General features: G+C 45.8%; 1 long non-coding RNA gene across 3 annotated transcripts; it reads right to left on the bottom strand.

The window, feature by feature from the left end:
* Positions 1–5392: 5392 nt before the first annotated feature.
* On the bottom strand, positions 5393–32474 carry LOC106782006 (uncharacterized). Of its 3 annotated transcripts, none has more exons than XR_011428808.1 (5): positions 32080–32474; positions 8531–8843; positions 8199–8358; positions 7966–8057; positions 5417–7849 (listed from the first exon to the last, which is right to left on the bottom strand). It is a non-coding gene; the product is annotated as an uncharacterized lncRNA (long non-coding RNA). The 3 variants fall into 3 exon arrangements; XR_011428809.1 differs by lacking the exon at positions 32080–32474 and adding an exon at positions 31696–31879; XR_011428810.1 differs by lacking the exon at positions 7966–8057 and having other exon boundaries at positions 5393–7849.
* Between the last annotated feature and the right edge of the window lie 34327 nt (positions 32475–66801).

A 66801-nucleotide genomic window follows, 5' to 3' on the forward strand; every position in this document is an offset into this window, starting at 1 on the left:
GCCACAGCATGGCTTGATGAGTGGTGCATAGGTCCGTGCCCAGGATCCCAACTGGTGAACCCCAGGCCTCTGAAGCAGAGTGCACAAACTTAACCCCTATGCCACCGGGCCAGCCCTGGGGCTTTTTTTTTTTAGTTCTAGAAAAAGAAACACTTCTGCTGCCAGTCTTGGGAAACAGATTTTCTCTGTGATAAGAATGACTTCATTTTATCCTAGAAGAAGATGAGTTTTCATCATCACAATCAAGCAGGAGAGAAATGATTCCCAGTGAGCTGCATGACAAGTTGTGTAATTGTAGTTAATTTTAATTAACAAGCTCCATTTTTGAATTGTTAATCTCCATTCCTTTCATTTTAGTCAAGACAAAACTAAATGGATTTCCACAATGAGTTTTCCCTTCCCCCTTCAATGAACTATTCCATCTCAAGTGTCTCATAGAGAAGAAAATGAATATATCCCATTTGTCATAAAGCTGAAGTCTTCAACTGCAGGAAGAAAGACCTTGTTATTCACGGCAACGTCCTTGTGTGACAGAAAGAAAACCTAAAAGAGACCTTCTAAAGAGCATCTACTGCACAGGAAGAGGGTAGGAGGGCTGTGTGTTGGAGGGAAGAGGGGAAGAGGGTTGACATTCAACAGGAAATTTCCCCATACGCTCAATAAATAGGGAAATCCATAATATTAGGTACGAAACTCCAGCCCTCAAGTCATGTAACATACGAACAGGAAGAAAAGTTGGGAACCAAATTTAATGTTTCGTGACCTTGTGCTGAATATATGTATATAGTCTTCATTTTTTAGAGCAGTTTTAGGTCTACAATATTTTTGTAAAAGAAGAAAAACTGTGGGTCTCAATATATAGCCAAGAAAGACCTCCAAGAGCAAAGAGTAGTGGTAAGATTATGGAGAATTAAGCCAAATCCTAGAACAGGCTTCATTTATCCAAGTTACTTCCGCCCACCGCTGGGTGGTAGTATGATTGAAACCTTCATTCCCAGGTAAACTGTCCTCAAATCCCCCCCATCCTCCCCACTGATGTCACTGATGTCACCATCTGGGAAGAGTGGGTGTCTTTTGAATTAACAGGATGCTGTCCTGATCGAATGTGATCTGCATGACAGAGGAGATTGTTCTACTCTTTTCAGTCAACAGTTTTCCATCTAGATAACACAGAGGTGGCTTAGAAAGAGGTCACCACGGGGCATGTGGCCTGTGCTATCGTCCTGGGCCTGTTTAATGACACCAGAAGATGGGCATAGACAACCCAAAGGAACGAAATAAAAGTTTCTCCATTAAATTTTAATCACACCCAGGTGTCTCCTGCTCTGCCCCACTGAAAATAAAAAATCTTACAGTTGCCTGGTGTCACCTTTCGTCAACTAGAACTCCTCTGAGCTACAAGTTTTGAAAGAGTTTTGCCTACCAATGTGCTACTTTTCTTAAATAGTAATTCAGTTTCTCATCTTTCATGAATCAAAGCTACTAACAATTACAGCTGCCTTCAGTCAAGGGCTTACTGTGGATCGACCCCAAACCAGTCTCTGAGGTGGGCATTATTATTGTCCTTATTTTACAGACGAGGACAATGAGGTTCAGAAAGATCAAGCAGCTCCATCAGTCATTTGGTTAGGAAGCGGATGAGCACAAGCTTGACCCCAGATCTGGCTGCTGTCAAACCCCAGGTGATTCATCACCGTCCTCCTCGGCCCAGCAGAGCTTCTAGTTTGCAAGAGGTAGTCCTTGGTGTGACCAGACACACCCAAAGCAAGAAAGGGGGCATCTTGATGAGTCTGCAAACCCATAGCCAAGCAAACGCGGAGTTCTCATCCAGCTCTTGGAAATACAGAAAATTGTTCACAGACCTCCTCTCATTTTCCACACCTTTAACCATGCCTAGAAGTCTGTGCACTCAGAGAGAGAGAATCACCTGCAAAGTCCCGTCCCCGCACCTAAGAGACAGACACTCTGATCATCAGTGGGGCTGTGGAGTGGACACGTGTGCAAGCACACGGGAAGCAGGCCCTGGCCCGCCTCCACTGTTGGGGACCCCTGGGAAAGGAGAAACAATATATGGGCTTAGGCCAGACATTACTTCTCATTTTCCTTATTATTTTCCTCTGCAAAATTGCTTTCCCTGGGATTCTATTCCTCACTGCCCAAGAAGCAAAGGCTTCAACCTTGACTGAGAATTCTATTGTTTTTTAATAATTTCTTCAGCTGTGTGATACTACTAGCGTGTGACCCGGTGTCTCTAAGATTTCAGAGATACCACATGCTGACTGCTTCTGGCCATTTTGAAACAATCTGAGATCTAAACCTACAGGCCAAGGAATACAAAGAGAGAGCTGGGCCATCAATCATTGGCAGACATCCCGAAGTGTGCTTTCTCACACTTCAGAGGTCGGGGTGGGAGTGGGGGCAGAAGAATGTGAGCATTCAAAGAGATCTTACTGGGACTTCAAAAATGAATTCGTATCAAAAGATCATTGAGACAAGCCGAGTTGCTGTTGAAAATAATATTTGAGGAGCACCGTGAACCCAGTTAGTTTCTCTTTCAGGTGAAACGGGCTAGGAGCTTACGTTTCTGTTGACTGTTAGCCACTGGGGGCCTGGCCTGAGCCTATTCATCTCTGTGTCCCCACAGTGCCTCATATACAACTTGGCACACTGGAGTATTAAGGAAATATTGGCTTTATTACTAAAAATAAAGGCCAGAACCTCCAGGGTTGGACTGGAAGGAGACTATCTAAGAGGCAGGGTGGGGGTCCAGGGAAGGCAGGTCCAGTGACCCTCATTGCATGTCTAGGACGAGCCTTCTCTTTGGAGTGGTCTTCAGTCCTCTCCTCCCACCTCCAGGTGGTCTCAAGGAAGGGCTGTACTTCTCCCAACATGCTGGCCCTAAAGATCTTTCCAGCTCATCTGAAGCCTGCTGAGGAGAGGCGGGAACATCAAAAAAACAGATTCCATCAAGGGAATGGAAAACCACAAGAGGGAGGGCACTGAAAGATCCCCAAGTCTTGAGAATCTGGTTTGGGAACATGGCTTTACATATCAGCAACTTCCGCGTCACCGTGGGCCCTTTTCCCTGCCCCTGTGTGGCAGAGAACGTACTTCACCGAGCCCCCAGCAGGGCTGCCCTAAGCCTCCAGAATTCTCCATGTCTGCCGCCCAAAGACATTCCACACCAGTGATTCGGAAACTCTACAAGCATTACAGTTAATTCTGCATTTTTATAATATCGTTAGAAATATTTTTTCAAACGAAAACAAGAAATAATATGCACGTTCCACTAAATTATACTGCATTAACACATCCGAAACCACTAACAGAGAAATCTGTAACTCATTTTAGGGCTGACCTCAGAATAAAAAGTTTCTTATCTCTGTATACTTGAGTGTCCTGGGATGGCAATGCCACCCTCAAAACAAGTTCCCATTTGCAACCTGGAAACGGTGCAACAAAACAAATTACAAAAGTTTATCAGATGTGGAGGCTGATAAGACAGCAACTGTCACCCATATTCTCCAGTTTCAAAACTTTGTTTTTTTTTTTTAGTTTTTTTTTTTAAAGATTTTTTTTTTATTTTTTCCTTTTTCTCCCCAAAGCCCCCCGGTACATAGTTGTGTATTCTTCGTTGTGGGTTCTTCTAGTTGTGGCATGTGGGACGCTGCCTCAGCGTGGTTTGATGAGCAGTGCCATGTCCGTGCCCAGGATTCGAACTAACGAAATACTGGTCCGCCTGCAGCGGAGCGCGCGAACTTAACCACTCAGCCACGGGGCCAGCCCCTCCAGTTTCAAAACTTTGTGTTAGAACAACCTCTTGTTGAGTTTATGATAAATGTCATAAATCTGAACATACAGTACAAAACAAGTTTATGCTGGCTAAACACCACTTTTATTTGTTTTATTTATTGGGTTCACATTAGATTTCTTTTTTTCTTCTTCTTCTCCCCAAAGCCCCCCAGTACATGGTTGTATATTCTAGTTGTAGGTCCTTCTGGCTCTGCTATGTGGGACGCCACCCCAGCATGGCTTGATGAGTGGTGCTACGTCCATACCCAGGATCCAACCGGCAAAGCCCTGGGCCGCTGAAGCAGAGTGCGCAAACTTGACCAGTCAGCCATGGGACCGGCCCCTAGATTTCATTTTTTAAAAAGAATTCCGTGTCTCAAAAAGTTTGAAAGCCCCTCTCTAGAGCAGCAAAGGGAAGTTGAGCCTTTTCACCTGCTCCCCAGGACCCCGAGACCCACTATCCACAGACTTCACCTTATTCTTGCAGGACTGAACAGGAAAACTGGGTCTCGTCGCAATTCAACTGAGGAGGCGCCTGAGCTGGGGCTGCTGCGGGGGTGGGAGGGAGGAAGCTCGTAAGCGAAAGGCTCAGTTGGAGCTTAATAAATAAAGCCTTTTGCTGACCCCCCACCTTAAGGTGCTTTTCTTGGGTCTGAAGAACTACTTCCGCCTTCTAAAGCTAAAGGACGTCATGGGTCAGTCCATTATACACCGGACTGCGGCAGGGGCAGTCATCAGAAATGCTTTATGGCATCATGCTCTTATATACACAGCCCCAGGGGCTGCTGGGACTATTGTACAACGTCTTTGCACATCAGCACCGAAGGGCGCTTTGGAATGACCTAGACCAACCTGGCATTCACGTAGGTGCGAGGAAGCTGAGCCCCGAGAGAGAAGTGACTTACCCAAGGTCACCTCATGCATGCCCCCTCAACTCTGTGTCCCCCTCTTTCCACAATGCCCTGCTCCTCACTTGTAGTGATGATCAGCTCTGAGCAGGGAGAGTTAACCTTCATCCTGGAAGATGTTAGGAGTGATTTATATGTTTGAATGTGGCTAATGGTAGAAATAAAATGATAATGAGAAAGCAACACAAGCTTTCAAAGTGACAGTTCACTGGAGCCAACATTAAGCCTGATTTGATCACACCCATTAGAGATTTCAGCTGAACGTTACAGGGATGTTTCTTGGGAATCTGTCTGATGGATGTGGCAGGGTCAGCTGCTAGGGATAAAGAACCATCACTGAAATGTCCAATTAGCCACAATTTTATCAATTATAGGTATGAGAGAATTTGAAAAGCTACACGTAAATCAAATTATTTCTAAAATGAAGCAGCTCTTTTTAAAAATTCTTTTTTGTAATGCAAGCAGTTTTACTGTATTCGCCTGTTTCATCAGTAAAAAGGTGTTTTGGGAGGGTGGATTCTATTTATTAATTGTTTCAGATTTTTTATTAAAGTGAGAGACACCAATATTGAGAGAGTTAAGTCTGGAAGGTACCTTTGAGACTATCTGGTCTAACCCCTTCCTTTTCCAAATAAGGCAGCTGTGGTCCAGAGAGGGGAAGTGATTGTCCCAAGGTCACACAGCAGTCAACATCAGGGTCAGGTCTACAAAACGTCTCCAGACCCAGGTGAAGGCTTTATTTGATTACCAGCCAGCGGAGAACTTGCATCGTGAGTTGCAGCAACAAAATTACAGAACTGAAAATACAAAAGAGCACAGCCCACTTCCTTTATAAATCATCTTTTTTTTTTGCTTTTAAAAAAATAATATTCTTACTTACTCAATTTCAAAAAAATTTTAAATAGCATACAATAAGACACTTACAATCAAATCAGGAAGAAAGAAAGAAAGGAGGGAGGGAGGGAGAGAGTAGAAATAGGTGTGTATGTATGATGCATGCCCACCTGTACGTGTGCGTGGTCTGTGAGTGAGATGGGGACAGTCAAAGAACACGTATTTGAAATTAAAACATCGAATAAGAGCGCTCATTAAAATCGGTTCAGATCTGAGTTTCCTGGTAATAAAGTTTGCATTTGCTTATTTATTTCCAAAAAAGCTTTCAGTAGAAGTATGAGCGGAGACTCTCCTTTTCTCCCCTCTAACTCCGTCACGTCTTCCTACACACCAGCCTGAGAAGCACGGAGCAAAAGGGCGGCCCATTGGAGCTGAAAGGCTCCTTAGACCCCAGCAAGTCCAACCCTCCCGTTGACAGGGGGACAACTGGAATCCCAGTGAGGGACGTGTTTGCCACGGTAATGGCAGAGTCCAAGGAAAGGTAAGCGAGTGCTGGAGAGACACTGGACACCTCAGGTCTGAGTTTCAGGGATGTTAATGATTTAAACAAAAATTTTTAACTTGTTTTTACAAACATCCCCAGTTGCATAGCAACAGAGAGCATCCCTGACCCCCATTAGCCACCTTCCCAGGAATCTTGAGCCTGATGGTCACAGAACTTCTCACTTCCATGGTGTTTTACTAAGTATAAGGTCCTTTCATGCCTGGCATCTCCCATGGAACGGCAGCTTATCCCCAAAGCAGAAGAGGAAACTGGGCCTCAGAGAGTCAAGCTCGGCCAAAGTCATACAGCCGGGCAGTGCTGCTGGTGGATCAGCTCCTGATGCGACTCAGGCTCCTGAAGGCAATTCCGCTCTCCTCCCCATGAAAGAATGGAAGACACTGATGGACGAACCAATGCCTCCCACTGCCCACTGACAAATCCCTGCAAGGACATTGTGACAGCCAGTTGGGGTGCCAGCTCCATGGTCAAAATAAGCATTAAGCATCTGACATAAGGGCATTTAAGTGAAATGGTTGTTTTAAAGGGATATGTTTTTTCAAGGTAAAAGATTCAAGGGCTTCATGTCTGAATACTAACAGGTACCTTAAGAGATGACCTGCAAATTTCATGCTCCCCTAGGGGCTTCTGGTTAACACTGTTCACGATTCAAGGGAATTAAGAGAAACTTCAAAATGAGATTCACAGAGTCTGGATGAGGCAAGAACTGAGGGAGGCATAGGGAACAGTAAAACAATTGCCAAGCATGGAAAAAAAAGATTCTCTCTGTAGTCAGGATCCTACCTCTAGGCCTGAGGCTTAAAGTTTAAAATCATCATCATAATAACCTGGCATCTTGATTCGATTTAAGTATGAAAAGTCAGTGTCTACAGTGGGCTGCTGAGCTAGGCGCTCATCCTGCTGGGGCACCACGGAGTCACTGCCAGAGATGCAACGTAACTGGAAGCAGAGAGAGCCCAGCTGGGGCGTCCCCACTGCCCCCTCCTCCCCCCACTTTGAATCTGCAATGCTGGCGGTTAGAAAAAGTGTCTCCATCTTGTAAACACAGCAAATTTGATCTGGAAGTCATTGGGAAAACATAAACACGGAGCCTCCTGCGGTTGTGTTTACACTGCTCCAGCCCCAGTGAAAGATGAGCCCGTTATGGAAGGATGGGTTTTTTTCAAAGGCGCTTTTCTTTTTAGAATGAAAATCTCGAGAGGTACACATTACCATGAAGACCAAAATCCCGACAGAGAGACCACAAGTGCATGAACAAGTGTGGCTTAAGCAGGTAACAGACATAATGTCACATTTTTTCGGGCTGTCTTCTGTCGTTGCAGAAACTCTGCTTTTCCGAAAAGTCAATTCTTTTTGAAGAGGAGATTAGCAGTCCTGGAACAGTTTCTAAACTATATCTTCGGTTAAGAATACGGTTTCGTGACTATTCCATGTTTCCCAAATCCATTCTAAATTTGCAGTAACACGGACCAGGAATTGAGGCCAGTTCTCTTTATTCAGCCAATAAATAAATGGAAGCACAGATCGGGGAAGTGACTGACTTAAGGTCACGGAGCTAGTTAGCGCCAGAGGCAAAAACAGGACTGAGATTTCCTGACTCCTACTGGTTCTTTCAGGATATGTCTCGTCCAGGTGTGGCTATTTACCTAGCGTTTTTGTCAGAGGGCATTTATCAGATAGTGTTCTGTATGGAGCAGGCGATGGGTTTTATTCCACAAACATGGGCACGAAAGAAACACCACGTGATTTTTTTCTGAAAACAAATTAATTCTGATTAGGAGCGTCCAGTTCACCAGGCTGGTGGAGAAAGTCACCCATTTGGTCAGAAGTGAGCGAGGCTCATCCTGGAAGCACGGTGGCACCACTCACCTGGAGGCCATGGAAGGGCCTCTGGGTATTGATGTTCTCACAGCCCAAGGTCCTGACAGGCCAGCCGCTCACCTGCTCCTGGGCCGTGGCCTCTGCAGAAGATGGGGGTCCATGGGCCCAGGGAAGCTCTCCCTCCTCCCTGGGGCCCTGGGAGGGAAGGGAGTAAGGACCTGGACCGTTCAGGTCTGAGAGAACCTCTCCAGCCGGCTTTCCACCCCCTCCCCTTCTCTCACCTTCTGCTCCCCAGCCTCCCCCGGCTGCCTCCTTCCTCCATTAGCACAATCTTCTCTAATGCCAGGCCAGAAAGGGAGAGAGAACGATCTTGAAGAACTCCTGCTTTCAATCCTGTGGCCCAAAGAGTCCTGAAACAAGGAAACCCAAAGGCCAATCTACCTAGAACGAGAGAGACAAAAATGCAGTAAGAACGAATTCCAAATGGACGTCTCAATAAATTATCCTAACACTGGGATATGCCACCTTTACCAGGCAGAATTCGGGTCCTTTCCTAAGGAACACGATGCATCTGCACAGCCTCTGACAGTCTACAGGGCACTTTCGTACTCACCAGCTTGCTGCATCCTCAAACATGGTGAGCTAGTTCTTTGTCACTCTCTTTTACAGACGAGGAGACCAAGGCATAGGGACATGATGAGATATTTGTGGTTCCTTTTTCCCGGTCCTGAGAAGCGGGTGGCAAGCCATGTGTGTCAAATATCCTCTGAACTTGGCCGAACTCTCCGTAAACTAACATTTGTCAACACCACTGGCTGACATATTTCCTCTGCCACTTCTCAACAGCCGGATGAACTTGGGTGAAACAACCAAGGGCAACTTTCAACATTCTTCTTGGGTAAGCTCCATTGTTTGTGTTCACTCAGCTTCAAGGTTAAAAAAAGAAAAAAGGACCAAAGATCATAAATAATCCTCCTACTTTTGTTCCTCCACAGGATTTGAAGGTTTTGGAAAGAAATCCAGTGAATGATGAAAAGAACTGTTTCAATTCCCTCGGGCTATTTGGTTGAGGTCATTGTACCCTGGCACCAAGAGCTGGGAGACTGTCCTCGGTCTCTATTTGTCTCCACACCCCCTCCCCCACCGCCTGATTCACACCTCAACACGGCCACGACATTGACTGGCCTCAACTTTTTCATCTCCCTAGAGAGACAGGCTATACACCTACAAGAGCTTCCTCAGTCACCACTAGGGTCTGTTTTGTGTCTCCCCCACATTCTAGTGTTGAAACTCTGACCCCCAATGAGATGGTAACAGGAGGTGGGGCCTTTGGGCAGCAATCAGGACGTGAGAGAGGAGCCCTCATGAATGGGATTAGTGCCTTTATAAAAGAGACCTGAGAGAGCTCCCTCGCCGCTTCCACCACGTGGGGACACAGTAGGAAGATGGCAGTCTATGAACCAGGAAGAGGGTCCTTACCAAATACCAAATCTGCTGGCACCTTGATCTCTGACTTCCCAGCCTCCAGAGCTGTACAAAGTAAACTTCTGTTGTTTGCAAGCCGCCCAGTCTGTGGCGTTCTGTTCTAGCGGCAGAACTAAGGCAGACACTCAGTGCATCCTGTCACTCCACAAACATTCACTGAGCAGCTAGTACGTGCCAGGCATTGTCTTAGGCGCGTGGGACATGGTCACAGACAAAAGTCCCTGCTCTCCCAGAGCTCCTGTTCTGGGGGAGGGAGGGCACGATGGATGGCAAATAGAAATAAATAAATCACATTCTGAGTGGTGATAGCGGCATGAGGACAACACAGCAGGGTACGGGGGTTGTCTGCTAAAGAACGTGTCTCCAGACTAGGTTTGTGGTGTCTCTGATGCGTCTTGCTTTGCTTTCTCTAAAACTGCTTGTGCATGAAAGCAGAAATCAAACCATGATGATTTGGCATCCTGACTTTTCTGAGGCTGTTCTTCCACTCCATTCGTGATTTTCTGAGCTCCTCTGGGGTTCCTTTCCAGCTGGAGCAGAGGGGAGAAAGCCTGGAAACTTCTGCACCGCTGCCTGGGAAGTAAGGAAAAGTCACCCCTCATCTTTGCAACCGGTCGACTCGTTAGCCTAGGCCACAGTCTGGAAGCATTTAAGGACCATTTGTTTCCACAGGTAAAAGAGAAAAAGTGAAAACTAAAAGTATTTGTTTGTTTAAATGCTTGCGTTATTAATGTGGGTTTTGTGATGATTCTAGCTAAAGTTTTAAAACTGCAGGTTGAGAGTTACATGTAGAAAACACGGGCAGCATTTACTTTTGACCTCATAGTTGACAGTCAGTTTATTCCATGTATGAATGTTGAAATGGTAAAACCCAAATAACCGAATTAAACAGAAAGCAGGTGTAAGGGCTGGGTGCCATCTCCCTGTCACTAACCATTGCAACGGCTTAAGAATTGTTGCTAGTAAAACTTTGTGTGGTTTAGGTACATCCTTTAGATTTTATGAAAGTTATGACTATCCATGTAAAGAGCCATTTATAATTAAGTGAGAAATAAGTAATTAAAAGTGGATTTTGGGAAAAAGAAAAAAAAAGGAACGTCTCCAGAAGGGCCTGGGGACACTGATTTCGAGGACTCCCGTGCACTCCAGCACTGTCTCATCTCCCTTCCTAGGTCTGTGAGCAGGCAGGGAACACGAAATAATCAGCACAAACGTGTCCTGAAAGCTGTACAGGGCTGTGCCCATCACAGAAGTACTGCCACACAGAAGCCACCTGGCCTGGGGCAGGTGGGCATAGGGGGTGCAGCCCAGCAGCCCAGAACCGCACTGCTGCGTCTGCCACCCACTCTCGGTGTGGCCTTCCCACGTCACTTCACCTCTTGATCCAAGTGTTCTCATTTGTAAAATGGGACACAGCAGCCCGAGAGGTTTCTCTTTCCATCCATCATTTTTCCCAGCACTGAACTCTCTGAGACTTTTAGACTACCTTGTCACTTTATTTTTGGTTCTAACTAGTTAATTCAGAAAAATGACCCAAAGAATGGCTGGTAGACGTGGTCAAAGATTTGCCTCAGAAAGGAATGGTACATGCCTTCTCCAGCAGAGGATGAAATTAGCAACCTAGAAATCAGAGCCTTTTGCATAAACTTTTTTTTTTTAAAAGATTGGCACCTGAGCTAACATCTGTTGCCAAGCTTCCTTTTTACTTCTGCCTAAAGTCTCCCCGGTATAGAGTTGTATAGTCTAGTTGCAGGTGCTTCTAGTTGAGGCATGTGGGACGCCACCTCAGCATGGCCTGACCAGCGGTGCCATGTCCGCACCCAGGATCTGCACCAAGGAAACCCTGGGCCACCGAAGCAGAGTGCGTGAACCTAACCACACAGCCACGGGGCCGGCCCCTTGCACAAACTTTATCTGGGAGAGACAGTGTCAAAAAACAGTCAAGAAAAAGAGCAATGAACAGAAGCTTATCTTACCAGACCTCCCTTCACGGATCTGCACTGTTCAATATGTTTAATATCTTACCGCTGAGCACCCTCCAACTCTATTGGTGGTGGTTTGTCCTTTTGAGAGTATAATCAAAATAAAAGTATGCATACCCTTCAGCTCAGCAATTCCACTTCTAGTTATTTTTTCTAGAAATACAGAGCAAGTATATATTCATAAGTGTACAAATATATACATGTAAATTCTGGAAGGATACACCCAAACCGTTGATAGAGGTGTCATCTGGGAGTAGAGCGAGGAGGAGAAGATTGGGTTTGGGGTGGGATAAAGGAAGGGTGGGGGTTTTGCTTTTCATTCTAAATGTATATTTTGTTCAAATGTTTTAAAATTTTTAAATAATCATCTATTACATAGATTTAAAGAAGTTAAACCAATAGCAGTGTGATTTCAGTAGGCCATGGCTGTGTTCTGACTAAAGTCTCAAGTCTAGTATCACTCTAGGATATGGCCTTGCCCAACTCTAACATGTGCTCCAAGGCCACCATGTTCAGGCATGCAGGCTGTGCACTGCACAACTCAAAGGTTAGCCATTCACACAGTGCCCTCTGGATTGTGAAATGTGGGACTCGTCCTCTTGGGGAACTCTTCGCCACCTCCAACCCCATGCCGTCACATGCACTGTTCACCATTTCCCACCTATTTGACGTCTTTTTGTGCTCTTTACGTACACTGGTCCTGCTCTTAGAAAAGTATCTCTTTGCTTTTCCATCCACAAACTCTCACTCTTTCAAGATCCAGTTCAAAAATCTTTCTTCTACAAAGGTCCTTCTGACTCCCCAGCAGGACTTGTTCGTTTGTTTTGTTCCTATGGCTGTGACATCTCTTACCGAATTCGTTTGTCGATTTTCCCAGTGCACTCTTGGAGGCCAAAACTTAACGTCACGTCCATTTTGGTTTGCTCAGAATTCATTGCTTGTAATACGGATGATGGACTGAATGACCGTCAGTGGCAACCCTAGAACCTTGGTTTTTTGATTGATTGTCCAAAAGGTTTTTGCCATTAGACCAACGTTTCTCAAACTGCTCTGCAAAATATTTCTCTTAAAAAGTTGACTCTAAATTTTCAAAAGAGGTTCAAAGGGCAAGTATTAGGGAAATGTTGTATTACAGGTAAAGAGTTTTCTTACCCTACTCTTCTCAGAGGCTTTAACATGCTATAACAATTCTGAATCACCAAGAAGGGGAAACAGGAAACCAGGTCGAAGCTTATTTGACTTCTGATTTACTTTTTCACAAGTACCTTCCCTCTCAAGAGGCCTGGTGTGCTTCCTGTATGCTCAGGTTCCACCCTCCCTAACCAGGAAAAGGGGGAGCACTGGTTTCATGCCTTGGGAACCAGGGGAAGCGAAGATGGAGGGAAGGCTGAGGCGAAACCTCACAGGAGCCTCCATGTCAAGCTGGATGGTGGGAGCGATTTGGTTGGCAATAGGAACACACTGGAAGAAGTCAAGTAGAGGCTTTGTGTTTTAGAAAGTCACCCTGAAATCACTGGAGAAAAAGGGCTGAGAGAGAGCAAGGGTGGATGAAGCAGGAAGACAAGTTAGGAGGCTGTTGCTATATCCTGGATAGAAACGATCGTGGCCTCATACGAAGTGGTGGCACTGGAAATGAGAGAGACAGACAGGCAGAGAGAAAGAGAGAGATGAACAGAGAAAGTTACAAGGTCGAAGTAGCAGGACTTTGGACTTGGTCAACTGAGCACTGGAGAGTTGGGGGTGGTTAGGCAAAGCTGAGACCACTGTGCAAAATTGGGGCTGACCCAGTGTACTCCACTTCGGCGGCCAGGGCTTGGTTCCTGGGCATGGACCTACACCACTCATCCATGGCTGTGCTGTGGTGGCGACCCACATATGAAATGGAGGAAGATTGGCACAGACGTTAGCACCGGGCAAATCTTCCTCAAGCAAAAAGAGGAAGATTTGCAATAGATGTTAGCTCAGGGTAAATCTTCCTCAGCAAAAAAAAAAAGAAAAGAATTGAAGGGGGTGTCAAAAAACTCAATAGCCAAGATAAACAATATTTTTAAAATAAAAATTATTTTTAAAAATAAAAATGAATGCAAAACATTCCTGATGTATAAAATATTAAAATTTTAAATAAAGACAGGATCTATTACTGATTTTTCCCTTTTGCCTCAGTTTGCAATATGGCTCAGCACGGCACTGAATGTAGACGATTCCCAGGTTACAAAATTGTGGTGCTTAAAACAAAGTCAGTGGGGGATGAAATTGGTTTAGAGTAGAAGTTGGCGGGTGTCATTTAGCTGTTTCACGTGTGTTCAGACCCCTCAAGCTGCAGCTGAGGTCCATCTAGTGTAGACATAAAAGGCAGTGTCCGAGATTGCGTGGTGGCAGAGAGAGAAGAGAATTTTGGCTTAGGATGGAGACCCTCAAATTCACTATCTTCTCAAAATGAACTATAACCTTTTCTTAGCTCCCCCATATCAAATGCAATGAGGCAGGAGGGAATTCCAGGAAAATCTCCTGTTTAAGCAGTTCAAAATGTGGATTATACCATCTCAGACCTCTGCACAGGTGCCCAAACCAGAGCGGTGGTAATCATAATTACATTCTTGTATTCGTTCATCCACTAATTTCTTCTTCTCCTCCCCTCCCCTGCTCCCTCCTCCTCTCTCTTCTGTATGCCAGCTCTAGGGTAGGAAACAATGATGACAGTGATGATGATGATGATGATGATGATGACGACGACAGATGAGGAGGAGAAGGGAGAGACAAACAACAAGGAAGGGTGAAGGGAAGAAACAAAAAGACTGAGGAAGAAAAGAGAGAAAAGAAAAAAAAAAGAGAAGGTGAGAAAGAGAAAAAATGGTCCTAAGTAAAGTCATTGGTTTTCTAAATTATGAATAAACTATTTCACGTGAATGTTAGAGTTGAAAACTGCCCCCTCCCACCACTGCCCCCACAGACGGCAGTGAACTGAAGAGTGATGACAGACAGATTAAAACTTGTTTTTCCTTTTTTAGAAAGGAAAGAAGGCACGAATCCAGGACATACAGCGCCCTCAACTGATGCTCCCAACAAACACCCCGGTGGTTCCTGTGCACAGAGGTGATGTCTGCACTCAGCTTCGTGCCACAGATGCTCATAAAGTTCCAGCAAATAATTATTCTAAGGATTAGTGGCTAGGGGAAATAACTGTTCTCTCTTCTTAGAAAGAAGGAAGGAAGGAAAGAAGGAAGGAAAGAAAGGGGAAAGGAGAAAAGGGAAACAAAGAGTCCACCAGTAGTGATATCATTGCTGCTATAAATCTCAAATTTAGCTACAATGACCCATCTTGGACAAACACAGTAGACAAGAGAAATGACCCGCAGGGCGCTGAGCCAGATGGAGTGAGTCGGGCAAGGAACTGAGTTTCTTCCAAGTGAGGTTTCTGTGACGTGAATGTGGTCGCCAGAAGAGGCAACTGTCCTATGAATTCAAACTCTGCTGCCACTCCCTTCACTACAGGGCCATTCCCGAGCCCTGGAGTCAGAATCGCCACATGCATAGCTGCTGGGGAAACGTCCCTGTCCCTGATGGGCCAACAAGGAGACCTTTTCAGGAGATGGACAGGCCATGGAAACAGTGATGGACTGAGTCAGGAGACCCCTGCCACTTACCACACGACCTTGGACAGATCTTGACCTCTTTCTGGAACCTAGTTTTCACATCTATAAACTGGGATGACAGGGTGGGGAGAAGATTGAGACCTCCTGCGGTTCCCAGATGTATATCTCACAAAAGCCATATCAGATTCACCAAGGGCTGGATGAGGGGCACTGGCATTTAAACACACTGTCTGGACCAACCCCCAGATCCTGATTCCGGAGGTCTGGGAACCTCCAGGCTGGTGCTGATGACTAGCCATGTTAGGTAACCCCTGGCCCTCTGAAGTCCTCTCCGGCCCAGAGACTGCCATTGAAAAGGGTTACTATCAATGACATCAAAGTCATTGGGGATGGAACTTTCTTTTCAATGACACGGAAAAGAAGGGCCGAACAGCTCACAGATTTAAGATTTTGAAAAATAACGTTCATGATGGGAAATACGATCCACACAAACAAACAGAGTTGAAAAGGAAATTTAAAAAAATTTCCCCTCAACTTCAGCTTCTTAAAACCAACCTGCAGGCAGCGTGGGACGGGCAGGGACTGAGAGAAGTCCCTATCTCGCGGACGATTTACTGAAGTGATTTATTGTGGAGGTCACCAGGGCCCCTGTTGGGGCCTGTTACAGTCCTCTAAGCTCCCCTAAGCTCAGGTATTAGGGGAGCCTGGCTGGAACAGTTGTGTTGAAGGAAGGGAGGAAGGAGGTTTTTTTTAGCTCTGGAGCTGCCTGAGGCCTACTCTAAATCTTGGGAGACAAGTCTGTTTGTCTTCCTTTTCTATTCGCACTGCTGATGTTCCAGGCGTTCTCTGCCCCACTGCTCAATGTTTGTTGATGGCAGCGAAGCAGAAAATTGTAATGTCTGTAATTGTTATTGGTTTGCCGATGGTGTGACCACCTGGTTGGCTGGATCCGGGACAAAGGCAGTACGTCCCCCTTTAAAGCTAAAGCTGCGTGCTCTAGGAGTAGGAGATGTTTGGACATCTTTTGTTTCTGTCTGTGTGTTGTTTTGTAAAGAATCATTCAAAGTTGAAATTATTTTAATTAAAACAATAAAATCCTCTTTATACACTTTTCGCGGCACAAGCTTGTCCTAGAAGTTCCTTCTTTTTTGCAATGAAATGCCATGAAGAAATTCCTCAATAAACAACTTTATACTTGATTTACCATTTGGAGCTGGATGTGCAGTTTCCAGATGTTTCCCAAAGGGCCCTGAGCCCCGAGGTGCACCGACTGCTTTGAGACATCCCTCCGGACTGTAGAGATCCCACAGCTGTTTTAGCAGAAAATTATTTTCTTTTAATTTCATAAAATGCCACATTCAACACGCACCTTTCATCCAGAGAGGCCGCTAAGATGTTCAAAGGATTCAGAATTACCGACCCACCCCCTACCCTCTGGAGTCATACACAGAAAATATTTAACATCTGTACTGCTGTACCACCCAAAAGTTTTAAATTGAAGGAAGATGTGTTTCTTGCACTAAATTACCAAAGGAATTTTCAGACTAGAGCTCAGTTACCTAGATTGGCCAGGACATTACTGCAGGAAAACCCTTCTATTATTCCAAGGGCTGGGGACCGTAAATGGTCAGCCAGACAGCCCTTCCCTCTGCTTCTTGCCTAAGATGCACCCCAGACAATACCTGTTTGCTAGGACTCAGCTGACTCGGGTATGGTAATGCTAATAATAGCTGGTTTCACTGAATACTTACTACACACCAGGCCTTGAATTCAACGCTTAATATACATGATTGCATGTGATCCTCATAGCAACATTAATAGGTGGGTATTGTTACTATCTATGTTTTATAGAAGAGTTTCGGTGTCTAGCCAAAGCTTAGAAAGGTGACAAGTTAGAATGCAAATCCAAGTTTGTCTGACTTGGTGTCCACGGGGTCTCCGCCACAATGCCCCTCTTGTCCCAACACTGCATGGCACTGATGCACGTGCAAAAGCAGCAGCTGCCTGTCACCCAGATCCAGTGCATCTTACAAAGAATCAGTTATGTGCAGAGCTGTGGGTTATGGTCAGAAGTGAGGAAGAGAGATGAATAAGCAATGCTGATCCTTGCTGAACTCGCTGACAAAGTGACCAACCATCCCAGTTTGCCTGGGACTGTCCCCGTTTTAGCACCAAGAACCTTTCACCCCAGATGTGGCGGGAAGAATTCTAGGACGACTCCCCAAATTCCTGGCCCCTGCTGGACACACAGCTCCACTCAGTTATTCAACCAAACAGTAAACTTAGGTGTTGCTATTAAGGGACTTTGCAGGGGTAAATAAGTAGACATTAAGGTAGGGAGATCTGCTGGGTGGGCCTGACCTTATCAGAGGAGCCCTTTAAATCTGGGTCTGGAGGTCAGAGACAGAGAAGCCAGAGAGATCCAAAGCACAAGGAGGTGCACTGAGGCTTTGAAGATGGAGGTGGTCACATGGCAAGGAAGATGGGTGGCCTCTTGGAGCTGAGTGGCCTCTAGCTGACAGCTGAGTAGGGATCTCAGCCCTACACTACAAGAAACTGAATTCTCCCAACAATTGGAACGAGCTTGAAAACGGAGCCTCCCGAGGCAAATTCAGCCTGGCAGACACCTCAATTTCAGCCTTTGAGACTCTAAGCAGAGGACCCAGCCATGCCATGCCTGGACTTCCCCCTACAGAACCGTGAGCAAACATGGGTACTGTTCTAAGCTGCTCAATTTGTGGTATTCGTTATGCAGCAGTAAAAACGCAGTACCCCAGGAAGCTCTTCAGTCCCAGGCAAACTGGGACAGTTGGTCACCCTGGATGACGGCAGGCCCATGTGACATGTGTTGAGGGGGATCTGGACAACTTTCATGGGGGAGGTGGCCTGTTCCTTGGGTAGGATTTAGACAAAGGGGAAAGGGCTGAAAGGTACTTTAGAAAGAGGAGGACACAGCGTCAGGAAAGACAGAGCAGCAGGACTATGCAAACGGGGTCGATAAAGATGCCACAAGGCATCTACTCAATCCTTGAGAGAATAAGTGTTGGGGGCAGAGACTTTATAACCTCAGCATTTGAAAGGGGCTGTTCCATGGTCACGATAATGGCAATGGGATTAGCTGTGAGTGGTTGCATGTTTTTGCTTCTGTCCTCCTGGCATTGGTGCTATTCATCCTCCTCCAGGCAACTCTGAACTCCCTGACAGCAGGGATAAAGCTCCTTCAGCTGTGTCCCCCAGCGCCCAGTGCAGGGTCTGGTGCATCACTGCATGTTCAGTAAATGCTAAATAAAGACATGGATGAATTGTTTAATGTGGACAAAACACCATCACTTTAGGCCAAGCATGCAGCCACAGTGTCTCTGGAAATACTAAGAGGTTGGCAAGGCTGGCCTTTCACACTGTCTCCTGCCTCCTCCGGGAGCTGACCCTCCTGCTAGGTACAGGAGCCTCCCTTGTCCTCTTCGGGACCTGGGGCTCCGATGTCTGACAGCGAATCTCAGTGCTGCTCCTCACTGGCTGTTTGGCCCGGGGCAGGGAACTTAACTTTTCTGTGCCTCAGTTTCCTCGTGTGTTAGAAGGGCACAATAGGACCTGCTCACCAGGTGATTGTAAAGATCAGATGAGTCAACAGAACACACAAAGCCTTTAGCATGGACGGAGCCCGCCAAAGGGTGAATTTCCATAAGTTTAGTTGTTATGATTCGTTTTTATTTTCAACAGCAATGACATATTTCTGAACAAATTCAGGTGGAGACCCTTTCTGTACCACCACCCCTCCCCCAACCCAAGGGCATTTTCATCTTACTAGAAGATTCTTGCAATTAAAAAAAAACTTTGAGCCCCAACAGGAGCACTGCCCAATGGAGGTGGTCAGATTGGGGGCCTCCCCAGAGTGAGTAAGCAAGGCCCTCCAGTGGGCCTCAAAGTGTAGTCAGTGGACCAGCACCAGCCGCACCTGGGAGGTGGTGAGAACTACAGAGTGTCAGCCCTCCTCCAGATGGCCTGAGTCAGAATCTGCATTTTCACAAGCTCCCCTGGGAGAGGCACTGGTCTAGATGAGCTCTGATCAGCCCTGCATCTGAGCGACACAGCGTCCCTCTGACCTTTCCTTACCATTTGCTTTAAAAGTTAAATGTTCAAGCACACAGACAAGCCAGACCACAAAACTCTCAGCTGGCAAGAGAGTGCCTCATTTCTAGGGGCAGCTGGTTTTCTACATGTTTCAACAAACTAGCATTGTCCAAGAACTCTAATGGCCTGAAGTCAGGCTTAAAACTCAGCAAAAATAAACTTTCCAGGAAATTTCTGGCACACCCACTTTTCAAACCCATCATCTCAGGAATGTTATCCGAGCAGTGGCCTCTTTTCCCACATCTAACTCCATTTCCCAGTTTGGGACAGTTCTCTTTCTGGCCTTGAACCGACAAAACACACACACACACACACACACACACACACACACACGAAACAAAACACAGAGGCCACAGCTAGCATGGGGCTTTAGATAAGTTTTTGGGAAAGTCCATGATCTCATTTTGGCACAATTAGTGTTCTACTTCTTAAGGCAAATATTATTTTAAAAGAATATCTTAAATCCGAGGGACATTGCTCTTGGTCAACGGGGTTCAAAGAGGCCTACTTGTAAGGAGAAGAAGTAGACCCACAAGTCTGCCTTCATGTGGTCAACAACGCAATGTTCTCTATTTTCTTATTTCCCAAGTGAGCAGAACACTCAAGTCTCCCTTAAGGACCCACACTCAAATCATCCATATCCTTTGGACCCATTCACAAATATTCATGAATGGACTGTGGTGTGATAGGGGCTCTAAGGAATAGAGTAAGGCATGATCCTTTCACCACAGAAAACTCACAGCTCAGAAGGGAGAAACGTTTAAATAACAAATCTGTCAGGGTCTGTCCTGGTAATCTATTGCTGCCTAACAGTTCACTCCAATTTTAGCAGCTTAAAACAACAATCGTTTTAGTATCTTTCATAGCATCTGTGGGACACGGATTTGAGAAGAGCTCAGCTGAGAGATTCCAGCTCCAGTCCCTCCTGTAGCTGCAGTCAGATAGGGAGTGCTGAAGCAGCTGGGGCTGGCCAGGAACCTGTCCCCTCCTGTAGTCTCAGAGCCTCTCCATATTGTCTCTCTGGGTGGGCCAGCTTGGGCTTCCTCACTACATGGCAGCCTGAGGACATACTGTTTACGTAACAGCTCAGGGCGCCAAAGGTGAACGTCCCAAGAGAATCGAGTAGAAGCTATATCATCTTTTATGACTAGTTTAGAAGTCACAGTGTCACTTCCTCTCGAGGGAGAATTGTCAAAGTCACCTTGTAAGAGGAGTATGTGGCATGGGAGATAGTGTTTTAACCTTCTTTGGAAAATATAATCTGCAACTGGGTTCCAGCAGAAAACAGATGTCACATCCAAATCAGGATAATTCAAGGAGCTGAATAAAGGCACTAGTCATGACAATATAGGCAGGGTGTAGGGAAGTATGAGATAAGTGTGGTAACCTGACGCAGCCATAACAGAGAAATGGTTACGTCCCATTTGGAAGGAACAAGAGGAAGGAGAGGTTACAGGAACTCAGGAGAGAAGAGTTCAGAAAGAGCTTCCCTGAGAAGACAACCCAACAGGGAGACAACTAGGGAAATAAATGCCCTGACCTCACTCTCCCCCTGCCTCCAACCTGCTGCCAGGGCTCCCCATTGGCTGAACCCAACAGAAACCCAAAGGCCTGAGGCCCACACTGACCAGCCTCTGGGGAAGAGAGCAGAGTGGAGAGTGTATCTGCAGAAGCAAACAGAATATAGCCAGCAGTAATAAATATCTACAACACAAAAAAGATTATAATCTGATGTCAATAGAGAAGTATGTAACAGGAGGATATTTCTGCAAGGAAGAAATTTTGAGCTATTTCCATGTTATGTCACAGAAGTATAGACATGTAGGGAAGAAGTTCACATCACCCTCAGTCCTCTGGATATCTGGGATCCCACCCTTTATCTTGGGAGCTTAAGAGAGTCCCAGGCTGTTGGAAAGGGAGTTGTCTACATGGGCAAGCCAGATAGGGACTATCCAAAGTCTCTGGGCACTGACAGGACTGGTTCCTGATGGATGGTCCATGGCCGTGGTCCAACAGGAAGGACAGCTGCTGAGGCTCCTTGACACCAACAATGTGGTGGTGGGATGGAAACTGGGTGGGATGGAGATGGAGACTGGTGGGACAGAGACCGGGCTGGATGGAGACTGGGCGGGATAGAGATTGGGTTGGATGGAGACTGGGTGGATGGAGACTGGGTGGATGGAGACCAGGTGCATGGAGACTGGGTGGGATGGAGACCAGAGGGTCAGTGCCCACCAGAACAGAGCCTATGTGACCTCTAGAAGCTGATTCCTCTTCTGCCTGAGTGGTACCCCCAGGCTTGGTTCTCTCATCCTGAACCCCATAAAACTCTCTCCCTCATCAAGTCCCCTCCAACTCCCTTCTCCCCAAGTCTGGAGAGTCTTCATCCAATCTGGGGTAAGGAAGCCAGGTTGTTAATGTAGTCTTCCAAATCTATTATTTACTGTATAAAATTCAAAGGTCCAGGTTCTTGTAATTCCACATCCTCGACTTGAAATTTTTTTGAATTTCAAGATAGGCCAAGATCTGCCCTATCTGTTCTCTGCATCTGCACAGGTGTCTCTTCCTTGAGTGTACCATGTGGAAGTCCTGGGGGCTGCGGAGGGTCCAAGGTATGTCGTGGTGGTGGTGGGTGGAGGGGTGTCACAGAGCAGAAGCGTTATCACAATTCAAACTATGAGGTATAAGAATCCAAAAGACCACTTATGGGGGTGACCAGGAAAGATTTCATTTGATCCATTGAAGAATGGATAAGATTTCAACTGGAAGAAATGGAAGAAGCGTTCCAAGCAGACAGATGAGAACGGGCAGGAGAACTAAAGCACATTCAAGAAGAGACAGTTCAATTTGTAAGGAGCGGAGGGGTATTTACATGTAGAAGAAATAATTCCAGAAGAGCAGGGTGAGGCCAGGTCATGAAGGCCCTTGAAAGAAATCTTTCATTTTTCATTAAAAAAGCCACTGAAGTTTGTGCATAGCAGTAGGGTACTCAGTCTCAGTTGTGCGTTAGAAAGATTGGTACTGCGACAGTATAGAACACTGACACTATGGTTAGAGTGTTGAACACTTGTTTAGACATAAACTCATCTGAGACTCAGGCCCATGGCTACTGTCACCACCTGGCTTGCAACGTCTACCTGTTCAGCTGTAGTCCTGATTCCAGACCTGCATTTCCAGCTCCCTATAGGAAATACCCACCTACCTACACATCCTGGAAGCTCCTTAACTCAATGGGCCAGAAGCTGAACTTGTCATTGCCTCTCCCCCGTTGCCCCGCATCCCGCCACTCCTCTCCACTCCACCTACTCCCCTAGATATGCTGTAGCTCCCAAGCCAGAATTCTCATTTTCCTGGACTACCCCTCCCTCACTTCAAACCCCCAACCTCATGGGCCTCCTCCACCCTCTGCTCGTCACAGCCAGATCCTTCCAAACCTTCCTTCTAGCTTTTTCCCACTGAATCCATCTCCTTTTCATCCTTATTGGAACTGCCCAAGGTCAAGCCATCAGCACCTCTCCCTCGACAATTGCAAGAGCCCAGTCATTTGGCTCCCCACTGCGAACTCCCTCTGCCATCCCCACCCTCCACAGCTCAACCAGGGTCTTTTCTGAACACTAAATCTGATCACAGTATTTCTGCTTTAAAGACTTCCTCTGGCCATCCCACGGCCTATAGGATCAAGAAAAAACGCTTTCATTGAGCATTTAAAGCCCTCATAAGCTGACCCTGGTTACTCTTCCAGCCTTGTCCCCAGCTACTCCCTGGGACATGCAGGAATTGACGCCTGTTTCTCTGCAACACCCTTCCTGGAAGCAGCCAGTGCTGGGATTAGGCCCCAGCTGTTTGGACCAGAGAGGAAGGGCCTCGGGGCAGAAGGAAATCCCAGATGTGAGTGTCTGCTGGGGGTGGAGGTGGGAGCGGAATGAGAACACAGCCGTTAATTCTTCAAAAATATTATCTGCCACGCAGTCAAATAAACACGCCTATGCTACCTAAGAAATGTTCGAACTGTCCCATGTTTAAAGACTGAAAAAAGGGCTTCTAAAGAAACAACAGGTTTGGATAAAATCTTATTCTCCGAGGGGCTGCTCTGGCAAGTCCTCAGGTGGCTGTCTTTACAGGTTCCTCTCCTGAGACAAAGCAGATGAGAGTTTCTTCCTCTTGCAAGATGCAAGGCCTCAGGGAGAGTTTGGGAGGACAACTGAACCGTAGCAAACACTCTTCACAGAAAGAAAGGGCAGAAGGAATTGAGGGCCAATACAACTGGTGATCATAACTAATTAAATTACTTTTTCTTCTCTGACTCTCTGGCTTTATTAAATAAACATAAATGACCTTAGTAAAATAAGTTTTGGCTGACTTTATGGTCTCCTATTACTGGCACCGGAGTCAGAAGGCCTGGCTTCCAATGCCAGGTGTGTCTCTAACTAGCTGTGTGACCCTGGGCAGTCCTGGCCCTTCTCTGAGCCTCAGCTTCCCTATTTATACAGAGGACTGAACTCATTTCACAATTCCTTGTATACTCAGTTCTACATTTCTTCAATTTTAGACCAGTAAAATATTTCCCCTTTCTATTTATCTGCCCTTGAATTTTACTTTTTTAATTATTTCAGTCCTCATCTTCTCTATTTATTTTTCCCTCTCATTCTATCTGCTCGGCCAAGCAAGACATAGCACTTGTCCGGCCATGTTCCAGACTCTTGACTTGAGTTTACAGAGTACGTTCTGCCCACTGAATCTGTTCAGGAATTGAACCTTCTTGGCTTGGACTCCAGCAGACAACAGACCTTGGAAGCTGTGCTGTCTAGGACCCTTTCCAGGCCTGAAGGAGATGACACCAAGGGATTCTGATGCATGAGATGTCATGCTGTTACCAAAACTGCAGCATCCTCTAAACAACATTTCCTGTCTGAATGATCCTATTTATGAAATTAATTTTTCACAAGGGAAAGTAAACCCACAGTAATGTAAGCTGCTCTAAAAAAACGCAGTGACTAAACTAAGACCATGGCTGTCGTTCTGATAAGAAGGAAATCATTCAGTCAGTCCCCGAACTCAGCAGTCTTGGCACAGTCTCAACATTTTGTATCCACTTTTAGGGTATTCTTGGACCCCTTCAAATTAATGGACCCTGATACAGGCCTTCATATACACATGTTACCAAAGGTCAGGGTATCTGCTTCTTGAAAACAAAGCATCTGGACGAATGACTGAGTTTTCCACTTAGAAATGATGTCTTGACATCACCTTAGCTCAGATGGAATGATGAGCCAGCCACAACAACCCAGACACTCCTGAACAAGCAGCTAGGTGTGTACAGAAGGCTCTTCTCCATCAACCTGTGAAGCTGCTTATTATGTTAAAATGCTGTCAGGGATCAGAGATGGTCAGACAGACACCAGCTAAATCCAAAAGAAGTCAGAAAATGAATACAAACTGAACACACCAGGTACAATAGAGACATGTTATCCTTTTAGTCTTACCTAGTTCACCACCCTCAGATGATGTGGGAAACAACCCCTCAAGAACATTTTCAGACCGGTTGTTTGAAATCTTTTTCTCTCGGTAAAAATCCTTTCCAAGTACATGAGTGCTCACTTTCATTCATTAGCCCATTCTCCTAATCATCTGAAGACAGAGATGTCTTCAGCATCTCTGACCTCTCCATTTGACAATATTTATTGAGCATCTGTTACATGCCAGGTACGATGTTAGAACAGCACAAAGCTGAACAAGACACATTCCTGACCTGGGAGGGCACATGGTCTAGCCAGGGGAAACTATACTTCAACAAAGAATGGCAAATAGCAAGATGTAAATCAAGATGAGACATACAGAAGGTGAACTCGGTCCTATAAGAAATCGAAAAAGAAAATATGGTTTAGTTTTCTCAATAAACCATAGACTGTCACTGCCAGGAGAGACTTTACAGATTATCTTTTCTAACCTCCTCATTTTACAAAAGGAGAGACAAGAGAGCGGAAGTGGTCACACAGTTTTAAAGCTGGGGCCAATAGATAAATTCTTTCTCTTTCCCTGATTGATAACTCACTGCATGTTTCTCAAATAGATTTTGGAAGTCGATGGAATGAAATCATAAATATACTAGTGAAAGAAATCCATTTTGTTTTCCAACTAAAAATATACAAGGCATATCTAATCAATATTTGTTAAGCAAGAAGATAATTATTCTCCTAAGACTAGTATGTGCAACTCACAGTCATTTGCCTTGTCTGTGTATGTTAAAGTCATTTCTTATCCCACCATCCCACTCCCACCACTATTCTTCCCCGTTATAGTCCTTCATAGGAACCACAGCACTATACTTGTATTCTCTACACTGGCCCAGCACTTTGGAGTTCAAAGACTATTTCAAAGCCCATTGTCTCCATTTTGAGCGCCAAGTTGCAGGTTTAGAGGGACATGATAAGTAGGAGGAGGTTCAGAATGGAGCTAAGCACATGATTATACAGCGTCAGGGAACAAGACTTACAAAGCCGGGTGAAGGGAGCCAGAATGGCTGGGACCACTCTTGTGGGCGACACAACCAGAGGAGAGGTGGGGAATGGATTCCAAGTCCATGAGGTCTAGTGAACTGGAAAGAAGCAAGTCAATAAACACTTATTGAATAACCTTGGTGAGCAGAGCCCAGGCTAAGTGGATTCAAAGATGAACAAACAAGGCACCCCCTTCAAAGAATGTTTTCAATTGCTGTACAATCTCCCTAAGCCACAGGGAGCGGAAGGCATGAGTGAGCAGAAGCCACAGGGCCGAGAGGAGAAGTGGAAGTACCGAATTCCTAAAGTGTGGCCTCAGCTTCTCCAGTGGGTTTGGAATCACCCCAGCTAGTGACACAGGGGAGGGAGGAAGGTGCCAAGGCTCCTCGCCAGACGGTGAACACAACAACTGGACACATTCAGGCAGAGGTGGAGGATACCATCACAGGAACGACAGACTTGAGCCCTTCCCCTGAACACCTTGTCGGTTGAACTCCTCAACAGCACTTCATTTCAAAGCCATTAAGTGGATTCACATGAGTGAGTTTCAACTCACTTTATTAGACAATGGGATTTTAAGAATGTTTATGTAGGCTGAGAGAGGGCAAAGGGACCATTTAGGTGATATTTAAAACTTGGGGCTCCATGGCTGAGTGCTACTGGGGCTGTGCAGGAGCAGCTAAGGAAAGCTGAGGATGATCACAGAACTGGAACAGAAAGGCTCTCGGTAGGGGAGACCGAGAAACAAGTTAGTCACCCCCTCCAACTACCTGAAGGGTAATAAGAAATTCCCAAGGAACTCTCAAATCAAAATTAGAAGGTAATGAGGGGTGGGTAGGGGATGTGGGAGCTGGCATAGAGAGCTGTCAGAAACCAACAGGGAAGGTAGACACTTCAGAAAGGAGGGGCAAGTTTGGAACCTGTTTAACAGAGACGTTAAACTACTAGTTGGAGCTTCAGCCCCACCAGGCTGTGCTTCACCCATCTCTCCTGCAGGTTCTCCTCGCTCATTTAAAATAGCCGCTGGCTCTGCTTATCAGATTGGCCGCATCCTCCAGGCAGATGGGGGGAGGAGGGGCCTCTGTGTGCTGGCGCAGCCTCACCTCCCAGCCTCCTTTCCCACGGCTCCCACCTGGGCCCACTAGGGCTCTCCTCCATAGCCTCTCTCTGGATCCCTCCCCACAAATCTGTTAATATCCTTCCCATCCTTCAAGACTTACTGCACATGCCACCTCCTACAAGAAGCCTGTCCTGATCCATACCCCAGATGGTGCGTGCTCCCTCCCCATAGCACACGCCTCTTTATGACACTTTCAGTCCATCCTGCATTATAATAATTTGTGTGCTTATCTGAGTTCCCACCTCCACCCCTCCTTAGAGAACTTCAAGGGCAGTGACCCAATCTCTTTCATCTAAGTATCTGAGGCACCGGAAGCAAGAACTAGCGTGTCATAGATGCTCAGTTACAGCCAATGAATACCTGGGACAGAGCTTCTGGGAGCCTTTAGAGGTGGTGAGCTGGGCTCTGCAGTCAGACAGCTCAGGCTCTAACACTTGCTCTGTCACTAGCTGGCAGACCTAGGGCAACCTACTTCATCTTTGTGTCTCAGTCTTCTCATCTGTAAAATGAGCACAATAGGGCCCACCTCAAAGGGACTTTGTGATGGTCCATGTAAAGTGTGTAGTATAGTGTCAGGATACACTGAGCGCCCAGGAAATGTAGGGAATGATTGGGAATATGGGATGGTAGAGAAGTAATCCCCTTCTGATTTCCAGGAGCGCTCTGACTCATTTGTGCCACATTGCCACCTGGAAGTCTGTCTGTTCCCTCTAAAGCACACATTTGCACAGAGCAGCTCTCTATCATTTCCATGCTGTTCGAGATCTGGCTGCAGAGACCCAGGAATGCTCGTAAGAATTTGTTAACAAAGATTCAGAATAATCAAGTCAAAGAGATTTTCCTCAAAGCAATTTACCAATTCATCCACCCATCAAACATGTGCCACCGTGAGCTGGAGAAGTCCTGCAAGGCCTGCAAAATGAAAGTGAAAATGAATGAGATCAAATCCCCACTGTCATGTTTATCAGTCTCTCGGCGGCAAAAGGAGTCAATGTCCAGACAGAGCTATGAAGAAGGGCCGTGGGAGTCCAAAGAGGGAAGGGACTGCCTCTGGGCGTAGTGAGGAGAGCGGTGGTGGGATTCACAGAGGAGGTGACGGTCGACCCGAACAGGTGAGTAGGAAGAAGTTTGTCAGAAAAAGGAGGCACAAGCTACTCCAGGTATGGAGGGCAGCTCGTGCAAAAAGACAGAGTCCTGACAGTCCACATTCAGGAAATGGTGAGGTCAGCATGTCTAAGCACCCTGAAAATCAATCCATGTTATTCTAATGCTCATGTGGACTTTATTTAAAATAGAAACATTTCCACCAAATTAGTCATGCATCCCAGAAGAGATCATCTTATTGCTAAAGTAAATGTTCTTTCTTTATTTCTTCCCAAATGATTCAATGGTTATTTTTCTGAAGTATATTTCTGATTGTCGATGTTGGAAAACAAGCACCTTCAGAAAGTCCATTTGGGCCCAGGAGATAAAACCAAGGCAGCCCAGGATCAGAAGTACTTATTTAGCTCATCCTAGGAGCACCCTCTTCGTCTCCGAACCACTCCAACAAATGGAGCAATTTCAGCTTTTCAAAGCCAGCAAAGAGGTAACTTATGGCGTCTTAACTCAAGATGAACAGGCACAAAACTCAGTGCATCCTGTTTCATTTGTTCCTTCATTATTCTCTGAGAACAATGGAAGGTGAATGCAGCCAGAGGCCCCTTTCATGAGAACACAAGTGGAGGAGGAAATTTTGTTCATAACTTTGCTGGGACACTGTTTGGCCAAATGCCGTGACTGGAGGTCAGAATATGCTACTTTTCTTTCTAGTGTAGCAAAGAGGTAAGACAGAGATTTGGACCCCCTGCTCCCCCAAAAAAACACACACACACACTCTTCTTGTCAAACTAGACTTAACTTCCATTTCTTGAGGTGAGAATTGTAATCTTACTGAAATCACAGAGGCAAAGCTAGGGTCCCATTAAGCTGTGCTTTATCTGTCAGTGATGTGTGGTCCCTTGGGAATTAATGATTTAAGTAGACTTTGCCTGTTCAGAATTTATGATCAGAGTAGTTTTTCTCCCTGAAAAGGCAACATGGGTTGTGGGATTAGGACCCTCATTTATTTGATTGTTTTCTTTTTGGTCTCAGGGCCTGGGTGGGACCTGGAGTTGCAGGCTGCCATGGAGAGCCAGCCCTTCCTGTGGTCGGTTGCTCAAGCCAGCACATTCTCTGTGATTGTTTTAAATGTGTTAAAAAGAAAGAGAACCAGGCTATGTCAGCGTGAGCTGGAATAAATCACTTCTTTTTCCTAGACCTGTTTTCTTATCTGTTAAAAGGAGTTAGGCAGGGTAGGGGTGGGGGACAAAGAAAATCCAGAGATTCTTAAAATTTTCTGATTTAATTGATCTGGAAAGGGGCTTCTTTCTACCATTTTGGTTTGGGGATATTTTGTGGGGGCCAGGGGAATTGAATTCTTTTGTAGGGGACTACAGTGATTACGGGGGAGGCAGATTTAACCTGGTAGCAACCTAGGGTGTAGAGCCCATGGTCTGCTTTCCAGAACCAGAGACTTCACAAATTTTCAACTTGTATTATGGAGGTATGCTATAAAGGAAAGAACACAGACCGAAGAGAAGTGCTGGATGAAAGTCTAGCCACTAAACTAACTCACGGAGATTGAGACCAAGGCACACGCCCATCTTAGGGCCTCAGTCTACCTGGAAGAGAAATGAATGTGGTGGACAGACTCTAAGGAGGCCCCTATGGTCCATGCCTCCTCCTCCCTCCAAGTGGGGGCAGGACCTGTGACTTGTTTCTAACCAATAAATTTGGCAATGGTGGTGGGTTGTCACTCCCATGATTATATTACATAAGACTGGAACACTCATCTTACTAGCACAGTCTATTGACTGTCTCTCTTGCTGGTTTTGATGCGGTAAATTGCCGTATAGAGAGGTCCACACAGCAAGGAACTGAGGGAGACCTCTGGCTGACAGCCCACAAGGAGCCGAGGCCCTCAGTCTAGGAACCCCCAAGGAACTGAATCCTGTCAACAACCCACATGAGCTGGGGAGTGGATCCTTCCCCAGTCAAGTTTCAGATGAGACCCCAGCCCTGGCGGACACCTGGATTAGAGCGTTGTGAGAGACTCTGAAACAGGGGACCCAGCTAAGCTGTACCTAGACTCCAGACCCACAGAAACTGTGAGATAATAAATGTCAGTCATTTGAAGCCACTATGTTTGTGGTAATTTGTTATGCAGTGATAGATAAGTAACATAATGAAGCAGTTGGAACCTTCCTATACCTGGCATTCTGTGAGCATGATCATTATATTCTTATGCTAGCAGCATTACAGCACACAAATAAAACTACTCCATTATGACATAGACAAACACGTTGTCAGCCGCTGTCACTGTGCTGGGTTGAGAATAATTTATCTTTCTAGAAACCCTGGGGTACTTGTTCTATATTTAGATTCTCATTTAATCAGGGCTCTTTTCCAGGCTTCTTACTGCTGATTGCAAACACCATTCTCACACGCACGGGTCCACATTCACGCACACAGGGCCTAGATTCTACTGAATTTAATTAGGGATCAACCTGAAATAAAATGGCTCCTGCAGAAAAAAAAGACCCCTCTCAGAAAGATTCTAAGGACACGGAGCAAGAAGTTTTGGTATTATATTTGGTGGTGTTGATTCTGAGAGAAAGGGTCAAGTGGAAGATTCCGCCAAAATGAATCAAGCCTGAGGAAGAATTAGTCCAGCAGGAAAACCCCATTTCTGCAATAAAAATATATGGCCACTTGTATTTTAATAGCAGCTAGAGATACTGGGCTCCATTTATGTACAGATTGGCACGGACGGAGTGTGAAAGAGGCTTAGTAAGCTGTATGTTATTTAACACATTTTGCTCCTTTATAAGCCTGCTTTGCTGGAATGCCTTCATCCCCTACATATAAAATCGACACCACGGACTGCCTCATGGTGCACATTTTGGCTAGTGTCTGAAGTGGTGGCTGAGGAAACATGGCCACACACAACTCTAAGCATGAGGAGGAGCGAGCCTGTGCTTCTGCCTCAAGGGCCTTCAGGGCTGGTGGGGGAGCAGGCCACTTTCTGTTCCCCGAGCGTGTGACAGATACTGTTACTGCAGCTGACGCAGCAGCAAGACGGGGAGAGGAGGTGAAAACATTCTGACATCAGTACCGGGCTGGGAGGCCAGTGAGCTGTGCCCTGTAAATGTTTCTGAATGAATGAACGACGCATTAATTCCTGCCCTTAGAAGCCTTGCAGCTACTATTCCCTAGGTTTCCCCAGCACTTCTCCTTGGTCATCAAAGGAAAAATAAGATCCACCAGTGCCCTTAAGGGACTTAAAACAGGACAGACAGGCGAGGCTCATGAAGCCACTGAAGATAACGCCGTAAATAAAGACAAAAGGGGTCCCCCAGTTCAGGGAGCCTGGGATGATCTGGGAAACCTTCATGAGTGCAGAATTTCTGGTGACCTCTCGAAAACCCCAGCAAAAGGCTGAATTAGGCAAGGGGTTTGTGGCCATTTCTGGATGAACTGATTGAAGCTTTAAGTCTCTTGCTGTTTGTGGCCCCAGCAAAAGGCCCTTGGAGTTCCAGGTTTAAGACACTGGGTGGGGGTCCCTTCTCCTTCAGGAGGTGTCCCTGGGACTCAGTCCCTGCGCAGCTAGGCCAGCAGTGGGGACAGTGGCCTCGGTCAACCAGGCCGGCGCCCCACTGGAGCCCCCCCCCCCACACCCCACCCCGGCCGATCCGGGGCCAGCCGCTAAGGGCCCCCACCCCGGGAGCCCGGGGCTCGGAGCTCGGGGGGGGGGCCAGACTTCGCCATGCACCCGGCAGCCAGAGCCCCGGCTGGATCCCCCCACGGGCGCGGCCGCCTTTGTGCATCCTGGGCCCACGCCCCGCTGAGCGGCCCCTTCTGCAAGGATCCCCCCCGCCGCGGCGCCATACCTGGCCCTTTGTCACCAGCTGCCAAAGGATTCAGAAAATCAAATTTATTTCCCGATTACAGCCATAGCGCCCCTTTGTGCAGCGAGCTCCCTTTAACCGTTGAGATTCCAGCAGACATTGTGAAGGCCTTTATGGCAGAAAAGAAAAGCCGGCCGCTCCCGGCCGCCCCCGCCCCGCCTGGTCCTCGGACTCCCCGGCCCCTGTGGGAACTCGCCAGGGATGTTCTTCTCTCAATAAAAACGCTAAGGAGCCCCAAGACGGTGGGTTCTCAAGTGTCTTGCCTGTTAAAGGGGATAAATCAATAGACATCTTGAGTTCGGAGGGTGTGTTTCCTTTTTTTTTTTTTCCAGGAATGAATAGATGAATGATAACTCCATTTCTTACCAGCCCAGCACTGTCCTCTACGCGCCCCGGCAAGTCCGATGTCATCCTCTGAGCTTTCAGCTCTGCCAGCCTCTCGCCTGTGCCGGGTCTTCTTGAAGCTGCAGGCTAACCGGAAAATGCCTCTCTTAGGACGATTCTCAGGGACTAAATACGTCTTGGGCACCTGAAGACGAGAAGATGTTCCATCATTTTTCTCGATCAGGTTGAGAGTTCCTGAAATGAATACAAAATATTGCTTTGCCAAGCTTTTTCTTTCTTTCTTTCCTTTTTGTGATTGTGTGGGAAATAAATGTCCTTTTTTTTTTTAACAAAACCAATAAAAGAAAAAAGACAATCTAAAGTAGGCACATGCTTAAAACACATAGATCTCCACTCTTTTTGACCACTCAGAAAGTAATGTACAGGAGAGACGGATATGCGCAAATCTACCAACACATCAACATTAGTCTTATAATACTCTCCCGTGAAAACTTCCAAAGATGGTCATAATTTGTATGCTCATTATAAAATAACATACAGCACTGTGATTTGAATTATATCGTCACGAAGCAAAGAAATCCACAACAGGAGAATTTGGTCCATTGGTTATAAATTATGCATGTCCTAAAGCTTTTGCAAACACTAAAAAAAATAATGATATATAGCACTTGGCAAGAGTCTATTTTTTCCTCTATCTCTTTTTTTTTTATCGTGAGAAGGTAGAGATGCTACTCAGTTGTTCTGTGACTAAAGGAAGCGAGTATAAATCAATGCCACATTTGCTAACAAACAGCATTCCTCTCTTTATACACATCTGTGTGTCTGCACACATACACACACACACACACACACACACACCCCCCACACACACACAAGCGCTTGGCCCACTCAGCTTCCCCATAATTTCACAAAAGAGTGACTCTAATGTTTTCTGCTTTGTAGGGAGCCCGTGGTATGGTGGTGGATTGGATACCTACACCAGTGAAGGCCTGAGAGGCATAATCAAATAAGGGAGCCACTTGAACTGAACTCCCAGCAGGAGCGAGAGGGAGGCCTGAAGAGGTTACAGGTACTTTTTATCCAGGCTCGCAGGAGAGCAGCAACTTCCTGCTGCTAGAAATTTGTCTGCAAATTTTTTCCTCATTCAGACAGAGAGCTGGGGTCCAGGAGACACTGGGTTGATATGATAACTTGATTAAGACTGGGACAGATGACATGGGAGCACCAAGTCGGCTCAAAGGACTCTGTGCTGGCCTCTTTAACCTCTCCTTGGGAGCCTACAAATTATATCTATTAATGCATCAGCCCCCTGGCATCGCACAAATACGTTGTCTGCTTAAATGCATGTCAATCAGTTACAGGGGGCTTTGTGGAATTCCCACCACGTTTTCATTTCTCTTCTCCCCTAAAAACAAAGTTTAACCTGTTGGTTCGTTCAAAGGCTCAGAGCCTGCCTCCGCCTGCTGAAATCACTTTGGAGGGAGAAGTCAAGTGCCAAAGTGTTCAGAGCATCATTTAAATGGGCCCTGGGCAGCTGGAACGCGTCCAGGGGAGGGACATTACAAGGAGGAAGGGTTTGGAAACCACCTTCAGTGAAGCGTGGACGGAAAACCTGGGGATTAGCCTGGAGAAGAGAACACACAGAGAGAACTTGAGATCTGAAGAAATGCTAAGGGGGAGAAGGATGAACGTCTTCGGTGGGCCCGGAGAGAGCGCAGGGAGAGACAGGCATTCAGAAAGTGCCAGCAAAGTGCCTGGATGAGAAATGGGCCACGTGCTGGGGCTGCCCCAGGCGGATGTCAGGAAATCTGCAGTGTGGTCACAGCTGCAGGAATCACCACTTCCCCTCCCACTTATCTGAGCCCAAAGACAGGCAGCCATTGAAAGGCTGAGAAACTGCAGCTCAAAATATTGTGGGGGTTTTAATTGAGGGTTAATTTGACAAACAATACAATGGACAGCTTTTTAAGTGCACAGTTCAGTGAGTTTTGACAAATGTAACCCATGTGACCACCACCCCAGTCAAGATCTAGAACATTTCCGTCCCCCCCAAAAGTTCCCTTGTGTCCTCTTTCCAGTTAAACCATCCCCCCTCCTGCCCCCAGGCAATCACTGTTCTGATTTCTTTCACTCTAGATAGGTTGTGTCTGTTTTAGAACTGCATTTAAATGGAATCATCCAGTGTGTCCTCTTTTGTGTCTGGCTTCTTTCACTTAGCATGCTTTTAAGATTCATCCATATAGTTCACTCCTTTTTATTGCTGCGTAGTATTTCCAAGTAAGGATATAACACATTCCATTTGCCCATTCTCCCTCTGACGGATATTGGGTTGTTTCCAGTTTGAGGCTATTATGAATGCAGCTGCTATGAACCGCCTTCTACAATTTTTCATCGCTGGCTTATAGGATATATTCGAAATGCCATTTTAGACAAGACTGCAAAGCAAGGAAAGCCTAAGCTCATGAAAAGTGTGGTCTTTAGTTAAGACAAGGAAGAGTTTCTGGAACTTGACCGTTTCTGGTTGTCCACATCTTCCCCAGGGAGCACAAAGTGAGTCCCCACTCCTCCCGCTAGTGGGCAGGAGACATACACCAGGACACATCTAGGGCAGCCTGGGGTCCTTCATGAACAAGAATATCTATCTCAGCAAAATGGGTGTTGGCCATCATTCAAGTCTACTCAAGATGTTTGAAATCACATCTGCTGAGCTCCTACTACGTGCATGGTTCTGGGAGTGCACTAGGGACTACGGGAAGAGAGAGAAGAATTTGATGAGACCTCCGTTTTCAAAGGGCTTACAGTCTGAAAGGAGAAATAAAATGAGGAATAAATTATGAAACCATAATGCAGTGCTCAACAAACACTTACAGGTCAGCTGCTGTGCTGGCGTGCTGGGGAGATGCAGACGACCTGCAGAGAGAAGGCCGCGCCCACTCCTCCGAGCATCGGGAAGATTGAGTCCCATCCAGACAAGTGCACATCAGGCTGAGGGTCAGGGTGGATTTGGACTTGGAACAGGTATTCGAGAGCCCGGACCTGCTGCATCACCTGGAGACCCAGAACCTCTCTACACTGGACGTCCCCACGTGTACTCATCGCCTCACGTCAGGTGGTCCTGAAGGTGACATTGGCTCTAAGACTTTGAAGGTCACATCAAAGCCATTAAAACACAGAATGTCGGTGCTGGATGGCCCTTTAGAGTTCATGGTCCACTCCATCTCAAGGTCAGATAGGGAAACTGAGGCCCGTGCTAAGAGAAGGTGGTTTCCCAATGTCACAGGGCAAAAATGTTTTCCCTCCCAGCAGAGTCATTATTCTCCTGTATTGGTCTGCCACTTATTATAAAGTTCTTACCGTATGAAGAGACCTACTTATAAGGCCGGCATTGGAGGGACAAGGTCAGCCATTCTCTAGTCTCAGCAGGTTAATGAACCAGACTTTGCCTGTGAGCGGCTGTTAGCTTTGGAGAAACATGTTTTAATCCAGAAGTCATCTAAATGGTGTGATAAAAACAGGCAACCATGTAATAATAGGGGACCTATGTGCTTATGACTCGTTTGTCTTCTGTACCAAGTTGTTTATTTTTCCAGTTGTTAGGCTTTTGGTTATTTCCCTGTCATTTTTCTCTGCACAGGTTTGACAACTGTGTAATCATAGAAGACTATATAAATTACTTTATATTTTGCTGTTTTCTATAGAGTAAAGCTTCCTTCCTTTGGCCAAACCACTCTGGCCTTTAAGAACATTGATGTATATTGTATTACTACAAGGGGGAAAAAAAAGTGAATATATTGAAGTTTCATACTATCTTCCGAACAGTTATGAACAGATTCGTTTAAAAGAAGAGAAGAGATGAATTTGGATTTATACAAATTCAGTGGGAATTCATTCAAAATTAATTTGCAAGTCAGAGGGAACAAAGGCAGCCATGTTCATGATTGCTGCTTTGTGGTTTTTTAATAATCTAAAAATTATAAAGTACTTTATACATGTACAACATTTAAAATTTTTCAAAACATATCCATTCTTTTACTGGAACTCCTAATGAAATGGGTAAAACATGAGTTATCTCCATTTTGCAGATTAAGGAAACAGAGGCCTGGGGACAAGCGACTTATCCACATTCACATAGGTTGTACGTCCAGCGTCGTGTGCCCCACCATCCTTTGCCCACAGAGCAACACAGCACCACGCAGCAGCCCCCAGCAGCACCCAGATAGAACACAAGGACCAGCACCATTCACAGAGCAGCTCTTTTTGACTTAATTGTGAGATATGTGATCACAGATTTTTTTTTTTAACACGTAATATTCATGTCTATATGTCTTCTGCCAGAAACAGGGCTGGCTACATAATACTTGGGATCCAGTGCAGAATGAAAGTATGGCGTCCCTTGTCCAAAACGCAGAAAAAAAGTGCCGTTATAGGCACGCAAATAGAAAGTTTTCTCCTTTCCTCTGTGTTCTCTCTCTCAGCGTGTCATGGTAGTTTTTATTTGCTCTTTAATGTCATTCTAAAGAAAGAGAAATTAAAAATTTTAATTATTAGCCTGAGTTTTACTGTTCATCTTTAGATTGTACAATGCCAGTTGTAAATGCAAATATAAGAGCATTTAATTCCTACGCAGAATCACCAAAATTACAGAATTTTGACTTTGTAGCTCACAGAAGCATATGTTTTTTCTTCGCACCCGAACAGTGGAAGTGCTGCTGAAAACCAACTCAATTGTTTTTCGTTCCCTTTGTAACACACACACATTCTCCCACCAGCCTCTGCCTTTGGCTTGCTGTTGAGGCTGCTGGAAGGATGAACAACTGCATCCTCCTCTCTCTCTCTTTCCTTCTGGGGTCATTTTCAGTGGAAATATTGGCTAATAGGGGGAGTCACATGAGAAAGAAAGATATGATGGGTTCTTTGGTCAATTGTGTTTCACAAAACGCCATCGTCTTCTTTCTGCATTCTTCCATCTTCCATTCTGGTCTAAATAGAAAGCCTGGCCTCTGGGGGCCATTAGCAGCCTGCTTACTCACTAGCAGTGCAGCATTCTTACCTCACTTTGAGCTTCACAGAACTCCCGTGCTTTGTGGGCCCACTGGACTTCTGTGCTCCTGGGCCGTGGAGAATGCTCTATGAGAATGGAGTAGCAAGGAATTGCGTAGACCCGCAAACTGCATATATCTCCCTCACTCCACCCTCTCATTGGACTTCATTTACAAAACAGAAGTTCAGAAGTGAAATGATTAAGAATCTCTAGATTGACAGCAGAGTGTTAAACCAAGCACAGGGCCCTTTCGAGCATGGAGTCCTGTGCAACCGCACAGGTCACGTGCCCATGAAGCCAGCCCTGGTCAGAAATCAGAGGCAACTTTGATTATTATTAGTCAGGAGTCTTTGAGCATATAGACATGTCTCCCAGGCCTGAACTGGAGCCAAACTTCTAGATGAGTTCCCGGGTGGATCCCCTTCCTCATAACACCCCTGGAACTGATAAGGCTCACAAAGCTGCCATCCCATAGGCAAGAGGAAGTATCTAGCACCGCTCCACTCACCAGCCACGTGTCTATAGCTGGGTGACTTGGGGGGTGAGGCAGGAAGGGGATGGGTACAAATCAGCTGGGCACAGCTGGAGTACAGTGAAAGGAGAAGTCTTGTCAAGGGAATACTATCATGACCAGAAATTAAGGGGAAATCCAAAATGTCGCTGTAATCTAGTGGTGCCCTTCTTTCTCCAAAAAATAATGTTTTTAGGAAATTTATTGCTGGCAATCTCTCTCTGGCACACACATATACATGAAGTACAGTCCCTGGAACAACCGTGATGGGGTGGAAAACTTCGGGGAGACCTGAGTTCTGGTCACAGCTCTGATTCTTTCTTTTTTTTCTTCTTCCCCAAAATCCCCCTGTACATAGTTGTATATTCTAGTTGTAGGTCCTTCTGGTTGTGCTGTGGGGGACGCCACCTCAGCATGGCTCGATGAACAGTGCTAGGTCCACACCCAGGATCTGAACCCATGAGATGCTGGGCCGCCAAAGCAGAGCACGTGAACCCAACCACTCGGCCACAGGGCCGGTCCCTGATTCTTTCTTGATGTACAACTCTGGTCAGATCACCTACCTTCTCTGCACCTCAGTTCTCTTATCTGTATCATGAGAATAATGATTCCTAATCCAGAGGTTGGGTGCTTGTGAGAATTAAACTAAACTGGGTCCATGAAGCGGGTTGTAAGCTGAAAGTCAGTGCGCACGTGTGAAGGTGTGTGTGTTGCATTGGCATGTTGGTATCCTGGGTGTGAGTCGTATACATCACATACAGACCCATCGGGAAATTTCACTCTGGGGTAGAGTGATTTACAAAGCTTGCTCAGAAGTGGAGTCAATTAAGGTCAGCTTTCTATGTTGCTAAACAACAGGGGATTCTGGGTTCAGTAACGTTGAAAGGCAGGCCCAACACACCCCTTGAAACCGGGCTTTTGAGAGGGTTCAAAGGAAAGCGAAACAAAAGCCTCTCTTTGTGATGTTTTCACTCTTCCTTCATTGTCCTCTTTCGCCCTCCGAGGGCCTTCATGTAAAGAAAGGAGCTGCTAATGTGGCGAGTGGGAGTTTAAAATTGTCCTGGGCCAACAATGTTGGCACATTCTGCCGGGCCTCATTACAGAATCATCTGAAATGCTTGAGAAGTGTTTCCCACTCATTAGCATAAATAGCAGAAAAACTCTTTCACAAACAAAGCAGGTTCCATCTGCCCCCAGTATGTCCTCACCTTGACTTCAAATGGCCAGTCCCTCCCCCAGCACAATACCGGGGGCGCCGGCCTCTGAGGCCCCAAGCACCCCACTTCAGAACAGCATTCAGTGAAATACCAACACAGGAACCTGCATGTTTATTCATTGGCCGTCCCCTCCTTTTAATGGAGTCCCTTTCCCATTGTGGCCACTTGATTCTTTCACAGACCTAAAGGGAGAGGCAAGAAGAGGCTTCCTTTCCACGCGGTTGAGATCCTTAGCAACCCACACCTTGTGAGTGGGTTGACCAGGCTAATTAGGTTTGTTCTGCCTTTTGGGCCCAAGCATATTTTGTCAGGTATTCTGCTCTGGGATTAAAGAGTCATTAATCACCCCGGCTTGACGCTGACAAGGTGGCTTTTACAATGAAGTCCACTTCCCTGGTGTTGGCTGGAGCCAAGGCCGAATCTGTTTTGCATTACATTGCAGAAGAATGTAATGGCTTCTTCTCCCCAGTCAGCCTCAGAGGACACCTACCCCAGGCCCCAGTCCGGTAGGAGGCTGGTGCCAGGGGCAGAGATAGCATCTGTCTTACAGGCGGCGAACTGTGCCGACAGCAGCTGGGTGGAGTCGGTTCTAGGAAGGGCATTTCATAGAATGAGAGTAGAGCATGACAGAGTTTGGGTGGGGGTAGGGGACCTTAGTCACCATCCTCGCTGCCCCACAGTTTACTGCAGAAAGTACTGATGCTCAGAAAGTGGGAGAGTCTTGCCAAAGGATACACAGCAAGTCACCGTGAGAGCCAAGATCAGAATGGAGCATCTCACCACCATCGCTGCCATCACATCTGAATCCAAATCTAAGCTTTTTATAATCATTTTCAGTACAATTGATACTGTTGTGTTTGGCAAGTCAGAGTGGCCTGAGTTCTTAAAAGAAGAAAGGAAGGAAGTCATTTTCGTTTACCAATTACTACAAAAGGCTAGGCATTGAGCTCAGTATTTTGCATACAAATGATTTACTTTAATTTATACGTCGTTTTAAGGGGATAGTATGTGAAAGTGCTCAGCAATGATTCGTTCTTATTTGACACAACAGTTTTTCTAGGAAGGTACTAATATCCCTATTTTTTTATGGACAAAAAAATCAAGACAGGGAAAGGTTAAGTAATTCATTCACAACCTGTGTTCTTTCCCCACGCCAAACTGCCTTTTAAAAAGATGAGAAGCGTTCCCCAAATCCAGGTGTTCCTGTGAACTTTCATTATTACTTATGTCAATCATAAATTAAAAGTTTGGGTCAGTCATTTAAACATCAAATCATCAAGGTTTTATTGCTTCCCTTCTATCTGTTAGATCTGTGATAACTTTTTCTCTGCTGATGTTTTCTTGTCCTCCTTTCTTCTTTTATCCTTTCATTCATTTAATGAATATTTATTGAGCACATCTAACGCCCAGCGCCAGGGGGTACTGAGATTAAAAAGGCATGGCTGCATGCCCCCTTTCTCATGAACTTACTGGAAAATGAGCTCCTCACAAAAAAGAGTAAACTGAGAAAGAGGAAAACATGGGATGCAGGAAAGGGGAGCGCCAACCCGGAGGGGCGGTGAAGGGAGCCCCAGGATGATGCTGGAAGGGGCCCCCAGGAGGAGGGCTGAACACCAGGCATGGAGGGCACCAGGCCCCAGCATGGCAGGCAGAGCTCCAGGAGGGACTTCTGCACAAAGATGAATTTGCTAGAAGACTTGACCATCCAAACAACTGTGGAGTAGGTTTAGCTCTTTGGCAAAGAGTTTGAACTTTAAGTGCTGTTTAATACTGAGGAAAATAAAGCAAATGAAAAACAAGATAGTTACTAAGTTCGAGAAAGGAGAAGCAATCACAGTTAACCGAAGGGCTCCATTGCGAATCTAGTTTGCATTTTCATAATGTAAACACAGAATTTTGAATAAACTGTATTAGCACCTAACGAGATCAGGAGATGAGGCATGAGAAAGAAGTGTATCTAAGGGGGTGCCTAGAATAGGGATGAAAGAGCTAAACTCATCTTCTGTAGTGAGAATTCAAGAGTTAATGCCTAAAAGTGAAACCTCAGCACAGAAACACAAGCAAGTTAGAGACAAACCTTGCAGAACAATTTGACTCTCCAAATCATGTGCATGTGTACTTTTGATAAATATAAAAACTAAAATTAAAAAGTCCTTGGCTAACAATTTTAAAAATAAGACGTCGTGCTTGCTGTCAGGGGGTAACAACGTCTTTGGGAGACTGTCAGATAAAGGAGTGTTAGAAGCATACCTGGGACAGGCCCACCCTTCGGAGCTGTTAAGAGGTGGAGGGAGAGATGCGGGAAGTTCGCAGCAGAGGGGCCGAAGGGCGGCCAACACCTTGAGTGGATGCAGCTGGGAAAGGAAAGGAGCCTTGAGAAATGGGTTCCCATGAATGATGAAAGTTTGGAAGTGGGAGAAGGTGGTAGAACATTGGAGAGAGAATCTGTCTGGTGAGAGAGGCCCTGTCTGGTGAGGTGGACTGGCTTGGAAAGTGAGCCTGAGCCAGACCAGTTTGAATCCCAGCTACGGTACTTCTGGGCCACATGACTTTAGGCGAGCTGTTTGACCTCCCTGAGCCTCACTTTCTACATCTATAAAAAAATACGTCTCGCATACAGGATTGTTTTAGCGTTGATTCAGACACATTCATAAAGGCTCTACTAAATACGTAGCACATATCAGGCACCAAATAAAAATTAATCCTCAAACATATTATCAGCAAAACCCATAAAGTCAAGTTTTTTTCTTGTTTCGTGAAAGTGTAGAAAATGCATGCAGAGACGACCTATTCAAATATACAGAATGACTCAAAGTCAGAAAAAATGACCACTGGTATCCAGTTGGTCAGCCCTGCAATGTGTTTAATTGCTGAATGAAATTGCCTGGGTCTGGCTTTCAGTTTTGAAAGATGCAGCCAACTTGTCCATTAAAGTCATTTTCCTTACATGCCCTTTTTTTCTCATTTCAAATAGTTTCATAGTTTGAGCACTCAGAAAACTACACAGGCAATCTGCCCCTGTTTTATTTTTACCCCAGGTCCCCATCCCATGGATCTCTGTCTCTCTCTGTCTCTCTCCCGTCTCGGGTCCAGAAATACTCCTCTTCGTCCCCCTTTTCCCATCTTTCGTTGAGGCTTCATCCTTTCTGTCAATGCCCATCAATAAAAGCCTTGCTACTGTGGGGACTGGAATTGGCCACCCCAAGATATGTCTCTTTGGCATCAGGATTATTTGAGGCTGATTGCTTTTGATAAACTGGGACAGGGAAGGAGGCTCTGAGGAATGGAACTTGCCCTTCCTTAGGACACGTTTACATTTGTAAGGTAAATCTCTATCTGTAAAAGGTGCCTCCCTCTCTGTACCAGGAAGAAGAAAGGAGATGACCTTCTCTCTAAAAACTCTTCATCAATACCAAAGGCAAGGACTTAAATCTGCATTTTATTGTGCTAGTCTGGTAACCTCCTGTAACTAACTTCCCTCCCCCTCCCAATGCTGGCATTTCTTTAAGGATTAAGCATCTTTCTTTAGGCTAGGAACTGATTGCTGAGCTCACCTGTGACCGCCCAGCTCCAGACAATAGACTTGCCTCCGGCTATGCCCTCTGAGATAGCAGACCACTACCTGCTGTGTCCATCAAGCGCTGTGCCGACAGGGCAATCTTGTGACTATTGTGGGAGGGACATTTCAGTCACATGTGAAACACCCTGTTTGGGGGTATATAACCACTGTGTGCACCCCACTTCTTCGGTGCCCTTTCTTCCTTGGGGAAGAAAGGCCCCGGGCCATGGTTCCTCATAAAGCTATGTTTAATTTTCTCTTGCTGTTCTGTCTCATGTGAATTTAGTTCGTTCTCCGGCCAGACGAACCCCCATTTGGGGAGAGGAAATGTCCTCCTCCCCTACAGTTTTGGCATAGTCGGCAGGATGCCCACTGGCTGGCAAGTTTGCCTTCTCTGGCTGGAAGATTATTTGACCAGCCATAAGAACCTTGAGGAAAGGCGGTGGGGGGAATTCTCCCACTTCCCCGACACTACCCTCCGGCTTCGCCTCTCCTGTCATCGACGTGTGCACACAGCCCACATCAACGTTCGTCCCAAAGACTTGAGGCTGTTTTTAAAAAAGTTTTAATATTTTCATAACAAATGAAAATTTGACTTAGCCTTAGGAAAAATATAATCAGAAGCTGGCCCAGACTTTCAAAGGGTGGGAATGAGTTCCCCAGAGGGTAGGCTTAAAAAAAAAATCAATATAAATGATATTTACTTGTGGTGTTTTGGAGGGGAAAGAGGAGTAGAAGGAAGGAAAAAGATCTGTCTGAACAAGAGAGGTGTAATTCAAAAGCTGCCACACAGTAAGTAGGAACCTCCGAGGAGGAGAGATCATCGCTCTTTATGGATTTGACAAGAGGGTTGATGGGAAAAGTCATGACTGGACTAGCTCCTGCTCTTCAAGGGGTGTGAAAAGCACTGCCAGCCTCGCCAAGCCCTGCACACAGTCCGGGAAGGTGGGAGGGCTTAACAGCCTCAGGGAAACCACCCTCCACAAAACCTTTCTATATGTGGTCGCTAAGCTAGGAGATCAAAGTTAACAGTCTATTTTATACCCATAGCTAACATAGTATATTATTAAATCATAGCTAATATTTATTGAGTATTTGCCATGTGCCAGACACTGGGCTAAGTATTTTGCATGCCATCCATATTGAATTCTCATGACAATTCCACGAAGGAGTGTCTACTATGATTTCCCCAATTTCCAGATGAGAGAAATGAGGACTAGAGAGGTGGTGATTTGCCCAGGTAAAGCCGGGACGCGGACCAACGCAGATTTTCCTTGATTACAGAGCCCGAGTTTTATGGCAGGATCATTTTTAAAGAATTAATACGGATGCATTTTCATGAATTTTCACAAGCCCTCCATGCAGATAGACAGTCCTTGTCTTGGGAGTTTCTGTAGGACGGGAAGCAAAAAAACACCTAAAAGTCAAGTCTCTCGCTGTCTTTTGTAGAGGCCAAAGTGCAGAGAGATGGCCGGGTGTCCTGGGGGCCTTTTAAAGTAGCCCAGGAGAGGTGAGTGATGAGAAATTTCTCCTAGCCTTGGAAAGAGGGCCCTGGAGTCCTGGGCAGTCTGAGCCCTTTGGGGAGGTGGCAGGGCCTCCTCGGGATGGCTCCATGGGTGCACCAGAAGGCCAAGCCTGGGAGGGCTCAGGGGTTCTATACCTCCCCGAGGACCTGTTGGGGAGAGAAGAGGAGACAGCCCCAGTAATGACTGGCATTGATTTCCTCCACCTGAAAGGATGGGGCATGGAGAAGGATTTAAGATAATTTTAAACAAAATAAATAAAGTAGTATTTCTTGCACAAAAGAATTTATGCACCAAGATTCTTACCCACCACAAGATCACACACTTCAGGAGGGGACAGGGCAGTCCCTCCATCTCCAACTGCTATTTGCCGCCTGTTGGTAGGAGTTTTGCCAGGTAGGGTCAGGGGATTGGCATAAAATGTTGAAAATGCCAAGTTTCACCTCATCTGCTGCACAGAGGAAAACCATTCTTCACACTGCAAGGAACCTTCTCCTCCCCAGATAAATACATATTTATTTGCATACCTATTTGTCTAATATCTGGAAGTAAGAAGCTCCATGAGGAGAGGGGCTAGGCCTTGTCCTTTGCTGTAAGCCTAGTGTGTAGCACAGGTTTTGGAACACAGTAGGTACTCAATTAATACTTACTGAATGAATCATTGAATGAACATGGAGCAATCAGAGTTGGCCAGAACTTCAGTGATCACCCAGCCCAATGCCCTGAGACGCTAAGGCCCAGAGGGGCTGAACCACCTGCCTGAGATTCCAAACTTGGTCCAGCCAAGGCTGAAATCCAAGGACTCCAGAGAGATCTTTGAGTGACTGTCTTCACCTTGACTCTAGCATCTTCAGTATCTAAATTTATCATTAATGGACCAAGACCAAATCATGGACCCCTGTCTGTGCACCCATCATCGTCCTTCCTTTATGCTCTTAAGCTCACCCATCACAATATTGTCTTAGGCCTCTCCTATCTATATTTTTGGTTTCCTTTGTCCCCTACAGTATCTCAGTCTTTCCAATATCCCAAAAAGGTCATCGCTTGCTTTCTTCTTGCAAAGAGTTTTGTATTTTAATATGAGATCCAAAGGCTTTAAAATTTGTCCTTGTTCAACAGATATTCACTGAGTACTCATAAATACAAACACTGTTCTAGTACAGGGGGTACAGCAATAACCAATATAAGCCTTCATGGAGCATATATTCTGCTGTGGAAGACTAATCATAAAGGTAAACCAATGAAAAAACAATTTCAGAGAGTGACAAGTGCTATGAAGAAAATAAAACATGGTAAGAAGTTAGAGACTGAAGGTACATGCTGTTTTTGATCAGGAGTTACAGAAGACGTCTCTGAGAAGGCCGTACTTAAGCTAAGACCAAATAATGAGAAAAGCCCAGTGTGCAGAGTTCTTGGGGCAAGTACTCCAGGCATAGGAAGTTACTATTGTGACAATCTGGAGCACCTGGACCATGGCTGGAACACAGTGAACAAAGCTTGGTGAGAAGTCAGTGAGGTGGGAAAAGGGCGGATCATGTAGAGTCTTGTAGGCCAGGAAAGAAGATTGAATTTTCTCCCATAGGCATCCGGAAGCCATTGGACATTTTTGTTTGTTTGTTTTTTTGGTGAAGAAGATTCACTCTGAGCTAACATCTGTTGCCAATCTTCCTCTTTCCTTGCTTGAGGACGGTCAGCCCTGAACCAACATCTGTGCCAATCTTCCACTGTTTTGTATGTGGGTTACCACCATGACATGGCCTTACGAGCCGTGTAGGTCTGCGCCCTGGACCTGAACCCATGAACCTGGGCCGCTGAAGTGGAGCACGCCGGACTTAACCACTATGCCACCGGGCTGGCCCTATTGGATATTTTTAAGATGGGGAGTGGTATGATCTTTTCACATTTTGAAATAACCAAAAAGTCTGGCTGCCAAGTGGAGCAGCAGCAGGGAGACAAACTAAGAGACCACTGCAGTGGTCCAGCCAAGAGAGGAGTGTCCAAGAACTAGGCCAGTAGCAGTGGAAACTGGGAGAAGTGACTGGACTTGGGATATATTTTGGACATAGAGCTGACAGAAATTGCTAATGGATTGGATGTGGCCTGTGAGGGGAAGAGATGAATCAAACATGACTCCTAGATTTTGGCTTGAGTATAGGCGAATGGTGGTACATTTCCTAATAAGGAGAAGATTGAGAAAGAAACAAGTTTGTAAGGGTAGGGTAACCAAGCGTTGGTTTGGGGTGCTTTAAGTTCAAGAGGTCTATTAGTCAGCCCAGTGGAGGTGTCAAGTAAGCAGCCAGGTGTGCAACCCAAGGAATATACAATAATCAAGGAATTTTTGAAGTCTAACAGGAAGACGTGGGCCAAGGCTGGAGGTAGGTGTGGGAAAGGAGAGGCCTCTTAGTTCTTCTCAAGTTTCATCACCCAGCCATTGCACAGGTGATACTCCCTAGTGGTTTCAGCACAGGAAACTCTTTAACTTAATCTTCCAAGAAAAGGGCCCAGGTCTAATCTCTCTGTGCAGGGAGGTGGGGCTAATTTCACGGCAGATGTCTAATGAATTACTTAGCATTTCTGGATCGTGAAGCTTTACCATTACATCAATGAATCATGAAACAATTGTAATCTCGACTTTTTCTTTAGTTAGTAAAAAGGTATGTTCTTTCTTAATCCCACTGTCTACAAGTCTAGCCTCCAGTCGTGGGGTCTCCAGGGCCTTAACTAGGAAGTGCAGTGGACACAGCTGTTGCCCATGCACAAGCCCGTCCTCACCCCACCCCCACCTTCTTCCTTGCAGATGAAGCTCACTGATGATATTAGGAAGCCGCTGTGCCAATCCTGGAAGCACCTGCTGTAAGGCTCCTTGTTAGGTGCTGTAATAAATGTCCTTCTTTTTTTTTTTTTTTTTTAAAGATTTTACTTTTTCCTTTTTCTCCCCAAAGCCCCCCGGTACATAGTTGTATGTTCTTCGTTGTGGGTCCTTCTAGTTGTGGCATGTGGGACACCACCTCAGCGTGGCTCGATGAGCAGTGCCATGTCCGCGCCCAGGATTCGAACCAACGAAACACTGGGCCACCTGCAGCGGAGCCACGGGGCCAGCCCCTAAATGTCCTTCTTTTTAAAGCTGCGTAGAATTAGGTCTTCTCTTCCTTCTGTATACTAGGATTTCCCCTAGAGCTCACCCTTCAAGCACAAAAACTGCTTATCCTAACCACTCTCACGTGTCCATCCATCCTGCCATGTGCTAGGCACTCAGTAAAATGTGGTGAAGAAACAGACCTGTCCTGGCGTCTCTCTTGTCGTGGGTCTAATAGTCTGGTGTGGAGGCAGACGTTACACAGGTACATAATTAAAAGCATCATTGCAAGTTGTGACTAGTGCACCTGTGACAGGGAAGGTCGCAGTGTGCTATGAGAGACAGACTTCGGATCTGATCATCTGAGAAGGCGTCTCTGAGGAGGTGACATTTAAACTAAAACCCGAAAGATGAGAAGGATCCAGACGGGGAAGAGAGAGCAGAGGAGGATTTCAACAAGAGGAAACAACCAAAACTGTGACATGTGCTTCCAACTCCACCTTTAAACAGAAGCTCCTGAACAGCACATACCATTTTCTATCACTTATAGATTTGTTGCTGCCTTGAATCTGAAGGACCCAGGAGGGGGGAGGGATGTTTTGGCCGCTTCACTAAGCATCCTGAGGTTGCCGTATCCTGAGCACTGCAGCAGCACCAACCACCCAGGCCCCATCACTTGGGTGTCATTCACAAAGCCTCTAAGCAGTCCTCTCCCTGCCCACCAGCAACCACAGCAAGAACAGTCAACTTCCTTCCCCTCTGAGGTTGTCCAGGAATGCTTTTGTTTCTTTGCTTTTTTTGGAGGTACCTTTAGATTCCTCTTTTGGAGGAATAAGAGTTAATGCTGGGAAATAGTACTCAGGGTTTCCCTCACACTGTTCCCACAGCCCTCCCCAGTGGTTGACCCTGGTGGGGAGAGCTGGCCTTGAGAAAGGAGTGCCAACTCAGGGATCTAGGGTGTCAGGCAGGCCGCGAGTGCCTTGTTTAAAAATCCATCAGAGAAAGATTTCAACTTGTTTTGGTAAGATGTCGATATGGTGTAATGGTGACCTAGACAGACAGGCGGACAAACAGACAGGCCTGGTTTTGAATTTAGATTCAGTTCTGTGTCTTTGGGCATGTTACTTAATGTCTCCAAGCCTCAGTTTCCTCATCTGTAAAATAATGATAATCATTTCCACCTTACCAGAATTAACCACAATCATCTATGAAAAGCATGTAGTCCATATTCCAAGTTCTTCCTTCCAAGGCCTGGCTCCTCAATTATATCCTTTGAGGCGTTTAAATGTGGTGATAGCCAGTGCCCCTCAGAGAATATTCCAATTGCAGGTGCCCAAAGTGGTGCTTTCTCCGTTGGAAATCTGTAATTAAATCAGCAATGGCTACAGGCTGCTCAGGTGTGTCAGAAGAGCCCCCACCCAGCTCACCTTTCCTCCCACCTGCCTCATGGAGCCAAGTCAAAGGTCAAGGAGAGATACAGGAACAAAAGTCCTTTAACACATAGAATGTTGAGCAGTTTGCAAATTGCTCTTCCTCTCAAGGCAGCATGGCAGCTGGCGCTATTACTGTCCCCTTACGATGCAAATGAGGAAGCTGAGGTCTAGAGAGGGGGAGTGATGTGTTCAATGTCTCAGAAGTAAGTTGCAATGGCAAATCTTTGACTAAAATTCCAGTGCTCCTGCCACACCACTGCCTCCTGACAAGGACAATTTTGTCCTTTGGTGCAAAAGTTCACCACCAGCAACTGTCCTGACTCATGATCCGCAGCAGAGAATTCCCTCCTGAATTGCCCTTCCTGCCTCATGCCCTCCCTTCCTCCTGTTCTGCCAGCTTTTCTAGAACCAATGGAAATTGCTTACTCTCTGGTCTCAAGATAGTCTGACTTTTTTCTGGGGCTCTGACTTGCATTTCTCGCCTCTGGCAATGTGCAATCACAGGTGACAACAGCCACTTTGGAACCCTCTTTCCAAACTTGTGACCTTTCCTCCAAGGCAGGTGTGGACAGAATCCATCTGACTTTGATCTGGGTTTGGTTCTGGCCGTGGCTTGAGGGGAATGGGTACTGAGTGATGTGGCCCATCCGTTTATCCAAGGCTAACAAAGGTAAATTAAGGACCCCTCTGATCTACGTTCAGAAAAGGACCAGCTAGAAGAAATGAAAAATAGGACTCCATCCTCAAAAAGTCAGGATGGGACTCAAGCAAAGCTCTGATGGTTGCATTAATTTCTCCAAGGTAGAAACAGAGTGTCAGAGCTGGCAGAGGTCTTCTGATTCAAAGCCTCATTTCACACAATGGGAGGCTAGGGAACCAAGAGGAAAAGTGGCCCATTGAAGGCCACACAGCTAGCAGAGGCAGGGCCAGAAGCCAGGCCCCAGGACCCCCAGTTAGTTTTTCTTACTGAACCACACAGTTCACTCAAGAGCCGTAAACATGTTCCTTTGGATGATCCAGGTGATGTCTACCCCATCACTTCTCCCATTCCACCGCCACTTCCAGAAAGGTTACACTGTAATGGATGTATGTCGTGAACTTGGAAGATATGAACATATGTCTATGAGGTACTGATCCGGGGAGAGCTGTTTCCAAACAGGCCTCAGCTGGCAATGATCACCACCCAAAACCTGCCCAGTGACCCAGGAGGAAAGGCCTTGCATACCCCTGGGTGAAACCAGGGATTCCTGGGATAAGCTTTTGATTCTCCCCAGTTTGTGGGATCCACTGAGACAGGGTGAAGGAAGCATAGACAGCAGCTTGTTCTTTTTTCAGTAACTCTGCCCCACTTTATCTCTCCCTTCACCACCAGCACCCCCCATCCCCTCCTTTACTTCCTCTTCCACTTCCTCCACACCACCGCCTCCACCACCACCACCACCACCCCGTCACCTCCAACTTCCTTCACCACCACTGCCTCCACTACCACCAAGACCACATCCTTCACCTCCTTCTCCACTCCCTCTACCACCTCTACCTCCACCACCACACCACTCCCTTCATCCCCTCCTATATTTCCTCCTTCATACTTCTAATGCCACCATCACTTCTTCCATTTCTTCTACATCATCCCCACTACCACCCCTCTCCTCCCATATTCCCCTCCCCCTACTTTATCTCCATCCCCTCCACACCAACACCAACGTCATCCCCACAACCCCGCCTCCCCCTGCTCGTCCACCATCACCTCCTTCGTTGCCTGTACCCCTACACCACCACCACCTTATTTGTAGCATTAAAATAGATCTTCCTACCAAATATGCCCCCAGGACCTTAATGCTTTCAAAATAAAACAGGTGATCAGTATTTGAATCTACAGCCAGAGTCATTGGTATTTATCACACATTTGAAATAAACCAGGATTATTAACTCCCTCTCTTCCTGCTCATTTTTGAAACTGCTTATCTAAACACACACACAGGCTCACGATCTCTCTCTCACCAGAAGGCCATAGGTACTCTGCAGTAAAGCAGACAATGGTGGCCTTGTTGCAGAAGCCTGATATTAATAGACTATTCCTTTTGATTTCAGCCTGGAAACATTGGCAGCAAACCAATGTGAGAAAAGAGGGACTGTGCAGCTAGAGTTTAAAAGAGAGACGAAGAAAAAACCCAACCCAGCTTTGATCAGAAGGGTCTGAAGATGAATTGTGGTCATTTCACAGGTCTCTGGGTGGAGGTTAATGTCATTTTGAGACAAGGAAACTGGGTTAGAAAAAAAAAAGGAAACCGAGAAGGGATGCACTTTCTGATGGAACAGGGCCACCGCGCCGAGGATCAAAGCCACTCTCCATGCAGAGAATGAAGGATTATTCACTTTCTATTTTTTCACGCCTGCAGCACACATGGGGATCTAATTGGTCAGGATGCGAAATACAGACAGGCTGCCCCAGCAGCAAGGCAGAGCCCGAAGGGGGAGGCGAGTGCTTTCCACAGCTGCAAACCATTAAAGGCAAGCTTACCACCATGCGCCTGCTTTAATTGCCCTTCTGTGTGTTTCCTCAGCTCACGACCACTAATGTCTACTTCCCAGTCTTTCTGATCTCAGAGGTGATGAGCTTGACGGCTGTCAGGCCTGTCGGGGTCAGGGAAGGCGGGAGACACGTCTCAGGGAGTGGGGGAAGGCACTCCCAGCGGGGGAGGGGCTGCCGGGCGGGAAGAGGCGAGAGTGCTGGGCAGGAACTCCACAGGCTCTGGCCCAGCCTCACTCTCGTTCTATTTCCTTGAGGTCTTAGGTTGTAAAGCCAAGGGTCTCTCTTGGGGTGGTGTTGTCTCAGTTCTAACCAGTTCCACCAGGGCAGATATAAGCCAAAATGAAACCCACACCCCTGTGCAGTGTCTGACCTTAGGCACATCACCAACCTCTGCCCCTGAATCTCCTGGCCTTTGAAATGGGCTGTGTGCCTAACCCACAGCATCGCCCTGAGAATTACCTGACGTCATGAAGTGCTAAATGGCAAGGGAAGTGCCTGTTGGTTGTCATCAAGGACCACCTCTGCTTGAACCCTCTCTGCCAGCCTCTTGATCTGCTTTAAATCTGAACCCCCTCAAGCCCTCCTTTCAGCCCTTCTCAATGCCCCCTCCCGGGTGAGAACTGGCCACCCAGGTCTGCAGGATCGCAGAACCCTCATCACGTTGAACCTCTCTTGTCACTCATTTCAGGCTCCCATCTCTTCTCTCTTAGATGTCATCCTTAGCCACATCCTCCTGGCTGGCATTGCCACCTCCAGTCCCCCCCCAGGACACCCCTGGCCCCCGGTCCTCATTTCAACCACCAGTTATCTACATACATGAAGCTATAAAATGCAAGCCCAGCCATTCGCTGCTCTGCTGAAAACTCTACAGCGGGGCGCTGTTCCTGTGCTCTCTCCTTAGCGGGGAATGCCTTTGCTCTTTCTTGGTCTGACTCTTCCTTCAAGACTGGCTGAGTTAGTATCTCTTCTCAGCCGCCCCCCTAAGGTGGGATCATAGTCCCTGCTAAGCATATTTGTGCTTTCCTCTTGCCCTGCATCAACCACATTGGACTAAAATCACTTAATCTTGCCTCCCCTGGAAGGTGTCTGTCTCCTCCACTTGAAGGTAAGCTTTTTGAGAACAGGACTGCATTTTAATTCATCTTTGTACTCCCAGCATGTGGCATGGTTCGCAGAGTGCTTGGAATATCAGGTCCTTGATAAATGTACTTTGAACTAATTTATGGCTATCAATTGTTGTTTATTTGTCTCTTTGCCTATACTATCCAATTCAGTTGAAAGCATTTGGCGACGTGGAGATGTGTCGGATTCATTGTGTATTCTGCACAATGCTCGGCACACAGCAGAGCCTCAAGAACGAGTTGCTAGTTCTGATGTCTGGCACTGTTTGTGATAACGCCCCTACTGTGTCTGGCTTGTTCCGTACTGTTTCCTCAGCATCTAGAACAGAGCTTTGCACACAGGTGCTCAATAAAGATATTTTGAAAGGATAAATAGGGTGACATTGTAGGAAAAACACCTGTCTGGTTAGAAGGCCTAGGTTCTAGTCAGAGGTAACAAACTCAACTTGATGAGGCCAAAACAGAACTTCCGATTTTCTCCAAAACTCCACTCCTCACCCCAAAGGCCCGGCAAACATTCCCCATCTTGAATGGTACCACTATCCATCCAGTTGCTCAGGCCAAAATCTAGAGGTAATATTTGATTCATGTGTTATCTTTGCCTCTCACTTTCAATCCACTAATGAGTTCTACAAGTTGTACTTCCAAAATATATCCAACCTCTGACCACTGCCTTTACAGCCACCACCTTAATTCTAGCTGCCGTCACCTTGACCTTGCAAGTGGTCTCCCTGCCACAACACACACACACACACGCACACACACCCCATGCACCCTTTTCATCACCTTGATCTTCCTGATATCACTCTAATGCTTTCCCACTTAGAATAAAATCCAAACTTATAACCATGGTCCACAGACCTCACTCCATCTGGCCCTGCGCCCATCTCCAGCTTCCTCTCCTATGAATTATCTCTTTGTTTATCTCCTTCCAACCATACAGGTCCTTTTTATATTTCTGGAATATTCAGAATTGTTCTCACCTCAGAATTTATTGTTCCCTCTGCCTCAAATGCTCTTCCCCAAATGCTCACACTTGTAGCTCAAATGTCACCGTTAGGCATTCGCCAAACCTAGATGCGATGGTTAATTTTATTTGCCAACTTGACTGGGCTACAGGGTGCCCACATACATGGTCAAACATTATTCTGGGTGTTTCAGTGAAGGCATCTTTGGATGAGATTAACATTTGAATCAGTAGCCTGAGTAAAGCCGATGCTCTCCCTAATGTGAGAGGCCTTCATCCAATCCGCTGAAGGCCTGAATAGAACAAAAGGCTGGCCCTCCCTCAGGTAAGAGGGCATTTCCTGGGGCTTGACGGAGGTGAGATATCAGGCTTTTCCAGCCTTTGGACTCAACCTGAAACATCGACTTCTTGTATTTTGAGCCTGCCAGCTTTCAGGCAGGAACTCCCACCATCAGTTCTCCCTGTTCTCAAGCTGTCTGACTCAGACCGGAACTGCACCATCAGCTCTGTGGGTCTCCAGACTGCAGATCTTGGGTCTTTTCAGCCTCCATAATCTCTTGAGCGAATTTGCTATAACAAATGCATAAAATATATATCAATTCTGTTTCTCAAGGGAACCCTGACTCATACAGTAGGGAAAGCTGTAGCCCTCCACCTCACCCCACGTGATTCTTTTTAACTTATTTGTTGACCTGTTTGTGTCTGTCTCCCCTCAACCAGAATGCGAGCTCCTCGTTCATCACTGGTGTACATCTCTAGATCAGTGCCTGGCACATTGTGAGCACTCGCTAAATATTGGTTGACTTACTTTTTGCCTCATTAGCCACATGACGTTAGGTAAGTCATTTTACCTCTGAGCTGACTTCTTCATCATTGAAGTAGGGATGACATCTTGTCGGCCGACCACCAGCTGTTTGGGAGGGCCCCGAAGTGAAGGCTGTGGCAGGGCTCCTTACAAACATAAGAAGTTTTCCTCGTACTGGGGTATGAGCCCTGGGCACGAGGGGCTGTGTATCATCCATCTTTGTATCCCCTTCTCCTCCTTTTCCTCCCCTGTTCTCTACAGCACTTTGCACAGAGCTGAGGCTCAGTGGATGTCCACCTTCAACAAGGAGATAAATCACTCTATGGCTACCTCAATTTTTAGTCAATTACATTAGTTACCGCAACACAAAAAGCTCTACTCATTGCTGAGTGTCTTCATCCCTAAAAAATGTCAGTCAGAAAAGAATGAGTGGCACAACTGGAGAGAGCGCAGCTGGAATTTGGTTATACCTAGTCTAACAAGAGTAATAGGAACCTTTTACAAAGCTTTACGGAGTGCGATGAAAGAGCTCTCATGCTTGTTAATAGGCCGGTAAATTGGTACAACCACGTTAGAAAGCAATATATCCAGAGACATCAAAATTTTCATGCCATTTAACTTAGCAAATTCTCTTCTAGAAAACAATCCTAGGTGTTTCATGGGACACAGAATCTGAGACCTAAATATAAGAACTTAAATTATGAACTTTTGGAACACACCGTAGGTATAGATCCTTGCAAGCTTGGCCTAGGTGATGGTTTTTTGATATGCTACCAAACGATTAAGTAGCCAAAGAAAAAATAGGCAAATTGGACTTCATCAAAATTTAAAACTTTTGCGTGTCAAATGACACTATCAAGAAAGTGAAAAGACAACAGAATGGGAGAAAATATTTTCATTTTCTGCATATATCTGATAAGGGATTTTTATCCAGAATATAAAAAAAACTCCTACAACTTAACAATGAAAAGAAAAATAACACAATTTAAAAGTGGTCAAAGAATTTGAATAGGCATTTCTCCACAGATAAACATACAAACGGATGATAAGCACATGAAAAGATGCTGCCATTAGACATCGGGAAAATGCAAATCAAAACCACAATGACATACCACTTCACACTTACTAGGATGGTTTTAAAAGACAAACAAACAGAAAATAACAAGTGCTGACAAGGATATAAAGAAATTGGGAGCCCCACACAACGATGGTGGGAGTGTAAAATGGTGCGGTCACTTTGGAAAACAGTCTGGCTGTTCCTCAAAATGTTGAACATAGAGTTACCACATGACCCAGTAATTCTTCTTTTAGGTATATATGCTAAGTATTGAAAATACATGTCCATACAAAAATTTGTACATGAGTGTTCATAGCAGCATTGTTCCTAATAGTCAAAAAAGTGGAAGTAGCCCAAATGTCCATCAATTGATGGATGCGTAAACAAAATGTGGTACATCTTTACAGTGGAATAGGATTGGGCCATAAAAAGAAGTGAAGTATTGGCACATGCTACAACATGGATGAACTTGAAAATACTACGCTCATTGAAAGAAGCCAGATGCAAAAGACCACGTATTGTATGGTCCCATTTACACGAAGTGTACAAAATAGGTAAATCCATGGAAAGAGGAAGGAAATTAGTGTTGCCTGGGACTAGAGAGAGGGAAGGAGGAATGGGTTTGGGATTTCTTTGAGGGGTAATAAAAACGTTCCAGAATTGGATAGTGGTGATAGTTGTACAACTGTGAATATGCTGAAAACTACTCAATTCTACGCTTTAAAAAGTGAATTTTATGGTATTGAATTATATCTCAATAAAGCAGTTATTTAAAAAGTGTTCATTGTAGCATTATTTACACTAGTAAAAAAGGAAGTATTCAAAATGTTTTTTATAAAAGAATATTAATTCACTTACAATGAATCTATTTATAGAATAGTATACAGCCATTCAATCATATCTACAATTTTTTTAATACTATGCAGAATCATTATGAAATATTGTTAAGATATAATCACAGCTATATTTTTTCAGAAATATCACTCTGGGGTGTTTTTTTTTTTGTTAAGTCTGGAAGAAAACACATCAAACTTTTAACAAATATTGGCTATAGGTAGTGAGATTGGGAGAATTTATTCTACTTTTTTCTGATTTTCTATTTTTCCTAAGCTTTCTTCAGATAACATATTATTTTTATAATAAAAATGCTGTTTTTAAAATTTCATAACTGTTGTAGATAGTTAAAGTGTCAGAGTTTTAGCTTCCGTGAAGATGAGTTCACATCCCTCGGTCTGGAGCCTGGAGCCTGATGCTTGCCCGAGGCAGCAGCCCAGCATGGGGGGTGGAGAGCAGAGCACAGCCCGTGGGAGGGACAAGGCCAGAGGACCTGGTGGGCCACACACAGCTCCAACACGGCTGAGTCCAGACCCCGCTGACCCAGGGCCAAGGCATCATCTTTACAGACAAGCAGCCCCTTCTCTTCCTGTTCTAAGTTGTGCTGGGTTTTTCAAACCCTCATTGTCATTTCAAAAGTGGCCTGAAGCGATTCGGTCCTCAGGCCTACATCTTTCCTTTGTCCTTCGTCCCCTGACTCTTTATTTCCTTTTCCAGCTCGCAGTGGCTGCCCTTTGGGCAGTGACACCAACGATGTTGTTACAGGTGTTGGCTCACTCTGGTCTCATTTGCTCTCGAAAGAATTCTGGTCAGATCAAATGCCCCTGTGGAAACTCAAGCTGAATTGTCTTCATTTTCTATCATTTTATTTTAACATCCCGGAAGTCCCCGCCTGTCAGAGTCTCCACAAGCAATGCAGCCATTCATCAACTTACAGCATGGCCATGAGGTCCTGGAAAGCAGCCAACTCTGCAGAAGAAATCAGTTCTTTCCTTTTCTTTTTTCTTTCAAAGCAAGAAAAAAATCTACTCATCTGGAGACAAGGGATGGTGATTTTTGAGTCAATCGGGAAGCTGCTTTTAGGTATAATACTCAACATTTCAATCACAGATTAAAAAATTAGCCCACATAAGGTAGTGGTGCTACTGAGAAATCAATGAGGTGATCTTTTTTTATTTAATAATAATTGTACATATCTATTTAATTCATCATGTTTCTCATTTAATAACAATGCTTATTAAATGACAGAAGGACTTTTCTTGTAATACCTCATATAACCCTCTCAACAGTCCATAATAGCATTCCCATTTTGCAGATGAGGAAACTGAGGCCCAGAGAGGTTAGTAACTTGCTGAAGTTCACACAGCTATCACTGGCAGAGGTGGGATTTGAACTCCGGCTGTCTGGCTGCAGACCTTGTGCCCTCAGTCACTGCAATGCTCAACCTTTTATTTACAATCGCATTGAATGACCATCAAGCCAGGAAAAATTAGCCAGATTCAACGATTAATGAGCATTAGAGCTATATTAAATAACTTCAGGAAGATCAAGTTTTGCTTTCTGGAGTTGGGGTGATTTTGCTCCAAGTTGGTCTCATCCCCTCATGGGAACTCATTGGGGCACTGCATGGCGAAGCAGAGAAGAGAAAAGGACACAGAACCCCCCTCGTCAGCCTAGGCCTGGCCACAGCAGGGAGGACAGGACCACCAGTGGGAACGCCACTGTTTTATAGAATGTCCCAGGAACCTCGGAGGAAAGAGATGCTGAGCCACCCCACGCAACTCCAGGGGTATTGGTCCTGTTATAGCGCATGTGAAGGTGTCCTGGAGCGCAGCTCCCTGTGTAGACTAGAATTGAATGGTTCTCCCCAGCTTGTGCAATGTGGATTCTAATCCCTACATCTTCTGAAGGAAGTGTCTCTGAGATCCTGCAGAGGCCACTGGTGAAAAAACTGCCAGGTTCACAAACTCCAGATATTCCCGCCCCCAACTTACGGGCATGGCCTGTCCATATGGTGGCCAAGTTCTCTTCTGCAGAGAAGTGGGAGGCTGGTGGCCCAGAGCCTTCCATTCTGCTGTGGGTTCTCCTCAAAGAAATTTCCTCTGTGTCTGTCCTTTCACATTTCCGGATCTCTTTTATATTGATAAACATCTACCAAATGTATCTTCTCGCTCTGCTGTTTTTCAAAAAGACTCGAAGACGCTGTTTCTCAACCTTCTCTAACCCAACCCTGCACAACACTTTCTCCTCCTACCTTCTGCATCTTGAACATGCCAAGAAGATTTTGTGGGGTTTTGCTTTCTATGACTTGCATGACTAAATCAATAAATGTGCTTTTTCGCACTCTGCTTGCTCGCACCCTCTCGCTCTGAGGTAGAAATCACTGTGCCAGGCCGTTATTGCCAGAGCGTGGTCTTCAGACACCCTGAGACTTACCCCTTCCACACTCGCTGTTGACTCCCGCTGTGCCTTTGTCTGGAGTATTCCAAAGTTCACAGTTAGCTGAGCCACAGCTAAAAGTAGCAGCATACAGACGGCCAATGGGTACATGAAAAGGTACTCAATGTCACCAATCATCAGGGAAATGCAAATCAAAACCACAATGAGATATCACCCCACACCTGTTAGAATGGCTATTGTCAAAAGGACAAGACATGACAAGTGTTGGTGAGCATGTGGAGAAAAGGGACGCCTGTACACTGTTGGTGGGAATGTAAATTGGTGTAGCCACTATGAAAAACAGTATGGAGGTTCCTCAAAAATTAAAAATAGAACTACTATATGATCCAGCTATTCCACTTCTGGGTATTTATCCAAAGGAAATGAAAACACTAAGTCAACAAGATATATGTATCCCCATGTTCATTGCAACATTACTTACAATAGCAAAGATATGGAAACAACCTAAGTGCCCATTGATGGATGAATGAATAAAGAAAATGTGGCGTAAATGTATATGCATATATATATAATAGAATATTATTTAGCCATAAAAAAGAAGGAAGTCCTACCATTTGCAACAACATGGCTAGAACTTGAGGACATTAGGCTAAGTGAAATAAGTCAGATAGAGAAAGACAAATACCGTATGGTCTCATTTATATCTGGAATCAAAAAAGACCCAAAAACTAAACTCACAGATACAGAGAACAGATTGGTGGTTGCCAGGGGTGGGGGGTTAGGGTGGGATGGGTAAAAGTGGTCAAAAGACACAAACTTCCAGTTATAAGATAAATAAGTCCTGGAGATGTTATGTACACCATGATGACTATAGTTAGTAATATTGTATTGTATATTTGGAAGTTGCTAAGACAGTAGATCTTAAAAGGGCCGGCCCTGTGGCCTAGTGGTTAAGTTCGGCATGCTCCACTTCGGCAGCCGAAGTAAGTTCCCAGGAGCAGACATACACCACTTGTTGGTGGCCAGGCTGTGGCAGTGACCCACATACGAAACAGTGGAAGGTTGGCACAGATGTTAGCTCAGGGAGAATCTTCCTCAAGCAAAAACAGGAAGGTTGGCAACAGATGTTAGCTCGGGGCAAATCTTCCTCAAATAAAAAAAAAAGTTCTTATGACAAGAAAAAAACATTTGTAACTATCTGTAGTGATGGATGTTAATTAGACTTATTGTGGCGATCATTTTGCAACATATACATATATCAAATCATTATGTTGTACACCTGAAACTAATATAATGTTATAGGTCAATTATATCTCAATAAAAAAATTTTAAAAATAAAAATATTGCATTACTGGAAAATAAATAAGTAGCAGCATAGACAACCCAGCCTCGCCAGTCTCATTTTGCAAACAGCACACCATTTACGAAAGTGTTTTGGACATGTCACAAAGTGCCAGTGAGGGCCGTCATTGCCAGGGTCAACCTAGAAAGGCCACATATTCAGTTTAATGTTCTGTTGTCTCTATCTTGAAATTCTTGATAATTTTTGAACAAGCGGCCCTACATTTCCATTTTGCAATGAACCCAGCACAGTACGTAACTGGTCCTGCCACTGCCTGCTGTTGTCACTCTCCACTCCCCCTGGCCTCCTTCCACCTGCTCTGTGTTTCTGGAGCAGAGAGATCTGGCCCACAGTAGAACTTTGAGGTTTGGTTCATGAAGTTTTCGCACGATATATTATTGGTTCTCTTTTTTGTTGTTGTTGGTTTTTTTGTTTTGTTTTGTGTGTGGGGGGGGGGGAGGGGGAAGATTGGCCCTGAACTAACATCTGTTGCCAATCTTCCTCTTTTTGCCTGAGGAAGACTGTAGCTCAGCTAACATCTGTGCCAGTCTTCCTGTATCTTATGTGGGACTCTGCCTCAGCATGGCTTAATGAGCAGTGCTAGGTCTGTGCCCCGGATCTGAACCTGCCAAACCCCGGGCCGCTGAAGCAGTGCGTGCAAACCTAAACACTATGCCACCGGGCCAGCCCTTAATTCCGTTTTTCTGATGAGAAATCTTAGACAAGTGACATCCCTGCAAGATGCAAAGATCATTATCTCAGTTCTGCAGGTAAAGCGAAGCAAGATTCGCTGTTTGATCCACATCCCCAGGCCAGGTAGGAAGAACTCCAACTCTGAGATCTGCGGAAGGGTGAATTGGTTTTGTTAGGTGGAGTGAGGAGGGCATATTTTGTAAAGTGGTCAAACTAAAGAGTGCCTAACAGATTGCCTTTATAGGAAAGCTTTTTTGTGGTCCTCTAGCATCAAGAGAAAGGCAAGCACCAGTAATTTTCCAGAAGGCCAAAAGGCTCCAGGCAGATGGGCCATTTCCCCGAATCTAGCCTGCAAAGCACTGCCTGACGAGAAAGCATCATTCTTGTGTCTACAAGGAGACCTTGAGATGAGGAATCTGGCCGTGAGTGGCTGTCTCAGAGGCAAACTCCCTAAAAGATAAAGGAGGAATTTGCAGTTGACACACTATTTTGAGCTCATGAAGGGTCAATCGGAGCGAGCACGCAGCATTTCAAAGTGTGTTTGTGATAGAGTCCCTAAGTCAAGGACTCCGCGAGACAGGACTGTTCCCTCCGGCAAAAGCCCAGTGAGATGGGGCAACTGATTTAATCTCTCTGGGCCTGATTCCACTTTTCTAAGTGATAATACGGCTAGTACTGACTGCACAGGATTATTGAGCAGAGGAAATTAGTTTTCAGATTAAAAGCAATCAAGAGTACCTAGCATACTGTAACCACTCAAGAAGTGATGGTAACCATTATTACTACTTTGAAGGGAAGCCTTCCCAACTAAACAGTGGGTACAGGTAGAGACCTTGAGTTTCCTAGATGTTCTCTTGAAACTACTTCATTTTCAGCCCTGCCCTATCAGATCCCTGTGTCTCTACTCCCAGGACACACTCTGTCAAGACAGCATCCTAGATGCCGGGAAGAAGAGAGACTAATAATTGGGGGACTAGGAGGAGGAAAAGGACAACACCTGTGAGTGTTCTTGCTCAGAAAAAAAACCCCAAAAACCAAAACCCAAAAAATAAGCCTGAATCTGGGCAGACCTCTAAATATAACTATCAATTTACAGAAAATCTAGGGGACAGAGAGACCACAACCGTAAACAAATCATAGAGTTAATTTCAGAGAATCCACACTATGGTTAATTTTATAGGGCAAGTGACCTGGTGTTTTGCAAACAACAAACAAAAAAGATGCAAGAAAAAATGGAAGAGGAAGCCTATAGATTAAGAAATCTTCATGAATCTATCAACCAATTACAATATATGAACCTTATATATATGCCAATTCAAATAAACACATTTTTTAAGTGTATAGGATAATCAGGGAAATATGAACACTGACTAAATAGTAGATGATATTAAAGATTATTGAATTACTGTTAAAAAAAATTTTAGGTGACCTAATGGTTTTATAGTTAATGCTTTTTGAAGAATCTCTATTTTGTGCAACTACAAAAGGGACTATAAGTACACGTGATGTCAGGGATTTGTTACACAATAATTCAGGGAGATGAGGGGATCAAGATGAAGTGAACCGGCCATGAGTTGATGATTAATAAATCTGGGTAATGGGAATTCATGGGATTTTATTATAACATTCTTTTTACTCTTATATATGTTGAAATATTATACAATAAAAAGGAAAGGAAAGCCCAGCCAAGTCTGTGGATTTGGTGAAGAGATGGTTCCCTGAGAAAGGATTCTGTCCAGTGGGACTGTTGCCATGAAAGGTTTGGGGAAAGTTACCTCTCTTTGCCTCTTTTTCTCATCTGTAAAACGGAATTGGCTAACAGCACGTTCCTCTTGAGAATGCTGTGAATATCGCATGACTAAACATGTAAAAATATATGACAGGACCTGGCACCTGGCAAGTGCCAGATAACATTTGCCATTATTGAGCATATCAAGCATCATGAAGTACCTCATGGCATTAACCACAATTAACTCTACAGAACTCCACAGCTCGCAAAGTGCCTTCACAGACACCACCTCGTTTGAGCTTCACAGGAACCCTTGGAGACTATTCTTATCCCATTGGGCAGATGGGAAAAGGAAGGCCCAGTCCATGGTGATGAAGCCAGTTAATGGCCAAACCTGTACCAGGGTCAAGTGCTCAGCCCCCATCCCATGTCCTCTCCAATGTACCCAAACTGCCCATTGGGGATGAGTTGGAGGCTAAAATTAGATCCTCAGCTTTGCATTACCAAAAATTCGATTTTATCTCTTTGCACATTGTGCTCGTGCCCCATTCCCCTAGCTGGAGGATGCTAACCACACTCCTATGGAGCTAATGGGTGGCTCATAGCCCCAGGCTGGGCAGAAGGAGGGCACTGGGGCAGGCAGCCCTTCTGTCTAGAGTTTGGCCCAGCCAAGCCTCCCTCCGGTGGTCCGGGAGCTTATCACAGCTAAACACTGGGTGGGCCTGAGCGTGGGGCTGCCAGCAGTGCTGAGGAAATACAGCCCACATGAGCCACCCCAAGGCCGTAACTCAGGAAGGAGGCCTCCTCCAATCCTCAGGATGGAAGGGGCAGACAAGTGGGTCCCAAAACACAAGTCCAGACTTCCAAAACCAGCTTCTCTCAAGGGGAGAAATCCTATGGTTTGTCCTCTTCCTGATTTCTTCCCAATAGGCCTGGGGCTCTGGGCTCTTTGAATGTATATTAATAATCATAACGAAACCCACTGTTTCTTGAATGCTAGGCATTGCGCCAAGCATGATGGACATACTCTCCTTCAGACATTCCCCATTCACAGTATACTGGGAAGCAGGTATTTGTTTTAGTCAAACAACACAGAAGTTTAGAAAAGCAGTCAGGAAATCTTCCCTCTGCATCACCATCATGAGCCCTGCCCTCCAGAAGCAGGCATTGCTTACCGTCCTGTGTCCTTCCTGACGTCTGTCTGTATCTAATCAACGTGATATACACACACCCACTTGGGTGTGCACACATATATATACACACACACACAACTTGTTTGTTTTTATGAAAATAGGGTCATAGCTTATTCGGCCATCTGCTTTTTTTCCACAAATTCATCTATCTTTTTTTAATCCCATATGTATAAACATGTGAGAGACTCTCAGGAAATCTGGAACAAGCAAGAAGGATTCCTGGGGTCTCTAAGAGAAAAGTACGTCTAGTTTAGAGCACACCCTTCTGGTTCTTGGATTCGAGGTTTGAGCTCATTTTGCAGCTCTGCAAGTTGTAGGGGACAGAGGACACACAGGGACGCCTGGTTGGGGACACACAACCCTCTTTGCCTGTGCAAAAGCTAGTTCATTGTGTCCATTTGAAAATGCATTTCAAGATTCCTGATCTATACATGTGTCTACTTTTTGGATTCTGCTTTGAACCAATTGTAGCATCTCCCTATTCACTCAACAAGAAGTTAAATAAAATCTTTCATGTGCTCACCTGTTACCTGTTTGAGTCGGAATTTTACCTTTGTTGAAAATCCTCTTTTAACAATACGCATTACTTTCTCTATTGTAGGGATGGGAAAATTGAGACTTAGAGAGATTTGGCAAATTGCTCAGGGTCACACTATTGGTGAATAGCACAGTTTGGATTCAAATGCAGGTCCTCCTCCCTCCAGAGAGCAGGCAATCCTGCCTGTATAACTTTAAAGGAATGGGCACTAGCTATCTGCTAGGGACTAGTCTAGGCATTTGAGGTATGTTGATTCATTTAACCCTCCCTCAACCTATGAAGTGAGTGTGAGCCTTGTTATCCCCACCTTACAGAAAGGCAAGCTGTGCACAGAGAGGTCAAGCAGCCAAAGTGGAATGCAGAGCCCGGCACCAAAGCTGAAGTTCTTAGCTGCTACTTGCCCCTCTTGGCTCTCTTTTCCTCCATCTGTGTTTTGGTAAACTGAAGCCACCTCAGTTTGTCATTTGGATGATCATCTGTAAGAAAACATGGCTGAGAAACCTTGGTTTTGAAAGGAGCTAAAGGCAGTGTATTCATTTCTCAGGGCTGTCGTAACCAAGTGCCACAAACCCAGTGGCTTAAAACAACAGAAATTTATTCTCTCACAGTTTTGGAGGCCAGAAGCCAGAGATCGAGGTGTTGGCAGGGCCGTGCTCCCTCTGACGGAGCCAAGAGAGACTCCTTCCCAGCCTCTGCTAGCTTCTGGGGTTTGCTGGCAATCCTCGGCGTTCCCTGCCTTATAGACACATTTTTCCAATCCTCCGTCCTCACAGGGCATTCCCCTTTGTGTCTCTGTATATGTTCACATCATCTTCCCTCTGTGCCTACCTGTTTGTGTCTGAATTTCCCTTTTAATAGGGACACCAGTTCTATTGAATTAAGGCTCCCCTAAAGATCTCATCTTAACCTGGTTAAATCGGCAAAGACCCTATTTCCAAAAAAGGGCACATTCAGAGGTCCTGAGGGTTAAAACTTCAGTGTGTCTCTATGTAGAGACGGAGAGAGATCCAGTTCAACCCTAAGAGGCAGCATCCTGGAGTTCAACTTCCTCCAAAGCGTCCTCTAAGGGTGCTAGCCCCATAAGAAGCTCTGTAGTGAAAGGCTCCCGTGCTCTCACAGATTTGGAAAACGCTGACGCCTGCCTGGCGGGTGCCTGGCTGGTGATTCTGTGTGGTATTAGCATGCAAAGATCCTACTGCCAGAAGAAACCTGTTGACTTCATTTAAGTTGGCATTTCCCAAACTTATTTGAGCGTGGAAGTGTTCTGTGGAACACACTTGGGGAAACTCACAAGACTAGAGCATGACCTTGAAACCAGGGAGGCCTCAACTTGCTTGGTGACCCTGCTACTACCGAATATGTGACCTGGGGCAATGTATTTTCCTCTCTGGTTCTCAGTGTCTTCATCTGTAAAATGGGAGTGAAAATTCCTGATTAATTACTTAAGGCAGGTTCACTGCTATAACAAACAGACCCCGGAAGCATAATGGCTTGGAAGCAATAGGATGTAAGTTCAGTTCTTGCTCAGAACCGGGCAGGGACCATACTTCCTGGGCAGTCTGTCTCCACACAGGCATTCAGAAACCCAGGCTGATGGATGCTCTGCCATTTTAGATCTGTGGCTTCCAAGGTCATCCTGGGGACTGTCCCTATTCCCTCCAGGCGGAAGGGGATAGAGCCTAGAGCATGCTTCCTGGGAGGTTTTGAGGGGCCATGCTCTGCCACAGAGCACTCACTTCTGCTCACATTCCATTGGTCAGAGCTCAGTGTGGTGGCTGCAACCAACTGTAAAAAGGATGGAAAATGTGGTCCCTGGCTGAGCAGCTATTTCCCAGCTAGAACGCAACCCGAAAGAAAGGGAAGTACGGACTCCTGGTTGAAAGTTAGCCATCTCTGCCTCACTTACCTTGCAGGTGTGTCCTGAGGATTAAATGAGGCTTTTGACATATGCAAAGTCCTTAGCATCGCACACAACTCAATAAATGGCAACAGTTTAAAAATGAAAAAATATGAAAGGGAAGTGCCCGGAGGAATGAAATAGGAGACAGATCCTAGGGCACAACAGAAGCGTGGGCCCCCTCCTTCCCTTTCTCCCCAAGCAAGACATCCTGGTGGCCGCTGTCTGGTGTGTGGTAGGGAAAGGGGAGCAGAAGTCCTCAGGGTGTCATTCAACCCAGAGCAGCTTCCAGCTTCCCCCACCCCCGCTTCCTTTCCAGCCAGATGGAGAAGCCTGCACTCCAGAGTTTTGACAGCCTCTCGCTTCCCGGCGGTGGCCCCCAGGACTGCAAACCCCACCTTCCTGCGGTTGCAGAGCCAGCTGAGGGATGGGCAGCACGCCAGGCGCCTCCAGCAGCCCCTGGAGCACACGCCAGTTGCAGACTCTTGGGGTGCTGGAGGGAGGGAACAGGGTTCTCACCAGATCACCATGACCGTGGCCTCCCCTGCAAAGGCCTCCAGACACTGAAGACCTATGGCTTCGTCCTCTCCTGGCTGTCCCAGCTACCTGGCCACGCACACAGAAGGGAACCATCTCTAGACCTCCGCCCTCTGGACTCCATTGGTCTGCAAGGGGCCATAGGCGTCAGCAGAGCAAGTCCCCTGGCTTCAAAGAATGCACGTTTTCTTTTTGAGTCCACGTGAACTATTAAAACAACTGTACCTCAAATCACATCCCCAACCCCTCAACATGAACAAACACAGTTCCCACAGATGTCTCCCAGCGGCCCCTCCACACCTTTCTCTCATGTAAATAAGGTTTTTAGATCTGCCATCAATGTGTACACACAACCCTGCTCTCCACTCTTCTCACTCAGCTTTGTGTACACTTTCCCATGGATCTGGGTCATCCTGCTGTTGAGTATTTCACAGGACTGCAAAATACATGGAAGACATATTTTGTTTTAGAATCTTAATTCCCAGGACATCTGGGTAATACTCAGGCAACCAAAGTTTCTTCTGATGCTGTGATCTCCGAATACAAGTCCCCTTTCAGACAGAGAACGCCGAATTTTGCATCTGTACCTACGCACATGGATTTTCTCAAGCCCTGGGGACTGCGGGGTGTGACAGTCAGTGATTTCTTCCCTGGAAGTGGCGTGACCTGCCAGAGTTACCGTTGGGTAGAGTTGGGAGCCCAGCCCGAATTTATTGGTTTTGATGGCTGCGCCGTTC

Source organism: Equus caballus, chromosome 19 (genome assembly GCF_041296265.1).
Source record: "Equus caballus isolate H_3958 breed thoroughbred chromosome 19, TB-T2T, whole genome shotgun sequence".
Classification (NCBI taxonomy): domain Eukaryota; kingdom Metazoa; phylum Chordata; class Mammalia; order Perissodactyla; family Equidae; genus Equus; species Equus caballus.